Genomic DNA, 71,410 nt, shown 5'->3' with positions numbered 1-71,410 from the left:
GGAAACAGTCTGATGGAAGGATAAGCATCTAAATGATTCGGAGACAGACTGCCATCACAATAACTTCCTAAAAGTGAACACTCAACTCCACCTAACTTGCGTTTCCAGTAATCCAAAAGCTGACCAACAACTCGAGTAGACCGTATCCCAAGCTGTGCAGCGAGTCCCTCCGGAACATCTAGCCGAGGTCCAGCCAGCTCCACCACCCTCTTCAGAGAACAGACTTGCGCAGCGTGGAGCCGTCTGGATAAAGTAGTCCTCCCCCAGACAGGACAATCCAGCAAGCTGCCAAACAGTACAGGTTCCTCCAGCAACCAGTACAGAGAATCAGCCTGCTGCCACCTCTCTTTCCTCAGCAGAGCCCATACAGAAAAAAACACTCTTGTAAAAAGGTGGAAGAAGTGAAGAGTTCAGCTTGCTTGCGTCCATGAGAAACAGAGATAAATCCAAACCCATATTACCAAGCTGCTGAAGAATACAGCACGATACACTCCTCCATACTAGATCTTGGGGTCCTGTAAGCAGCCTCTGAATAAACTGAAAGCGAAAAGCAGCTCCTCTACTGGCCAAATGGACCAGACCTTGTCCGCCTTCCTCTCTAGGGAGAAAAAGGACACTCTGAGGAATCCAGTGCAATTTATCCCAAAAAAAGTCCACTAGGATTCTTTGAATGTTAGACAAGAGGGTAACTGGGGGATCAACACAGGTCAACCGGTGCCACAAAGCAGAAGAAACCAGATTATTGATAACAAGAACCCGACCTCTGTATGACATGTTAGGTAAAAGCCATCTCCATTTGGAAAGCCGACCGTTGACTCTATCCACCACATTTTCCCAATTCTTCTGCAAAAAAGTGTCATTGCCTAAACCCATTTATTTTCAGGACACTCGTAATGTCACGGTACAGAACCTGAATCATGGCTACAAAACCTGGGCTGAAGCCAAAAGCAGCTAAAGTGTGCCACAAATATTGGTGTTCAACCCAGTCAAAAGCTTTTTCTTGGTCTAGAGAAATGAGTGAGCCTGGTGGCCAGGACTTTGGAGAAAATCTTATAGTCTGTACAGAGCAATGATACTGGTCTCCAGTTCTTCAAACTGCGTAGATCTCCCTTCTTTGGCAGCAGAGTGATGACCGCCCGTCTACAGCTCAGAGGCAGCAAGCCTTTCTGCAGACTATCCGTGACAACCTCCAGCAAATCCTCACCTATTACAGACCAAAAGTCTTTGTAGAACTCAACAGGAAAGCCATCCATGCCAGGAGTTCTACCATTCTGAAAACTCATCAGAGCAGCATGAAGTTCATGCAAAGTTGGCTGAACCTCCAGTTTTCAATTGGTTTCAGCCAACACGTGAGGGAGTCCCTTGAAGAATCTACTGCACAAACTAGAATTTTCTGAGAAATCACTCTTAAAAAGGTCCTCATAAAAACTGACAGCAAACTTTCTGATCTCAGAAGGATCCGAGATTATTGAGCCACCGTCAGACAGAGAGTGAATAACTTTTCTTTGCCCATTCTTCTTTTCCAGTCCAAAGAAAAAGTGAGATGGGGCATCCATCTCCGTAACACTGAGGAAACGTGACCTGACCAAAGCCCCTTTGGCTGTCATGCCCAACAGGTCGGCTAAAAAAGCCTTTTTGGATTTGAGGGAATCTAAAAGCCTCCGGTTTCCTGTAGACGCCACAGGGTGAGGCAGGGTGAGTGTTAACACCGCTCTGACATTACTGTGTCTCTGTGGCGGGAACAACAGGCTCCGTCAGTGGAGGCAAAAATAATCAGACTTTGGTTTTTCAAAGGAAACAACTTTATGTCGGAAGTTCCCGCACGCTCATTGGATAACGATGTGTCAATCTCAAGCTATTAGCCAATGAACGTGCGGATTCACAGAAAGACCCGCCTTTATCACGGGACTTTTTAAAAACTACAATGGCGACAGAAACTCCGTGAGTGGAGTTCAGGCTGACGTTATGAAACTGTGACGTTTGAGCCACTTCCTGTTCTCAGTCCCAGCGTCCTGATCACCGAGGTTTCTGTTGCTCTGATATCTGATATTGATTATATTGGTAAACAGGCTGTAGCATAAACATCAAACACAGCTGAAGCAGTTTTTGGATGGTTGGCTTCAAATGATCTGTCAGTTTGAAAAGTAAAAACAATTTAAAAAAAGGTGAAGCTGATGCAGGGTGAGTGTTAACACCAGGACTTTAGAGGGAAGAAGAGTCACAGCTCAGCACGTTGTTGACGGGTTGTTGTTCAATCGGGGGAAGACATCTGAATCATTGCAGGGGGAATGGCTTTCACAACTTTAATGAATTTACTCTGAGTACATGATATGTCATAATTATCTATGAATTTGTTATATGTTAACACATTTCCATCATTGTCTAAAAGGTGTAAAACCGTCCAAATTCCATGATCCATCCAATCCTTATAAAAGATGGATTTTCTTTTATCGTGTACATCTGTTGTTCCAAATCGAATTTGTATGTGGAGAAAAAATATGCTTGTATATCATTTTCCAGTACCGGAGAACCTGTTTGTGAAAATTGAATAATTTAATTTGGAAATTTCAAAGTTGTACTTTATAAGAAATTCAATGCCACCCAGCTTCTCGAAAATTACTTTAGGGAAATAAAACCAAATACTGTTTGAATTATTTATGAAAGATTTTGAGTTTGATGGAACCATCATTGCTTCAAAATCAATCGCATTCAAACCTCCTTCTTCAAATGACTTTACTATATCATTCTTCCTAACATAATGTTGCTTGTTTCTCCAAATGTAATTGAAATTAATTCGATTTATATTATTGATTAGTCTATTGGAAACATATAAACATTGTGATGGATAAATCAATCGAGAGATACCTTCTGTTTTAGTAAGCAAGATGCATCCAAAGATGGAGAGGTGTCTTTGTAGCCAGCTGTTTAAAATCTTTTTAGATTTCTGGGTAATGTGCTCAAAATTTAGATTTTCTCTATTATTTGTGTTCTTTGACATTATAATACCCAAATATTTAATGTCAGTTTTAATAGCTATGTTAAGAGAGCTACTAGGTCACAATCATGAATAGTTAATAATTTGCATTTTCTAATATTCAGGTACAAAACAGAAGCCTTTGAGAAAAGTGAAATTTCATTCATGTTCTATAAAAACTGACGGATTCCTCGTCTAACATTAAAGCGTTTCGATGTTCCAAAAGGTAAAGAAACAGAACTATTGAGTCAGAGTATAATAAAGAAATTAAATCTATGAAGGTTTTTTTACCAAAACCAAAATAGGGCAGAGCTTTTAAAATAAAACGATGTTCGATCGTATCAAATGCCTTATAAAAGTCTAAAAAAAGAATCACACCATCATCTTCAATTAAGTGATTATAATCCAGTAGATCTAAAACCAATCTAATATTATTGGTCGTAGATTATCGATTAGTCTTTTATCTTTACCAGGTTTGGGAATAAGGGAGATAAGACCCTGTTTCATTGTCGTTGCTAACATTTCATTACTAATGATTTCCCTAATAGTTTTGAAGAAAAATTATTTTATTTCTTTCCAGAAGAATTTATAAAAGATTACAGTCAAGCCGTCCTGACCAGGAGCTTTGTCCATTTTCAGTTTGTTTAAGGCTTGATCTAAGTTATCCAGTGATATATCAGAATCACACATTTCTCTGAATACAGAATAAATTTTTAGATATAAGGTTCAATCTGATCAAAAAAAGTAAATGAATCAGTAATTAAATATTATGAGGAGTATAAAGTTGAATAAAATTTATGTTTTTCTTCCGCTATAGTCTTATGATTTGTGCATTCCTCCCCATTTACAATTAATTAATTAATAGATTTCTTTTCTCCAAATTGTACAAATATGAAGCACTTTTTCACCTTCTTCTATCCATTTTGCACGAGCTCTAATGTAAGCTCCATGAGCCTTTTTCTTGTATAGATCATCTAACTGAGCCTGTAAAGACAACAGGGATTTCTTATCAGTCTCTGACATAAAATGTCTATTACAATAGTTATTTCTATTGTAAAGTAATTTACTTTCAAATTCCTTCTGTTTTCTACTTTTCATTTTACTAAACGTAATTGAAAATTCTCTAACTTTAAATTAAAAAAATTCCCATCTATGTGTGTAATTGCCAATCGTTACATTGTTGTAAATGTTATGGAGGAGCTCTTTAACTATCTTAACATACCCATCATCAATTAACAGATCTGCATTAAATTTCCAGTAATCTTTTTTAAATTGCGTTTTATTTTCAGGGTTAAGTTTAAAAGTAATAATACTGTGATCTGTCAACGGGGCTGCTGAGATGGAAACATGTGAAACATCTATATAGTAAAGTCGACCCAACCACAGTATGGAATGCTAGGACTGCCATAATGAATTAATTAAATGCACCATTCAATAATAAATTAAATGTGACAATAATAAATTTAAATTTGAAATAATTAATTAAAATGGGAAATAAATAATTAAATAAATATTTTTTGACACATTTAAATAATTATTTAATGGTGTATTTAATTAATTCATTTTGGCACAGTTGACTCCTTCAGGTCTCACCATAAATTTATTTTATCTGTCAACCTCACCCATCAAACCCAGGGGGCGGGGTTAACGCTGATCGAGTCAAAACCATTGCTTTGGCCTGGTGGCCATTGTTTTTAGAAGGCGTTACTGCACACCAACAACTGCCATGTGGAAACTAACAGAACTGAACTTTGAAAAACCCTGTTTGTGTCTCACCAAATACCGTTTTAATATTTTTTAGCCGAGAATGTGGTGGTTTAATCGTCATATGTCTGGTCGGTTTGTCAAGATACAGCCTCTTTGCAAAAGTGCTTCGATGATTTCGGAGATGTCTGCCCAGTCTCACGGAAAAGCGTGGGACAGACCCGCTCGCCTCGCAAGCAATCGAGCTGTTATTACCACCGACAAAGCGCAGGCCCCGGTACACAGCTGTAATAACCCCCGCAGTACACTGACTTCTTTTACTGAGGTTATATTTATCGAGTTTTTATTTCCTGATGTTCGTATGTGTCCTACGTGTTCCAGTCGCCAATTCTGAATTATAACTAACATTAAAAACATGTTTAAGGAGGAGAGAGAGCAAAAAACTTCGATTAACATCTGATGTTTGGGTTTTTGTTCAATAATCAGCGTGACCTGATAAACGCATAAAAGAAATAACGTTGGTGTTTCCGTCGTGTAGTAACTGTTAGGTTTAACTGTACAAAGGTGGTTCGACACTATGAAACACATACACACTTCATGATGTTCGGCTCATTTTTTTATTGTGAATATTAATCATGAGGGTAAACGGCCCTGTACACCACGGAGCGAGGTCAGCATGTCCACGATATCTTCAGCTCTCTGAGTTAACCCATCAAACTAATCTAACGGTCATCTACGAATAATTCACGGGTCATATCAATATGATTTTACAGAAAATCATCCTTATTACTGCCAACTATTCCAGATACCATCAAATGTTAAAGGAAAATATGAGGATGAGTGTCTGTGAGCTGAGAAGGACGTGAAACGAGCAGTTTATCCCAGAGCTGAAGCTGCTCTGTGTGCAGAGATGAGCTCAGATTCCTGCTGTGATTGATCAACAGTCACAGAAATGTAGACTTGTAGTTATTACTGCAGGATGGTCACAGCAGATACTGATAAACATGGATTATGAGGATGGATGATCAAGTTTCTCACTCTCTCCTTTAAATCTCAGTTTTCTTCTTCTTCACAGTTTATCTGTTAATTTATTCATGAATAACACTGAAAGAGTTTCTGTTATATTTCCCCTTGAACATCACCTTATTAGGGCGGCATTAGGAAATAGCCCCCCTCCAAAGAATGAATAAATGAATGATGATAATAATAAAATGATTAAAAAGCAGAGCTCAGAGTGGTAGATGGTCAAACATGGATCCACGGGTGGTTCAACTGCATTTGGTGACGTGACTAAAGCAAATCTTTCAAATAATCCCACCATCAACGGGATGTTGTCTCCTTTACTACGGTTACTTTACTTGGTCACCGTGTGAATTTCTTTGAAATGAACCAAATTCTTTTATTTGTTGGTTGTTGCATATTTAAGCTCTACAGTCAGGAAAGGAGGAGATGAGGCCTCAACAATGTTGGGTTGTAGCTGTGGTTCAGGTTAGAGTGAGTGTCCATGGAATAAATGTAAGTCAGTGAACTGGAAACATGACTGTGTTCAAAATTTTCCTTTTTATAATGAGTCTAATCAAAGGTGGACAGAAGTATCTCCACTTTGACTTTTCTGTGTCACCATCAGAGCTTCTGCACAGTGTGGAGAAAGATCCAGAACCAGAGCTGGACTGCAGACAGCCAGTCAGAGCAGCTGTGTACAAAGTAAGACTGAACATCTGTCTGCTGATGGACTCATTTCTGAAAACTGGACTTCTTGTGTTGTTCAGACATTGAAGAGTTTTCTTTCTGTTTTTCTTTCTTTCAGCAGATGTTGGTCTGCAGGAGGTTTTAGATGAACATAAGATCAGTCTGAGGAGGAGATGTGAACGTGTGACTGAAGGAAGTGATGAAACAGGAAGTAGAACCCTCCTCAACACCATCTACACTGAGCTCTACATCACAGAGGGACAGAGTGAAGAGGTTCATACCAACATGAGGTGAGGCAGCTGGAGACAGCTTCCAAGATGGACGCCCTCCATGACGCGCCCAATCAGGTGCCAGGACATCTTTAAAGCCTTACCTGACCAACAGAGACCCATCAGAGTGGTTCTGACCAGCGGCGTGGCTGGTGTTGGAAAAACCTTCTCAGTGCAGAAGTTCACTCTGGACTGGGCAGAGGGCTTGGAGAACCAACATGTCAGTGTGGTGGTTCTGCTTTCATTCAGGGAGCTGAACCTGATCAGAGATGAGCAGTACAGTCTTCTGGAGCTGCTCCATGTTTTCCATCCAACATTACAGAAGGTCACAGCAGAGGAGCTGGCTGTCTCTCAGCTTTTGTTCATCTTTGACGGCCTGGATGAAAGCAGACTTTCATTGGATTTCACCAACAGGAAGCTGCTGTCTGATGTCACACAGAAGTCATCAGTCAGCCAGCTGCTGACAAACCTCATCCAGGGGAATCTGCTTCCCTCGGCTCTCGTCTGGATAACTTCCCGACCGCAGCGGCCAATCAGATCCCTCCTACATGTGTTGACAGGCTAACAGAAGTACGAGGCTTCACTGACGCCCAGAAGGAGGAGTACTTCAGGAGGAGATTCAGTGATGAAGAGCTGTCCAGCAGAATCATCTCCCACATGAAGACATCCAGGAGCCTCCACATCATGTGTAGTATCCCAGTCTTCTGCTGGATCACTGCTACAGTTCTGGAGCACATGTTGACTACAGAGCAGAGAGGAGAGCTGCCCAAGACCCTGACTGACATGTACTCACACTTCCTGCTGGTTCAGACAAAGAGGAAGAAGAACAAGTACCATGAGGGACATGAGACGAGTCCACAGGAGCTGACGGAGGCTGACAGGGAAGTTCTTCTGAAGCTGGGGAGGCTGGCGTTTGAACATCTGGAGAAAGGAAACATCATGTTCTACCAAGAAGACCTGGAGCAGTGTGGTCTGGATGTGACAGAGGCCTCGGTGTACTCAGGAGTTTGTACAGAGATCTTCAAAAGAGAGTGCGTGATCTTCCAGAAACCAGTCTACTGCTTTGTTCATCTGAGCATTCAGGAGTTTCTGGCTGCTGTCTACATGTTCCACTGTCACACCAACAGGAAGACAGAGGTGCTGGAAGACTTCCTTAAACCAAAATCTTTAATTAAGATGGTTTCCAGTGTTTTTGATAACAAAGATCTCCAATCACTTGATGTATTTCTGAGGAAAGCCATGGAGAAATCCCTCCAGAGTAAAAATGGCCACCTGGACCTGTTTGTTCGCTTCCTTCATGGCCTCTGTCTGGAGTCCAACCAGAGACTCTTAGTGGGTCTGCTGGGTCAGACAGAGATCAGTCCAGGAACCATCCAGAGAGTCATCAACAACCTGAAGAAGATGAACAGTTATGAAATCTCTCCTGACAGAAGCATCAACATCTTCCACTGTCTGATGAAGATGAACCACCTCTCATTGTTTCAGGAGATCCAAGAGTTCCTGAAGTCAGAGAACAGATCAAAGAAGAAACTCTCTGAGATCCAGTGCTCAGCTCTGGCCTTCATGCTGCAGATGTCAGAGGAGGTTCTGGATGAGTTTGACCTACAGAAGTACAAAACATCAGAGCGGGGACGACTGAGACTGATTCCAGCTGTGAGGAACTGCAGAAAGGCTGGGTGAGTCCAGATGTGATCATTAACATCATTGATCAGTGTAGGTTAGTAGTTTAATTTTGAAAATAAAATCAGATTGTAAGCACAAAGTGTTTGTGTCCGTACGCTGCAACCTTCCACACCATCCTTTATTGTACAGACTCAGCAGCAGCTCCATGGATCCCAAATCCAAGAGTGGAGAACAGATTTGAAGTGTGTCACATCCATGCAGTCACAGCTGTTTCCACCATGTTTCCACTGATATTAATCCTGTTCAATGACACGTTTCATATCAGTGAATATGTTCTTTAGGACGTCCACTGACATGTTTAAGTGTCCTGCTGGAAATCACTCAAATCATCCATGAAATCCATGAAAATCCTTTTAGTGTTTCTAACTTCACCCTCTGTCTCTCTCTCTCTCTCCATCCTCCTCACTGCTTCTTTCACTGATAATCACACAAACATCGTATTCAGCTACAAAATAACACAATAATATCATCTGATGATCATTATTATAAGAGCAGGATCCATATTTGATATCAGAGTAACACACTGCTTGGTTATGTGCAGTCATCATCAGTGACTGTGGGTCAAACAGAAGCTCTCTGATTGGTTGCTGACCTTGGTCACCTGTCCCTCTCACCTGTTTGTGTTTGCTCTCTCTTTGCTGTCTCCATCCTCTCTCTCCTTTCTCTCCCTCTCTGTCTTTGTACCGTCACTCAGGTCCAATGGAAACAGTGACATTTACAAACCAATCAAATATAAACTGATCCATTTCAGGTTCTAACAATATTCAAAGTGAATACAGGCTGCTGCTGGACACAGACAGGTAACATCATTTTGACTTGCTGTCACCTGGATCTGGACTCATAAACACTGAAGCCCTGAACAGGAATACAAATCATTTTCTGCCAACTAGCGACACACCAGCAGATAATGGCTCAGAAAGCTAAAATGAGCCAATCATTTCTGTGTTTAGTTCCCTGAAATCAGATCTGATATCAGCAGCTCTGAGTTCATTCATCATTATTGTCCAGTGATGAGATTTCTGCTCCGTTTGGTAACAGTCAGCAGGTTTTTCCTGCGTGTGGGCGTGAACAGTCGTACCTGACAGCAGGTAGCAAACAGAGATCATCTTTCCAGCTGGAACTCTTCACTGAGCTGAACTCATTCAAAATGTTCTGGAGTCAAAACAGGAAACAGTCCAAATGTGTGTCTTCACTCTGACTCTGGATCAGATCTCAGTGACAGACTGTGGGCATTATGGAAGCCTAAATGTGACACCATCTTCCTCCTTCATCTGCAGATTAAAGCCAAACAAAGATTCTCATTAAAAGTCTGCAGGTCTGAGAGAGACTCAATCGTTGTGTCATGTCAAACACAGTAAGAGGAGCTGAAGCACAGATGTGAAGAGCAGATGTTCATCAGATTATGACCTCACTCTGTTTTGTCTTCATATACATTCAGTCTGTGTTTATAATGCAGATTTTCTGCTTTTATAATAACACATTTTATATTTTCTATCATCACAGACTGACTCAGTGTCGACTCTCAGAGTCTCACTGTGAAGTTGTGGCCTCAGCTCTGAAGTCCAACCCCTCCCATCTGACAGAGCTGGACATGAGTTGGAACAACCTGCAGGATTCAGGGATGAAGCTTCTGTGTGCTGGACTGGAGAGTCCAAACTGTCGACTGGAGACTCTGAGGTGAGTTCACTGACTGCGGCTGTTGTTGTTTTCTATATTTCAGGTCTTTGATTGATGTTTGAAACTTTCTTTAGTTCTTAAATGTTCAGGATGTGTCTGAAGACAAATGTGAAGAAGTTTGAGTGCTTTCAGAAATGTTGTGTCTTTCCAAACGACTGAACAACAGTTTTCCTTTTGGCTCCAAACAGAAGTGACAGACTTGAGCAGGGTTCATTTAAAGGCTGACAGAAGTGGAGTGGTGACGGGAGATGTTTGACAGGACAGTGTTTCAGCCTCCACAGGTTCATGTTGTGCTCCATCAGTCAGTGAAGATGAAGTCAGTGCTGATGAGGCTGTAGAGTGTGAGGGATGTGAATGAGGATGATGAAGATCTGATGATAGCAGATAAAAACAGGCTGCAGAGACTTTGAGCCATACAGGGCACACAGTGTGTGTACAGAACAGCTGAAATCATTCTGGAGGCCTCACTGGAATATGGAAGCATCACAGTACAGCTTCACTAAAGTCTCTGATATGAGATGAGAAATGAAGCAGCCAGAGCTTTTTCATGAGTGGAAATCCACTGTGACTGTGAGCTGCTGCTACAGCCTCCAGATTAGCCAGCAGCTCATCCTGCTCAACATTTTCTCACCAACTTTAATGGAAGTGTGATGTTTTCAGCTGGAGTGATGGTCAGGGTGGCCTCCATCTCCTCTTCTTCTCCTCTTCCTCTTTCATTTGTAAAGCCACTTCTGCTGCTTTCATTCATTTGGAAGTCCTGTAGCTGAGTTTGGGAGAGACTAACAGCCTCGGCAGCAGAGGGGAGAAAGGCTGTAACACCACCACTTTACTCTGTTCTACCTGTCACATCATTTTATCAGGAAACAAATATGTTTTTACTATGTTTGTCTTGAAGATGGAAGAAGATCACATGGTGCTTTTTATTATTGTGTTGGTTTGTTTCCTGTCTCTTGGATGGAGCCCAGCTGTGCGTGGCCCCTGGGCCTGTGGTCAGAGTGTGTGCTGGATAATCCGGCCCAGGATGAGGCCAAACTGACATGGGATGAAATGTCTGTCACATAATTGAGCTTAGTGTAGTTTCATTTCTGCACAATTTAAAAACAACCAAAACTTTTTTCTGTCTTTTCTATGTTATACTGTAGACTTTCTTTGATACTGTGTCCAAAAGGAGCAGCTTTTACTTTGAAGGGGAGGCGTCTCTGTTTCCTCTTCAGGTTGGATGATGGAAGCAAATGAGTGTGTGATGTTCTTTCAGTGTTGCACTTTGTAGACGCTCCCTGAGCACTGGTCTCACAGCCAGCTGCACATAGAGACCAGTGTTGTTAGTCCAGGTCAGAAGATGACTTGTTGGAATGAAAATGAGCTTGTAGTTTGTCTGCTTTAATAATGTGACTGGAAAAAGGTGTTGGACTTCAAATATGTCCATTTCTTTCACACTTCACCTTTAAAAGTGAAGCCATGTGGTTCCTGGAAGGAGAAACAGGACTTTTTCAAGTCTTTGTCCTGTTTTTATGAGAAATGTACGACTTTCATGTGAAACATTCAGAGTTTTTTCTCTTGTTGTGTTTGTTTGAAGCTGCTTCCTGTTGGCTTCAGCTGTTTGGAGTTTCCATTTTCTAAACTTCTACATTCTGAACCTTCTTCAGCTCTGAACAGATGATGAAACACTGGATGATTTCAAGCTCACACTTTGTCTAATAAACTTACATCTTTCATTCTTTATACAGATTGAGTGTCTGTGGTTTGTCAGAGATCAGCTGTGATTATCTGGCAGCAGCACTGAAGTCCAACCCCTCCCATCTGAGACAGCTGGACCTGGACGACAACAAGCTGCAGGATTCAGGAGTGAAGCATCTGTGTGGTTTCCTGGAGAGTCCAGGATGTGGACTTGAAACTTTGAGGTCAGTCAGCATGTTTTAGTTGTGCTGAGATGAATATGATGTGAAAGTTGTGCTGACACTAAACTGCAGACATCAGGCTGATATTATACTGATCCACACTGAGGATCTTCATGGTAAAGTCTGTTTTCTTCTTCTCTGGTTTAGTCCATTGACTGCTGCAGAACAATGTTCACATTTCAAACCTTCAAAGAAGAAGAAAAATCCTCCACTGGATAATTCACTGTGAAACTCTCCAACTCTTCATTCCACCTTAAAGTCTGTCTGACACTGAAATCCAAAGCAAAATGTGCGTTTGCTTTACAGACAGCAGTCCAACACAAACATAAACACATCATCCAAAACACAGTCCAACATCCAAATCTCCTCCACTGCCAGCATGAATGATGGGAAAGAGAAGGAGGAACACTCTGACATTCAGGGTTAGAATGAGTTTCATGAAGCAGACTGTGAAGATCAAAGCTGCATTAGAAGCTTACATGAATGAATGAGTGGACAGAAGTGGACAGAGATCATCTGAAGCACTTCAAAGGCTTTAAATCAGCACATTTCTCTTTATTCTTTATCAACTCTGTTAGTTTCTCTCAGTTTTCTGTGGAATGAAGCTAACAGCAGGCTAATAAGATGCTGACCAATAGGTTTCTATTAAAGGTTGTAATTTGTATATGAAAAAGTGCTTTGGCTCAGCAGGGATCAGCTTACAGGTAGAATACAGCTGCTGGATGGGATTAGCATGTCATAGCTATCTACCAAACTGCTAACTGGGGAATTTCAGGCCATCTATGAATCATTTTTGCTAACTGTTTATTCAGCTTAGGCTCACAGGGCTGCAGCCTGTGCCCTAGCTGTCATAGGGCAAGAGGCGTGGTCCACCTGCACAGGTGAGCAGTCCATCACAGGGCCAACAGAGAGAGACAGAGAAGCACTCTCTCACATCCACACCTACAGCCAATTTAGAAGCACCAATGAACCTAAGCAGCATTTCATTGGACTGTGGGAGAACATCCAACCTCCACAGAAAGGCCAACAAGCTTCAACCTACAACCTTCTTGCTCTAAGGCACTAGTGCTAACCACTTTTCCCCATTTCAGCCCAAATCCTGCATCTTCCTGTTTCTGACTCCAGGCCAGCTCCACTAACACTTTCTCATCAGACACTGCCACCTAGTGGAGGAAGTCTTAGTTCCATTTGAGGCTTCAGATTACAGTCAGTTCCTTTACAAAGAGGTGGAGGTGGTGGGGCCACAGCACCATCATCACTGAGTGCCATAGGACACTTAACCTTTGTTTCCATATGCTGGGAACTTCCTGTTGTTCCAAGGAGGACTGGAAAATGTGTGAAAATCTCCCAGTCAGTTCCTCACAGCACACTTCAATCATTTCCCTCCCACAGCATCAGGACCAGGGCTTTTTCTCTCTTTGGTCCCACTAAGAGATTTCCACACAAACACCTCATCAGTGGGACTCTCAGAGCTACCAGCCCTTTGCTACAATCACAAAGCTCTTCATTGAAATCTGACAGGGGATTTCTTTAAATCACCCTGCCATTCTTTGTTCAGCTGAGACACCTGAGTTAGAAAACACAAACAACTGCAGTTCTTTCGCTCGCGAGGGCAGCCATGAACATAGGATCTGCGCCTATTGACTGTCCGCGTCCTTTATTTATACAAGATGTTTCTGTGTGTGTGTGTGTGTGTGTGTGTGTGTGTGTGTGTGTGTACAAAGGTAACAATCGTCATTCAGAGCAGCGGGTTTTTCCCCTTCTCTACATTTGCATGTTCTTGTAAAAGAGCTGAGGTTTTCACTTCTTTATATCTAAATGTTCTCTGAAGACAGGAAGCGGTTAGTAGCTGCATAGGTTCATCACACAAGTTACTAGGTGAAAAGTCACATAGACATGTGCTTAATAATAAAATAAAAAGATACATTTCATATAGCTGATCATATTATACAATATTCTCTTAACATCCCCTCCTGTTGATCACGAAATGAAATGTACAATTCATCAGTGAGTAACTACTTGTCTTTCACATTCGCAGTTACTACATCATTAGTTACACTTCATCTTCATCTGACAAATAAGAAAAGAAGTCTTCATCGGTTTTGGTACATCTGCGTATGCTGTGAATGATAAACTCATCATCTGTGAGATTACAGCTTTCAAACAAGGAATAACTCAAATAAAGAAAAATAAAATAAAATCAGGAAAAGTCCAACGACAATCAACAATCTCTTTAAAATCTGAAGTCATGTCTGAAGAATGTACATTATCTGATATGTAAGTGCAGCATGAGATGTTGAATAAGACACACAATCCTCCTCTCTCAGCCAGGATCATGTGCAGTGCTACACGATGTTGCATTACAGCAATTCTGAGAGCGTCTATTTCTTGGTTTTGTCCCTTGTTGACCTTCCAGGATGCTTTGAGAAACAAGCCGAATCTATAGTCCATTATCTCACTTCTGAGAGCATGTTTTCCAACTCCTGCCCCCAGGAAAGGTGGGTTGAGTACCTTTTGTCCAGTTGTCCAAAGTTTGAATTCTTCAGGTACGTCGGTTTCCCAGATTGAGTCATGTGGTCTGACTGTTGAAGTTGAGCGTTTCTTCCTGGTTGAGGATGATGATGTTGTGCACTTTACAAAAGTCATTAGTCTTTCTCTGTGGTTTTGTTAAACACATATCTGTATCAGGCATTTTTCATCCAAGGATGGATGTGATCTTGTGTCATGTCCATTAGGTGTAAGTTGTCGTACGTCCATCTTTTCTGTCTGCCTTGTGGCTTCAGCTGCTGTTGACATCAACTGGGGTCCTGTAAGGGTGAGCTTTGTAGTCAAGGTAACCAGAAGAGTTCCCCTTCACATTGTTGCACATAGGTCCATCACACCTGCACCTGGCTGCCCTAAAGTTGATAGGATGGAGATTAGAGTGCGGGCTCACCCAACGGGGACCCAATCGCACTGCCCCCCCTCACCCCCGAAGCAACCAAGCGCAGGTGAGGCTTTCCTAATGTGCTTCCTCCTTGGTGTCGGGGCTTCCCAGGACCTCAACCTTTTTGCAGTGGCTCTGCAATTTTACAAGCTATGGGTGTTGTCAATAACACTTGATATTGGCCCTCCATTACCATTTTTCCTCTTGAACACCCCTTTCGCCTGATTTCAACCTGCAAGAGACTGGAGAAAAGTCTTACGGCAGTTTATTGTTCAAAACAATATCCTTATTTTCTAGTAGTTTTGCCATCCATTCTGCCAGAGTTGTTTCTCTGACGGATTTTTCTAAAGGTTCACTTTTTGCAACTGAGATTGCATCTGCTTTTTTCACTGGATAAATCTCTGGCCATTTTGAGAATACGTCTATAATCACTAGAGCGTATTTTGAGCCTTGACTTTCACTTAATTCAATAAAGTCCATGTAAATGGTATGAAATGGATGAGGTGGTGTGGGGAAATGTCCTCTTTTTGTCCTCAGATTGCCTTGTGAATTGTGTTTTTGACAGATCATGCATGTCCTCACAAATTCCTTTGCTGAAGTTTCAAAATTCAGAGTATAGAAGTGTGTGTTTATGACTTGGACCATTCCTCCCGTTGAAACATGGGTCACCCCATGGGTCACCAATGCTGCCGTTCTGTATAGGGACTTGGGGAGTATTGGTTTACCTTCACAAGTCATTAGATCATTTTGCAATTTAACCATTTCTTCTATTCTGTAATTGCTGCTGCTTTTTGTTCATCTTTAAGTACATCAAGTAGTATTTGCATAGAGGATGCAGACATTAATGTGTCCACAGTTTGTTGTGCGACTAACTTAGCTGCTTGATCTGCAAAGTTATTGCCTTTAGTTATTTCTGATTTGTCTTTCTGATGTGCAGCACATTTACACAATGCTAGCTGTTTTGGCAATATAATTACTTCTAATAGTGTCTTTAGAAGATCTCAAAGTGTTGCACAGCTGAAAAAACATACTGTCTGTCAGTGTATATATTTATATCTTGGCCTGCGTGTGTGAGGGCCGGATGTCAACGGTTTCGCTTTTACAACTCTGTCTGCTTCCTTTTATGGGCATGTAGTTCCTGTTACACTCACAATTTCCTGTCCCAGACACACCACAGGCACACACATTTCCTGCTTCTGCAGACTAATCGAACTCTTTGTCGAACTTTCACTGCTTGGGGTACTCTGATGATTAAATTGTGCCCTAAAACAATGCCAGCTGACTTTTTTACTGCTTCTGCTGCGGCTGCACAGGCCTGCATGTCCATCTACATGCGAGTAGAAAGGCTTATCATAATCAGGCAAAGCCAAAACTGTATTTGTCTGTAATGCCAGTTTCAAGTTACTGAATGCTTCTTCTGCTTTCTTCTTTGTAGATGCAACACTACATTTTGACTTAGGGCATTTTAGGCTATTCCTTTTTTTCAAAGAATTCATACATCTTACATATTTCAAACTTTTAAGTTAGGAAAAAACTTTGCATTGCTTACAGCTCATAGCTCACAGCTCTAAAACTAGGCATTAATAAATCATATGCCTAATCATTATGTGTCACTGTGATCCACAAGTATGATCACAAATTTGTTTTCCAAACTTACAAAACAAACAAACAAAAACAAAAACAAATTGCTGATGGCATGAAGGCTTTACGGGCAAGAAGGCTTTGTGGGCAAACAATCTGAAGGATCCAGATGTGAAGCAGCTGTCTGATCTTCAGCAGAGTCCAGACTACAGACTGGAGACTCTGAGGTCAGTAGAGTGATGGAGTGAGTGGGTGGTGCTGTCAGCAGTATTGTACTAAACACAGTCAGTATGAAACAAAGATCCAGTGTTTCCTGTAAAGCTGCAGCTTCTCAGTGAAGCTGTGAGAGGAGAATGGTGACAGGCTTCAGGATTGGACACAAACACTTCCTGTTTCTGACCTTTATGGTCACCATAGTAACGGCTGACACGCTCTGATCAAACACTGTCAACAGCCAATCAGCTCTCTGAACAAAGCAGCACGCAGACCAATGACTGCATTCATTTCCAAGTTTAAAGCAGTGAAGAACACAGTCTGTAGGTGAGGAAGAATTTAGTGAGAGCAGATGTTTGGATGGAATTCCTCCAGTTAACAGCTGGAACCGTCCATCTGGATTGTTGGGCTTGTTGTTGGGGTTCCTACAGAGCTCAGAGTGGACACACCAAGGTTCTTCTAATGAATGAAAGTCCAAACTCAAACTAGGAGGGAAAAACATTTTCATCAACTTCAATAAAAATCCAAAGATTAGAAAAAGTGAAGCAACAATGAGTCCTAGTACAGTCCCAGCACTGAAGTCCCAGCACTGAAGTCCCTGCTGCTCTTTATACTGGATGTGCTGCATCACTGACTGACAGCTGATGAAGAGTCTCTGGAAACACTCGTTTATCTCCTCTGCTCTTCCTTCTCTCTGCAGGTGGTGGAGATGATGGTAAACAGGACGGTGTGTGTGAGAGAGGAGGAGCTGTGTCCTGATGATCCAGAGAGGTTGAAGCAGCAGCAGCTTGTGTGTAGAGACGCTCTGACTGGGCCATGTTACTGGGAGGTGGAGAGGAGAGCTTCATCCAGCAGTGACTGACAGAGGAATGAAGTGCAGATGACTGTCAGTGCTGCAGAGTGAACTGCTCTGAGAACAGCTCCACTGTCAGACACAATGCAGAGTCCAGCATCATCCTGTGTGTCCCTCTGGATCTGACAGAGGATCATCAGTGTATCTGGACTGCTCTGCTGCTGCTCTGTCCTTCTACAGTCTCTGCACAGTCTCTGTCTGACTCTGGCTTCAGACCCTCCTGGATCAAACTCAGCTGGAAAGACTTTCAAACATCACTCAATAGATTTGAATACAGAATAGATTTGATATATACTGTAGATGTACTGTAGAGTTGCAGTTTGTCACTTGTAAATACAGTCTGTGAGCAGCTATGAGCTGAAAGATCTTTCTAGAAACACCAAATGTTTTCACTCTTCTGTTGCTTTTTCATATATTTCCACAACATTAATATTGATCCCACCTGTCTCACCTGTTTCATGCTTTTATACATAATAACAGGACACGTGTGATCTGAGTGCTGCTGTGGTTGCTGTGCTGCACGTCTTCATTTATGGAGGACCACAAGAGCCACACGCATCGAAATAAAGAATTCTGTGCTTAAATAATGAATTGTAGAATAAAATCTGCATTTGTAAATTCATTTTTGAATTCCACTTTAATAAACTGCATTTCAAAATCCATTTCCCTTTCCACAGTTGGATTAACAACTTCATTTTAAAAGTCCTGCTGCTATTCAAATTAGCCACACCGTGGGATGTAAGGAGCTCTCTGATTGGTTGGTCAGACACAGGCTGTCTGCCTGGATTTTTGTAGCTCATAGCTTCGCCCTGCTAAGAAGCGTGTGTGCTTGTACAAAGGCCGTTCAGCCTCGGGATTTACACTCGGCCCGACACGGATATGTGAAGAATGAAGGGACCCTGCAGCGAAACGGAGAGCTCAACCTCTGACTGAGTGCCTGTTTACTCAGTCTGACCACCTGTTGAAGGTAACGTGCTAACATGGCTAATGCTAGCATCACCGCACGTAGCCCCGTTATTTTAAGGTCATTGTTAGGGTTCAGAAATTGAGGAGGAAGACCAAAAATAATGACCACTGATCCGGCCTGGTGCAATTAGACGAAGATTTTAATGCATACACATGTGGAGTCCAACACTTGTGCAGATTCAGTGTTGAACTGTCTTACAATAGTCAGAACAAAGACTTTATAGGGTTTCTGTTGCCAGGCAGACTCAATACAGCATACGTCAATCCAAAACCACAACCGTTCTGTTGACAACTTTTAACATAGTTTAAAAAAGAACATTGTCTTCTATGGAAGAAATATAGTATCATCAGAATCCAACTATTTTTAGACATTGAATTTATAACACTGAATTTTTATCCTCCAAATTTCCTGCAAAAATATTCACCTGCAAAATTCACCTGCAAAAATTCAACTGCAAAAATTCACCTGCAAAATTCACCTGCAAAAATTCAACTGCAAAATTTCGCCTGCAAAAAAAATTCAACTGCAAAATTCACCTGCAAAAATTAAGCCTGCAAAAATTCAACTGCAAAAATTCACCTGCAAAAATTCACCTGCAAAATTCGCCTGCAAAAATTCACCTGCAAAATTCGCCTGCAAAATTCAACTGCAAAAGTGATGACCTTAAATGACCCAAGCCAGAGCAATCAGCACTAGATCGAGTCGAGCGGCTCTCAGCCAATTAAATTACGCTGTTTGATCACATGACACAGTTAGCCGGCAGTGTCTTCTGAAAAGATAGCTGTTTAGAGGTGAGTGATTAAGTTTTCTCCTAAATAGAGATCATTACAGAACGCCTAGTCCTACTTAAAATCCCATTCATTTTTCTTTTATTTTATCATCTACTCGAACTGAGGAAAACGTTTGACTAACTCAAAGAAAATTTCCGCGCCTCCCCTGCCTGTCTGCAGAGGCAGTTTTGAATTCAGGAGCGGCAAGATGACAGCGGCAAACCCTGGCGGTTCTCCGGTAAGTATATTATGTTTTATCTTCAAGTTTGTCTTTTGAAACGTTAATTTTATTTAAATCCGTTGGTCACGTATAAGGTACACAGACGGGGTCTTTGCTCAACTCGTCTGATGCGTGTCTCACTAAGCGCTACATGCTAGCATCCTGCTAACCGAGCTAACCTTTACATGCTGTGCTCTACAAAATAGGATACTCGGTACAAAACCATAATCCGCAGATATTGATAGATAGAGCGAACACTGCAAATATAATGTGGGAAAGCGAGAGCGGCGTTGGGTGAAGGGGTAAAATACACCATGAATAAAGCCATAGAGTGAATGGCTGCCATGGTTGCAGAACGGCCTGATTTAATGACAAGAATGGGGAAGAGTGAGGTGAAGTGAACCAAAGCCACAAAACACGGTCAGACGAGGCGGGAATAGGGCAGTGATATGTCCGTCAGTATGAAGTTGGTGTGTGCTTTGGTGAACAAAAACTCGAGACCGGTAGCAGGAAGATGGGAGACTCGTGTTTCACTGGAATAGTGGTGAATTAAAACGTCCTTTGTTGGGGAAATTTAGGTGTAAATGCATCCATACAGGCGAGACAGAGGCAGACCAGGCAGTGAAGAAAACAATGCAAACATTAGAAATATTAAAACGGAAATATGGGATTAATATAACATACAATTAGGGAAAATTGAAGGAACACAATGTAAATTATACTGTAAAGTCATTAAAACAGCATAACCTGATTAAAAGAAACATGTAATTAGGTAGGATGGTGGTGATGATGATGATGATGATGATGATATTAAAAAACATGTACAAGATGGGCATGTATACTTGTACCCAGAATTTAACAACTATAAAGTTGTGGCATGCCAGTACCTTACCCCATCCATTATATCCACACTTTCAGAAAAGGATATGGTCAATATCTTTACAAATACTATCTAAACTTAAACAGATAGCATAAGTTAAACGGGATATTCCCTCTGCGCTCTCCTAGAGAGAATACATCAAATTAAACAAATAAGTAGTCTATGGCATTTAAAAGTGGTTACCTACAATTCTGAAATGCTAATACTAATTCTTATTGATGATGATACTGTATTTGAAATCCTGGTGTAACACTGAACCCGACATCATAAAATGATTTCCCTTGTAATGTCAGGGAACTACAACCAAGGAGGGAAAATATTACTATCTCACCCCTTGTATCCAATTACATAACAGCACTGCTTGGTAAAGGTGTTGAATTAGCTGGGTCGCTCAGTTTGGGGAAAATTGTGGGTAGCCTGCAAGGGCCTCAACTTCTCCATTCCCACAGTGTGCAACAAATGGGCACAGCTGATCTTCAAGAGTGGAACATCGGCCAATTACTTCCAACTTTAACGTATTTTTGCAAAAATATTCTTAAAATTGTCTCTTTACACAGATCATAATGATACAAGATGGCACTTGTGTAATTTCCTATAAATTCAATAAATCTAAATAATTGTTACCAACCCGGTAAATCCTGAAAAATGTTTTAACAGCTGTGTTAAATTAAACTTCATACTGACACATGCTGGAAAGTGCATTCATGAGACAATTTTTTTTATGCCTTCTAGAGCAGTAGCAATCAAAGATTTTAAGGATTCTTTTACATTTTTTTTTAAAACACTCTGATTAAGGCATATGTTGTTCTTTATTATCGGATCTAAGTTTGTTTAAAGCTTCGAATGTTTTGAGGTACTTTTCTTTGTTTTCAGGGTTCGTGGCAACCACGGATGGGAAAATGTGGAGGTTGCACAGCTGATGTTTACTGTTCGTGGCACAGGAAGAGGCAGTTTCATTTCAGGAATGAGTGTGCACAATCAAAGGTTTGTTCTCATAAAATACTGTCAACCTCAAATGTTTCTGACATAAGATGGAAGGTGTTGCAGCTTTATTTCCATTATTTAAAAGTACATAAACATTTAAAGGGTATAGTTTTATGAAAAAAGTTTTATAGTAAAATGTCTTTAGAGAACAGTGCCCTATCCAGCAGGATATATTGTCTGATATGTGTCAGGTGTTTTTTTTTTTTTTTTTTTTGTTGTTGTTGTTGTTGTTTCTTTCAATTTCCATTATTTACCCCTCAAGGAAGAAAATATTGGACAGGTCCTACAAACCCCAAAGAGCCTTCAGGACTCTGCCCTATTTTTAGTTATTCACACACCTTTTCCAGTCTGTTACTTCCTTCCCTGAATGTTCATTCTGTGTTAATGGTCTGGTTGTCATCTCATGTGTTGCCACTGATCATTACAACCCTTTTGGCACCTTTTAAGTGATATGCCTGGGTCCTTCCTACATGCCCTGATAATGTATTATTACTGTTGTCATGCACACATTTCATGTAGGGTTAGAAACAAGCATGGAATTTCTCATACACACCAAAAGAAAGGCCATACCTAATTAAATATTTTTGTATATTATTTCAGAATAGAGCGACTGTGGAGAGACCTCTGGGTGGCCGTTACATGCATTTACTACGATGTTCTTCACAACCTTGAGGAAGAAGGCCTTCTTGACATTTCAAATGCTGCACACCTCTTTTGCTGCCATTACATCTTTCTTTCTCGACTGGAGGATGATTTTAATACATTTTGCAGTGGATGGGACAGAAAACAACATGAGTCCCAACCAGCTGTGGGAGTTGGGTCACAGATATCACCCTGTTCCTGTTCCAGAAAACACACAGGTAAAGGTGCACATTTTAGTACTCATTGATTCTCTTACAGAGAATGTGATGATTTTATGGATAATTAAAGTCAGTCATAAATCCACAAACACAACAAGCTGAAAGTCAGTGATGCTGCTCGGTTTGCAGTCCTGAATATGACGGCACAAGCAGGATTCACTGCACTGTTAATGTTAGCTATGTTATATTGCTGCCTCTGTTCGGTGGTGTCGAGCCAAGCGGACTTTAACGTGTGTTTGAACGAGCTGACGGTTCACTCGTTAAGCTGAAAGAAAGATGCTTTAATCACAGGAGTCACACATGTGTCCACTGGACCATCTGGGAACTCTTCTTGTTTAGCACTCGTAATAACACAAACACTAAATCCTCCTTCTCTTGTGCTGTTTTGTAGCAGTGTATACACCTGAGACTGTCACCTGTCTGTCTGTCCTGCACTCTCTCTCTGTTTCTTTCTCTCTGATTGTGGAATAAAAGTATGAACATGTATTTATAAGTTACACTTGTGTTTGAATCCTGCAGCTTATCACACATTTGATTTCCATGTGTGACAACTGCAAGTGTCCACAGTGAGGACAGACTGAGGGACCCACTGCTGCACATCATCTGTGAGGCTTTGCACCCCTGATGATCCACCAGGACAAACTCAGCAGTGTGTGAGGAAGAGGAGGAGGAAGAGCCAGCAGCAGCTGACAGATGGAGAGAATAGACAGACTGTTCCCTGTTTGTGAAGGACTGCTAGGAAAGTTTAACATAACTAATTGTCTGTCCTGAATCAGTCTTATTAGGTAATGTTCAAATAATGTTATCATTCCAGTGTTTTCAGTGTGGGAGAAAGTACTCAGGGCCTTCAAGTTACACACTATGAAAGGCAGCAACAAGTTTAATATTCAGAAACCTAAAGTATGTATCAGCAGCAGAATGGAGCTAAAAATAAATGTTTGTTTCAGTTCTATGAAGCTTTGAGTATTTTGGATTAGGAGTACTGCTGTGTTTGTTCCATCATATTGCTGTAATTGTTTATATGCTTTATATATTCTGAGGTAAGTTGATCTATAGTGTTACATCATATTCTATAAGGATGTTATGTGTTTGTTTACTTTCTGCCCAGTTTGACCCATTTAGCAGAAGTCAGCCTTAAAGTAGTTATGACACGGTATGATTTTCTCACCCAATAAAGGAATATTTAATATATCAGTCTACTCTTTGTTTATTAGAAACAGTTTTCACAGCTCGTACATTTTCTTTTTACACATATATGTAAGCATTGAGCCAAATTTAGTAATGCCAACATATTAAACGAACAACATTTGTCTCTTATATATAATACACCTATATATGCACTGTCAAAGATATTTGTCTTTGAGTGAAGATTTAAGGTGATAGGACTTATAAATAACTGGAACGTGAATCTTTACTGAAGCTCAGTATTTGACACAGAGTTCACTCGCATGAATTTCACTCATGTGCTGTACCAGTGTACCTGCACATGTGATGTGACAATAGAAGTTATTTGATTTGAGAGTTCAAACTCACTGCTGTAATAACTTATAATGATTAATATAATAACTATAATATTGGCCATTTCATATTTACACTGACTTTAGTCTCATGAACAACATTAGCTAATTGTTATTTACTAGCTAATCTTAAATGACTGTTCAGTACAGAAATGAAGCCCAACAATCATGTTTTACAGTCCTGTGGTCTCAGCCTCAGATACTTATTAAATCACACAAAGCTCGTATATAGACAAATACACGAACAAAATATGTTCTCCTTCATTTCTGTCAAACAAAGCTGTATGAAACGTTTCCAGCGGTTGGTGTTATGGTTGCTAGGCAACCTGGGAAGCGCTTGACGGAGGCTAGACCGTCCCATTTCACGAGCCTCGCACTTCCGGCCTTAGCGGTCTTTGAGTCACGTGGCCCTTGAGGATCGTTGAGGCTGCGTGCTTTAAGGCTGCAGACCCTGAATTGGGATACAGCCTTAATCACTCACCTCTAAACAGCTATCTTCTAGGAGACACACTGCTGGCTAACGGTGTCATGTGATCAAACAGCGTAATTTAATTGGCTGAGAGCCGCTCGACTCGATCTAGTGCTGATTGCTCTGGCTTGGGTCATTTAAGGTCATCACTTTTGCAGTTGAATTTTGCAGGTAATTTTGCAGGTGAATTTTTGCAGGGTAATTTTGCAGGTGAATTTTTTGCAGGTGAATTTTGCAGGCGAATTTTGCAGGTGAATTTTTGCAGGTGAATTTTTGCAGTTGAATTTTTGCAGGCTTAATTTTGCAGTTGAATTTTTGCAGGTGAATTTTTGCAGGTGAATTTTTGCAGTTGAATTTTTTGCAGGTGAATTTTGGAGGATAAAAATTCAGTGTTATAAATTCAATGTCTAAAAATAGTTGGATTCTGATGATACTATATTTCTTCCATAGTCTTCGGCTCGAACCCAGGTGCTTCCCCTCAGCTCGCCTTCGCTGTCGCTTATCTCTGGGACATCTGGTGTACTTCCTGGAACAGACTAACACGTACGCACCCCCACTTTGCAGTTATAGCAAAACACACCTTAACTTCTTACCTACTAACTGAGTCTACTAGTATGGGTGTATGTGCTGTGTTGCCCTCGCTCTGCACCTTATTTGACCTCTCTAACTATATGCGTCTGTATGTGTGTGTATGTCTGTGCATGTGTGATCCTCCCGCTGCACTTTGATTGACCTCAGCTGAGGCACCCAGGCTAAGGCCATCCTGTGTGTACTGATCTTGACTTATATGTAAAATATATAAAACAAATGTTCCTATTCTAATACAACTACTTAAAGCTTAATCAAAACTTAATCAAAAATATAAATGCATAAAATAGCATCATCGAAACTGCTCCTCAGAATTACTTGCACTGAGACTCTGGTTTTGGTTTCACTTCCTGCAAAGCATGTAACTTCAAAAACATGTAACTTCCTGTCTTATTTTGGCACAGAGTTTCTCTACGTGGGGCCTTTTCTTTCACCATGCCGTCTGCATACAAACATTTAGGATTATAAATTCAACTCAACAGTTTAAAGTGGTTATAACTGCACCTGTAATAAAGACTGATATGATACCAGTATATTTGAACATTTGAATGCAATGTCACTATGAATAATTAATGGAATGATACTACTGATTATAAAAATAGCAACAAATAATAGCAGTAAAATATCTTTCTACTCTTCACATCATCTTAGTTTATGAAAGTTTTACGTCGCAGCTGTATGAGCTAGCTATGTGTTTGTAAGCTGCTGTGCTCTTCACAAATAAAGCTGGAGCAGCTCAGACTGTTAGAACCAGCACTGAGGCCTGTTACATTTATACAGTGTTAGAGCAATGGCTGCAACCATTGACTGTAGAAAACATGGACGACGCGACTCCGCCTCCTACCATTGTGCAAAAATGAAGCCAAAATATCCCGCTTGTGGAGGCTGCCATCTTGCAAATTTGGAGCCAGAGTCTGCGCAGTAGTGACTTGAGGTGGAGCGACTGTGTAACGCTCCCGCCCACACACCCGCTGGATGTGACCGCAAACACGCCCCCCTACACTTTTTACGTAGCCCGGCTGCTCCAGTTTTTTTGCTGGTTTACCGCGACTGACGACTCGTTTAATTAAGGTAAATACAATCATGTCACTGTTATAAAAGAAGACACACAGCTTATCGTCTTATAGTTCTAAAATCACTCTGTTGTTAATTCGTTAGCTGGATTAGCCGCTAGCATACGCGCTGTGTTGGAGGCCTGTTGCTAGCTAGTTAGTGATGCTACACACCTGCTACTCTAATAGTCTGTGTTATTGAAGGATTCAGCACTTCTTATGTTTGTTTTTATCCATTTTTAGACAGCGATGAGATCATCTGCACACTCTACAGAAGCCCAGAGTTACTGTTAATATCAAAAATATAATGCTGTCCTTTGAGATTTTAACATAAGACTGTGAGTGTAATGGATCTAAAACTGTTTAAATCTTCAGAGCCCTCTACATCCTGGTAACATGGAGACTTTAAAAACATTAGCAGAACGTTTCAGTAGTGTAGTCTAATTTGTTCTTTTCATTTAATAATAGAGTCCATATTATATCAACAGCTACATTCACCCTGGGGAGAAACTAGTGAGGGAGACCATCAGGACCAAGCTGGGTTTCCTGGGTCCAGAGGTTTGGAGAAACTTCTTCCCTTTCTTCATCACAGCTGTCCTGTGCCAGATGTTCTAAGATAAGATAAGATAACCTTTATTAGTCCCACACGTGGGAAATTGTTCTGTTGACCCACTGAGAGAAGCTTCATTTAAGAAACACCAGGAAGACTGAAGCCCATCGCATTGATCAAGCAGGACTCATGATCTTCACCAGCAGCTCCCTCACAGGGAAATCTTCAGCACTCCTCTGTAGGCCCGCCCCAGGAGATGGATAAACCCAGCATTTCATGAACACTGTGATGGAGACCTTTGGTTTGTGTAATGTTATAAATACTCAGATAATCCCGAGAAGCTCCGGGTTTTTACATAAAGATATTATATTCAGTCCTGTAGAAAGTTATATATTTAAAAATATATGATCCTCTCTGGTTACTCTGGTATGAACAACTCTGAATCACTTTATGGTAAATAACACACTATCTGCAAAAAACTGTGAAAGAATTCCAGATGACAAGTTTGTAGTTCAACATACATGTGACGACCTTTGACCTTCATCAGGTTTTATTTAATTGTGTTAGAGAAAATCTCATATGCTCTTCATGCAGCTGAGTACATAAAGTGTTTAAAACGGAAGCTGTGCAGGTCTGAGATCAGCAGCTTTGTGAAACACCAAACTGAGGTCCTGTTAATGCTGATATATAGTGACACAGTTACATGAGTGATTAATCCTTTTGTTTTTTTGTCTTTAACTTTATCAATAAAGCTGCAGCTTTCACTACAGCACGTGTGGTACTTTAACCTTTGTACTGTTTTCATCAGTTCATTTTGCAGTTAACATGTGAACATGTTGGATGATCTGTCTGCTGTCACTGGGTGGTGCTGAGGTCTGAATCTGAGGGCAGCTCCTGTAATCACAAAGAGAACAGAACCATCAAACTCAGATATAAATTTTATCCCTCAAAATTGAAATAAAGCTGATTCTTCTGTCCTCACACTCAGGATCTGAAGTTCTTCTCTTACATTTTTTCAGTATTACAGTACACTACAGTACTTTAATCCATAGTTCCTGACTAATGAGGAGTTACTGAAGTACAAGCTTTTAAAAAGATGTTACTGTCTTTACAGATGTGGCAAGAGACTGAAAACATGCTGTTGTTTGCACATATTTAATATTCAGCTCTGCACAGGAGCTGCAGCAGGGTGCAGCCTGTTGCTTTTACAGTATAATACTTGTAATAAAAGTACAGTAACAGTAATTAGTGACTGAGCAGCCCGGGGCGTTTCTCTTGATTTCTTTAGTAAATTCATTCACCTGCACAGATTAGCTAAACGAACCCCGACAGCCGAGTGCTCATTTTAGCTAGCTAGGTCTCAGGACATAGCTAAGGACGGTAGTTACGGATTAGCTTACAACACGTTTAACTTACCTAAAAAGTGCAGCGGGGCCTCGGGTCCTTCTGTCAGGTAGTCCAGTTTACTGAAGAGCACCTCAGGCTGTCAGGTTAAAACACTCGGTTGTGTTTTCGTAGCGTAAACGCTGGCCCTCCTCTCAGAGCCTACGCTCTATCTGCTATTCCCGAACAGAGATACGCAAGTTTCTCCGTGACTGCAGCTGCCAGTCAAAGCTGCTATGATGACGTTTCACCCCAATTTAACATCACCGCGGTAGGAATTAGAATCAAACTTATGGGAGAGGAGACCCCTTGGACATCAATCAGCATGATGAGAACTATTGATAACAAAAGAAAGAATCTTTGGAAAAAAATTATCTGAGGAGAATTAATTTATTTTAGTCTGACCCCAGTCCCATCCGCTAACATGGAGGAGGCGGGGTTTATGACCTATACTGCAGCCAGACACCAGGGGGGGATAGAGACGTTTTGGCTTCATTTTTGGGGAGCTGTCGCGTCGTCCATGTTTTCTACAGTCAATGGCTGCAACCTACAGCCTTTAAACTAGCAATTACAATGCTGACAGTAAACTCGTCAGTCCAGATGTTACCACATTACTTTGTGATGCTTAGAGTTAAAACAACTGAGACAGGCTGATTAAAAATAACAGCTGTCAGTTCTCTCATTCCTTATATCAAGACTGGAGCTCACACTACTGATTTCAGTTCATTTAATATGTGAGTGCACAGATTCATTCTCAACTGGACATAAACGATGATCAAAGGTTGTGTATGTGATGAATTCATCAAATCCCAGCCTCTAACACAGTGCGCTGAATCTTAGCTTTGAATGTCCAGTATATTCTAATCAGTGCAATGTAAGCATTCACTGAACCTACAGTATCTACACCTGTGTGGCAAATGTGTGGTAAAGACACAGATAATGAAGTTTAATTATTAATACAATATACATCATGAGAAACGAAAGCTGAAATTGATTCAGTTTAGTACTTTTCTCTGTATGCTCTGTGGTTATAAAGGCCTTAAATTCTGTGATATATCCTGTAAATGATTTTCACAGAGTTCTTAAAATATTTAAATCACTGCTGATAGTCTGGTTGTTTATATTTTCACATGTTTTTGTGTCTGTAGGGCTGTTTGATGACGATTTGGACTCCTCTGGGAGATGAGGACACACCCACATCTGTTCCATACTGCAGCCATTGATGGTGTTACGGCTCTGAGGCAGCTTTGGGCCATCAGACGCACACACTGGAAAACCAGCACCTGGACTTCATGCAGAAATTGCTCTTAGAACCAGTGTGGTAGTTGAGCTAGCGGCTCCGACAGGCATTCTGTTGTCTATGAGCAACGCCAGAGTCAGCACCTAACCTTTGCAGTGTTGTGTAAAATGACAATATTGTTGTTAGCTCTGAATATAGCAAATGTAGTTATCACCGCGACCATTCGTTTACTCGCACAGAATAGGAACAGGAAGACTGAGTAACTTTAGTTTGATGTCGCCCCTCTGTCTTCTGTTATCACACTTAATAGACTACATTTAGTAGTGTTGTGATAAATATTTGTTATAATTACTTATCACTGGTTAACATGAAATATACCTGATGTTGACAGAGATAATTATTTTTTAAGCAGTTAAAGCAGTTTTTGCATCTAGTATGATTAAATAAAGTATGTGCGCATTCTTTTTTTAAGGCTTATTGAGGAAACATGCTCTGATATAGTTTTTTTTTTATGCAGACCTTATGAGGATAGTCAGTGTTATTTAAAAAAAAACAAAGCAACTTGACCATGCAAATGATCTTACTTATTTAGCCATGTGTTTCTTTTTTTCAGCACGCATATGACAACTTAGAATCTGTCAAAGTCCTTGTAGCCACTTTTATAGATGAGAAAGAGATTTGTAAAAACAATCTTCATGTCAGCAGTGCCAAAGACATCATAGGTCAAAGCCAAGCTCAGCACATGGGCTGTGTGCTTGATAGGTTGCTAAAGTATAACACTGATTTCATGGAATATATTGATGTTGACAGTGAGGTAGACGTTAAGGACTTTGATAGATTCCATATCTTCCTCTCAGCCAGAGGGCCACCGATGGAAACCTCTCTTGGGGAGATTAGACAAAATCAGGTACACTTTGCATTTCTCCAGTTTCCTAAGTCATAAAATGTGTTTTAACAGTAATTAACTATTAGTCAGGATCAGATTTATTCACCAAGTAGCAACCAGAAGATAAAATCAATGTAATTATTATTCAGAATTTCTTTTAGTCATTGCGTTATAATCATTATAATTAAGAAACCGCCTTCTTCTGCTGCAGCTGTTTGAGTAAACTCATGCTTCTATGCTCTGTGAAAATTTGCTGTCATGACTTTGAAGATTATTGCAGAGAGGTAAAGTGTCTGGTGTTGCCTTTACACAGTCTCCCATTACCACAGAAGAACAAAGTCAACCCCTGAAGTCACTACTCAAGAGGAAAGCCCCACAGATTCTTAAGGAGTATGAAACTACAGGTACCCTGTCAGTGCCATCGAGGAAGCTTCTTGTGAAGACTTGCATTGGGGACTTGGTGGAGAGGTGTGGTTAGTAAGTACAGCACCTTACTGCACTTTGCTAAAATTTTGCAATGAATGTTTTTCTTTCAAAATGTTGAAGTGCACAGGAGTAAAAAAAAAAAAGGTTACCTTTGTTTTCCAGTTACCCTCTTAGTGCAGAGAAGCTGACTGTAGCAAAAAGCATCATCACCACTTTTCCATCCCTGAGTGTCCGAGTGGCAGGACAGGGGGAAGGATTTGTAAGTAAATTTAGCATTTTAATCATGTCAATTCCACTACATACTGTAAATTGCACTTGTTCCCACTTACTGTGTATCTTTTAACCTTTATCTCATTATTTATTAAAGGTTTTTTTTCTCAGTTCAAATTGCTCAGCTGTTACCCATATACCTCTGTTCTTTCTTCCTCAGGAGCATTGTTATGATCCAGTCTCTCATTGTGGATTCCTAGAGACTAAACTGTGCAACCTTAGACGGAATCTCGACCAGGGGCAGAGACGTTATAAGAAGCGAAAAGTGACAGATGACTGTGGTGAAGACAAGAAGCTCAGGAAAGAGGATGGGAATACCAGCAGCACAGATGAGTGGGTCACCCTGATCAAAAGATTGCGGCCCTCAGCTGAGAACCTTCCAACTATCATGTCAGGCATGGAGGAAACATACACCAATCGCAGAGCCTGGATTAGCAAGGACTCCCCCACTGCTGCTGAAATATTCAGAGAGTACCCACAGTTTTTGGACATGCCAAGTCTGGTAAGTTGCTTGGTTCCCTGGTAATGGTTTATGGACTCCTTCTCCACTCAGTTGTGTTTTGCATACAAAGTATGTAAGAGGAGTGGATACATTTGGAGGTATGTTTAAGAGCTCCTAGTGAATATTTTGAAAGTTTTATATTTTCAGAGTTGGATCATTATTCACTGGGCTTTTATTACAATGAGCATCACGTTTCACATGATCCAAAATCTTAGTCGTGCCACCAAATGACTATCTAATAGTAGGGACATCAAATGACAATGCAGAAGGTGCTGCTCGTGGAAGTGAAAAAGCCACAAAAAGATCACCTAAATTTGTACGAAACTCTGCTTTCAGCAGCACTATTGTCAGCAAAAAAGCTCTACAGGACAAACCGCACACAGACAAAATAAGAATCTGGCTGCTAGAAAGTTGAACATCAGCTAAAAAGTCCTCATTTTTTTCTCATGGTCTGATGGGACCTATTAAACCCCGATTCTTTTGTCCCCATGATAGAACAGAGAAAACCGACTCAGTGTGTTAAAATATTGATATTTCTTTTTATTCAATCATCTTCCGGAAGAGAGAGACCCCTGCACAGCTCAAACGCCAGTTGCAAGAGCTCTAACATTAGAATCATAAACTGTGCCTCATATAGGTTTTATTTTGGTACTTTACACGTCACAGTTTCAAACATTGCTTATATGGAAAGTTCCTCTTTTCTGTGTCTTATCTATTAACATGCCTGTGCACTAAAACTTCCTGTTTCCAGTCTGGCTGAGCACTTAGTTTGTGAGTCAAAAGTGGCCTTGCTCTGCAAGCCTTCATTATTAAAGTACATAAAACAATCTAATGAGCAGATACACATTAAAAAATATTTCTTTTTCTTAACAGACCCAAATCATAGCTAAAATGAAGGAATAATGGACTTGTATTCAAATACCACTCCAAGTAAATTGTTATGTTTCACTGTGTAGGTAAGCTTGATGTGGAAGTGGGTAACAGAAATGTGATACTGTAAGGTTTGATGTTAGCCATACAGCTACCAAATGGGCAGAATGTACTTTTAATTTCATGTATTTAATGCTTTATTTTAAACGTAAACACTTTTTTTTTCTCCATAAGCTGGACTCGGAGTTTGGCAAGCTTACAGGAGGAAGGACGGATCTGTTTTTATGAAAATGGGAAGCCAGTATCATTCCGAAACTCAAATCAGTAGCTGCCCTGGAAACAAGAATGTCCTCTCTGTTGAAGGATTTTGAAGAGAAGACTGAAGGTATCCCCCCCCCACGTTTACTATTAGAAAGTAAGAAAAAAAGGATGATCAAATTAATAGTTCTGTTTACTGTCTTTAGATAACAAGTAAGTGGATGTTAAAAAAAAACTACAACTATACAAGAAGGGGTTATATTGTTCTTTTTCAAAGAAATTGTTAGATGCCACCCTTTGGTAAATGGATTGAAATATGTCTCTGTTTACTGATGGTGGAGAATGAGGTCTATGGAGATGGTTGTAAGGAGAATTAAAATGATGTGGCCTTGGGCAACCTTAATAGCTGCACATATAAGCCAAATGAGGCGCCTTAAGCCTCTGCATTTCTGATTTCATCTATTCACAAAAGAAAAAGTCATTTTTGATGTACATCTCATAATTCATTAAATAACACATTTCTGTATTTTGAATCATTTTACATCTTGCTTTTCTTTGTTAGATGAGGCTTGTTACACTGCCCTTGTGGTGTTAACACACCTGCTCCCACCAGTTGGTGCCAGTCGTTGCAGCCTTAAATCAGCTATAATGCACTTGGTTGATTTTGCACTGGTATGTATTCAGTACAGTTCTCACGGTATTTACCTGAGGAAAGCATTTGTCAACACCTCACTGAATACTTCTCTAAAAATCTATCTTTATCTTCCCCATCTCCAAGCCTGGAACAAGTATTGCATCGCTTTGCAGTGATCCTGAAGCATCATCCACAACACACCAACCCCAGCTGATATGCATTGGTGATCTAAAGAGTGCAACCAGGCAGTACATCATTGTTGCTAAGAATGACAAAGTAACCATTCCTCTGAATGATGGCCTGACGTGTGCTGTGGATAAGCTTTTCAAACTGTACTGGGTATGTAACTTGTCCTATCCAGCACCGCTTGGCTCCGTCTTCACCTTCTTTGAGTTTGTCTATGACCTGCCGCTGTCCACCCAAAGGAAAACCAAAGTACTGGAGCTGATTGCACAGATTAAAGCATGCAAGTAAAATGTTCACCTGTCCAAAATGTAGAGAGTCTCTGTTCACAGAGGTGAGAAACCTCATTTGGCATCTTCGTCAAATACACTGCTTATCAGATGGACAAAACTTGAAAATGATATGTAGCCAAGATGGCTGCCCAAGGATCTATTATAACTTAAATTCATTTTCAGAGCACCTGCATAGATCTCATTCTACTTCATCTTCAATGGATGCTGACTCAGTTCAACCTTCTCACCAAGGAGAGACATCAAACAGTTCAGTTGAAACTGATGATCTAGTTCCTGATGTTTTGGAGATACCCAGTAATGTAGCAGGTGCTGTATCAAAGTTAAAAAACTATACTGATCTTGGTGAATGTGCTGCTTCTTTTGTGGCACAGATGTATGCATCATCAAATATTACTTTAACAGATGTTACAAGAAGTGTAAACTGTACAAAGGAGTTGTTTGAGAAAACTGTAGACTGTTTGCAACAGTCAACTGCTGCTTTGTTGAGTAGCTTGGATGTACCACAAGACAGTGAGGCTGTTCAAGCATTAATGAAGGAGTTTGAAAGCGCTAAAAACATATTTGAAGATGTAGACACAAAATATAAAATGAACAAATACGTCACTGAGAAGTTTTCCCTTGTTAAACCACAGGAAATCTTTCTGGGTCACAGGTCAGATACTGTAAGAAAAGATGGTCAGATGAAACCGGTTTTGGCAGCAGATACATACCAGTATGTATCAGTCATTGAAACGCTCAAGTTTTTATTCCAACATGAGGACATTCAGGACTTCTTTGTTCAGAATAAGAAGAACACTGATGCCAAAATGCATGATTACTGTGATGGCTCTCACTTTTCCTCACACCCATTGTTTAAAATGTACCCTGATGCTCTTCAAATACAACTTTACCTTGATGACCTTGAAACAACAAATCCTTTGGGTTCCAAGACACAAATACATAAGCTAGGAGCTGTGTATTTTACCTTGAAGAATTTTCCACCAGAGTGGAATTCCTCACTTGCAAATATTCACCTGTCTTTTGTTTAACTCAGTTGACAGGGAGGTACATGGATTTGACAAGATTTTGAAACCACTTCTTGATGACTTGAGATTTCTTGAAAATTCTGGTCTAATTGTGGATTTCAAAGGTCATAGCCATCAACTATATGCTACAGTTTGTGTGTTAACAGCAGATAATTTGGCAATTCATTCACTTTGTGGCTACCTTGAAAGTTTCTCTGCAAACAAATTCTGTCAGTTTTGCATGATTGACAAAGCAGATGCACAGTTTATATATGATGAAGACAAAGTTGAGTTGCGCACCAAAGACAGTTATCAGGAACATGTCAGCTTAAACCAACCAAGCAAAACTGGTGTGAAAGAGGACTCCTGTCTGAATAACCTTAAGTGTTTTCATGTAACACAAAACATAAGTGTTGATATCATGCATGATGTACTTGAAGGTGTAGCCCCTTTAGAGGTTAAGTTAATGCTTGGCCATTTCATTTGTGAGGAGAAGTTGTTGACTTTGGAACAGCTAAATGAGAGGATTTCCAGTTTTCAATATGGATGTGGAGACATTAAAAACAAGCCAAGTGTTATAATGACCTTGAGAAACAGTGAGAGTGCATTAAAACAGACAGCAGCTCAAATGTGGTGCCTTTTACTGGTCTTGCCCTTTTTGTTGGGAGATTGTGTAGACTGAAAAAGTCAACATTGGCATTTATTGATTTTACTGAGAGAGATATGCAGTATCATCTTTGCACCAGTCGTTACGAGGGGACTTGCAGTATTCCTAAAAGAACTGATAATAGAGCACCATACTCTTTTCAAACAGCTGTATGCCACAAATCTTATTCCGAAACATCATTTTATGATACACTATCCAAGGATGATGGTTTTGTTTGGACCTCTATCTAAACTTTGGTGTATGCGATTTGAAGCCAAGCACAATCCATTTAAAAGACGAGCACATTCAGTTTGTAACTTCAAAAATGTGTCAGAAACATTGGCTTTTAAACATCAGGTTCAACACATGTATCACTATAAGCAAAGTGATAATCTAGCTAAGAAAATGGATGTGCCCAATGCCTATCTAGTTAGTGTGGGCTCACTGAAAAAAGCAGATGTCTTGTTAGACAACTTGAGGTTAACCCTTGAACAAGGCCTTTCTCTGACTAGTACTATTTTTGTGTCACACAGTATTGATGTGTACGGCCAGACTTATAGAACTGGTTCTGTACTGACACTAAGAAGAGACTTTAGAGAAGAGCCTTTGTTTGGTGAAGTCATTCAGATCTTGCCACAGTCAGTTAATGAGTCTGTCTTCGTGTTTGTGAGGATTCTGAAAGTCAGCTTCTTCGATGACCATTTGTATGCCTATGCAGTGGAAAGGTCAGACGAATATGACCTGATTACATTGGCTGAAATGTTTGATTTTCGGCCTTTATATATAGTGACAAGCTTTGATGCTAATAAGCTGTATTTAAACCCAAGGTACAAAATTGTATAACCTGGATGCTATATTTGCCAAAATGTAAATATCTTTTTCTCTTTGCATGCAACTGCACATTTGTTGAATGTTGACAATTTGTTGAAGATGACAACTGTTACCTTTAAAAAAATTAATTCATGTATTGTCTGGACATGATTATATGAGAACATATATGTATTTGACATTTTTATGATCTAGAGAGTTAGAAAGTTAGATATTAATTTTGTTTGATTTTGTCGAGTAAAAATTGTAATATAGCTTTGGCTAAAATTGAATTTAATACATTTTAATTGAAAAAGATTCTGAAAACTGTTGTTTATTCAGTTTGTAATAATTTATAATATGCTAAGTAACAAATGGAATTCAATAAATGTATAATATATACCATCTTTTTTCTCCTTTTTTTAAAAATAAAATGAAATGCACACATTTTAACACATCTTTGTGTCAAAATAACGCAAATGTTCAGTAGATGAGGTTTAGAGGTTTACAGTCTAAGGTTTAGATTGACTAATGGCTATTTTTAACTCCTGTTTCATTTTTGGCTGCAATTTCCTGTTAGCATTTAGCTATTTTGCTTTTCTCTAAGAGTATTTGTCATGTCTGCAGGCTGTCAGGCTGCCTGATCACAGAGGAAGGTTGCAAGTCTCTGGTCTCAGCTTTTAGCTCCAGTTCTTCCCATCTGAAAGACCTGGACCTGAGCTACAATAACCCAGGAGAGGCAGGAGTGAAGATGCTTGAGCAGCTAAGACTGGACACTCTGAGGTATGTAAATGGCTGTTACAGCCACAAACAGTGTCTGATAGATGAGGAAACTGGCTCTGTCTGATTACTTAATGCTGGAAACCAGTGTTATTTGAACAATCACACATATAGGAACATTTTTCCCATTCTGGTCTAACATAAACAGTAGATGTCTGTATGGGGTCTCAAAGGACAAAAATCTCTGTCAGCAACAACGGTGCAGCCTGTTCAAACTGATCTCTGGAAAGGAACTGACATTTTCACTCTTTATTTATTTTAAGTTTTATCTGTGAGCAGAGACCATGTCCAGGACATGTTTAGCCTGGCCCAGCATGAACTAGAATTAGGGGGAAGTTGTTTCCCCAGCTTAGAAAAACATATTAGTAAAAGTAAATGGATTACTAGGTCACTCAACTTAACTGGCCGCCTACTAAAATGGGCTATTTTGCACTGCTAGTTTGCTGCTTCTGAGCGTTTACTACTGAAACTTGTTTGTGCTAAATTATCAAATTGATCTTCTGGACTTTGTGATAATAGTTAGTAGAAAACAACAGAAAAATAGAATGCAGTCAAAGTGAATTAACTTTGGTCGATCAACCTTGAAATTATAATTATAATAAGAAATAATCATTCCAACAGAAAGCAAAGATTAAGAAACAAAGGGATGGAGCTGGTGGAGGAAACCGGGTCACTGGTTGGGTGTTAGGCCCAGACTAGTGGGTGTTTTTGACTGTAAAGTGGATGTAGCATTAACAACCACTGGTCCTGTTACCCTGCAGCCTGCACTGCAGGATATGTGCTGCAGCACTGAGAGCTCCAGAAAGAGCCTTCATGGTGGCCCTGCAGCAACCAGCACTTCAGTCAAATGCTGTCAAAAGTGCTCCCAGAGACACTGTTAGCTGTAACCATCAATGACCAAGAATTGTGTCATTTAATTCAGGGTTTCCCTGTATTATTGTTTGATATCATTTCTGAATAAATAAATCAAGATGACGAGCCTTTAAATGCACTGATGTTAGTATAAATATACAAAAATAAAAGATAATTTTCCTGTTAGGAGAATAAGAAATAAATATATTCATCACATGCATCAAATCACAACCTCCTCCTGCAAGAGTGCAGCATTGTGATTGGTTGATGCGGTTTCCATCATTTATGTTTGTTTTGTTTGTTTAATTTGCTCTACAGAGCATTTAATAATAAGAAGGATTATTAATAAACATCTTTCTCTCCTGCTTTTGGTGGAGTGAAACAATAACTCCTATCTCCAGAGGTCCACAGGTCCACTGGCACCTGGTCCTAACTTCACCCACGTCTGCACCCTCTGACATCCCACTGTGGAGGCATCCTGGCCTGGACCAGTGGCTGCCCTTGTGAGACAGACTTTATGGTCACAAACAGCCCTAATCTGAGAATGAAGGCTCCTTTACATAGAAAGCAGTATGTGGTGTGATGACCGCTGCATCAGCTCAACATATGTGATGCACTGGCTGCTGCACTCTACCTGTACTGAATCAGTTACAGAGTCTTTTCTGTTCTGATCATTATTCCTCTGTGTGGCACAATAACAGAGAAACACCCATCTCCTCCTCCTCCTCCTCCTCCTCCTCTGTCTCTAACAGAGCAGCAGTGTATGTGGACTGTCCTGCTGGCACTCTCTCCTTCTACAGAGTCTCCTCTGACTCTCTGATCCACCTCCACACCTTCAACACCACATTCACTGAACCTCTTTATCCTGGATTTGGGTTCTGGGCTCCATCGGATGGTTTGAAAAAAAGTATTGTCAACATTTATGACCTCTCTCGGTATAAACTATTACTTGAAGCTGGGTCAGTGACTCTGTGTAGTTAGTCTGACCTGTTAGAGAAACAGGTCAGTCTGTACATGTCTGTGTCTTTCACTCTGAAACACATGATGAGATTCATGGATTCAGTCAGTTGATGTTTTAAACTAAATGATTCACAAATTCTTATTCAACACAAGTTTGGTGAGCAGCAGGGCTCATCCTGATTTTTGTTTTTGTGCATTATAATGATGAAATAACTTTGTCATGTCTGTGGTGGCCTTTGGAGAATTAAACCATCCTTTAGAAACTAGATATAAATGTCATATTTTCCAACATTGATATTTTTCTGTGTTTCAGACGACAATGAAAAGATAAAGAACAGTCTGTAAATCATAAGTTATCAATTCAAATGATTATTAAAGCCACAAGAGAAGCTTCCTGTTATTTGTACCACTCACCTGGTCATGTGATCCAGCTGTGCAGCCAATCATAACTGACATCACTTTCTACTTTGATATTTCCATGGTGATGGACTGATTCTTGTTTAACACGTTCATACTCTGATGGATGCATCGGAGAGGGTTAGTGTCTTGCTCAAGGACACTTTGTGTGCCAGCTGGAGCAGTCAGGGATTGAACCACCAACCTTCTGATCATTAGATGCCTTGCTCTATCTCCTGAGCTACAGCATCATCAAAGCTCTTTCTTAAATCCTCTCTGAGAGGAGCTCAAACACGAGGAAGAGGCGAAAGTGAGGAAGAGAGTGGACTCATTAGTAAAATGAAAACAGCCAGCGTTGATGTTTAAGACAAGTGAGGTAACAGAAATACTATATATGGCAGTGGTCACCATGGCAACATCAATGTCGGTTGCTACGTATTGTATTGATCCTGATCTGTGAGCCTCATATCAGGATATGCTGTTGTTTGTATTTGTTTACATTGTTACCATTTTTGTGTCTTTTTTAACAAACTCCTTTTATCTTGCCATCGTTTGTCAGAGTCAAACTAAATTTGGTTCATCTTTCTACAATAAAACATATCTTCATCTTAATTATTGTATGTGCAGAGTTGTAGTTACTCACAGTGACCACTGGAGGCATGTGATCCTGATAGTTTCCCTGGAAGCGTCCAGTTCATCCACATTAATGAAGCTGTTGGTGATTAACGCTCATCTGTACAACTTTAACAACAATATTAAACATTTAATCGCTCTACAAACAGTTTGATGTATAAACTGTGTCTTAAAGGATCAAATGTCACATTGAAAGCAGATTTCACTGTAATGTCCTCTGTTTGAAATATTCCAAATAAAATCTGGCTTGGTAATGATTTACTCATATATTGTCCACGCAGACTAAAGCAGTAGGAGATGAGATGGAAAACAATTAGAAGAATCTTTACTCTTTAATGTCACACATTCCTCTTCCTCTTTGTATGTAACATAACAACATACATGATACAGCTGCAGCAGCTGAGGCGAGGAGAGAGGCAGCAACAAGAAAACTGGAAGAAGGAGACCAACAACACCACCTGTGGAAATCTTTCCCCAATCAAGCGTCATCATATCAGCATTTCATCAAAAGCACACATGCTCCGACCTGACAATGCAGAGGTGTGGCAAAATCATTGAAATCATTTATGAAACAAATGAGTGCATCAAAAATAAGAGTGGAGCTGCAATGAAAGAGAAGTGAACTTTCTCCAGTTAACACAAAGTTTTCCCTGACAGGTGACATTTAATTAAAGTGGCTTTATTGTTGTGTTTGTGGATATATGACTGACCTTAATTATCCATAAAATCATCACATTCTCTGTAAGATTAAGGTCGATTATTGTACAGTGTATATTTTAAAGTAAAGGCTTTAAAACCAAGTAAATGCTGAAAGTACAAACGTCACTAATGTCACATAACTTTGCCGACATGTGGCCAACCCTCATGTTTTAATGTTCTTCATTATTAAACATTTGCACATAAATAAGTGACATAATATTCAGTACTTACTTTAAAAGTTTACTCTTCCGCCGCCTCTCTTCCGCCGTTTTTTTCGGCAAAATTAGCCACCGCCGCGCTATGAAGTCTGGGATATGTTGGGCCACGAAGTCTACACCGCCACATCCTTAAAATTCAGGGAAATGAAGGACGCATTTGAGGGCCGCATTTCGAGCAGCCTTTGAATTGGGACAGCCTTTGTCGCGTCGCTGTGACGTAATCGGCCTTAAAATGCGGCCTTTAAGGCTGCAGACCCTGAATTGGGATACAGCCACTATGTGTTAATAGATCTCTCTGCACTGAACCATACTTGTTATTAATCTCTGTCTCTCTTCCACAGCATGTCTTTGTCCTGTCTTCCTTCTCTCACCCCAACCAATCACAGCAGATGGCCCCGCCCCTCCCTGAGCCTGGTTCTGCCGGAGGTTTTTTTCCTTCCCACTGTGACCAAAGTGCTTGCTCATAGGGGGTCATATGATTGTTGGGTTTTTCTCTGTATCTACTGTACAATATAAAGATTTGACGCTATATAAATAAAACTGAATTGAATTGAATTGAATGTTTGATTAAAAATATATTAAATATCAATCGTGATGTACAGCGGGTAAAATAAGTATTGAACATATCACCAATTTAAATATATTTGTAAATGTGCTATTGACATGAAATTATCACTAGATGGTGATAACACTGTCCAATCATCAAATGCAAAGAAATCAAATGTTACGTAAAGCAGTTTCACCCCGGTTCTTTTTATTCCTCGGGCATTCAGAGACGGCACCGGACTCAGTAGTCATTTTACAAAAACCTTTATTCATCTTCAGTTACGCATGCATCTTCTAGAAGAGGAGATGTGCAAGGCCGGTGTCCCTCTGCAGATCTTCCCTTCTTTGTTTGTTACAACCACTCTTATAGAAGCGACCCCATCGTAAAACCCCCATGGTGTGTTGCAAACTCTGTTTGTGTATGTATGTGCGAGCAAGTGAGTGACTGTGTGTGGGCATACCCGTGTGTCTATGTGAGTTCACGTGAGTGAGTGTGCATGTAGGTGTGTGTGCGTCGTAACAGTTAAAGCACTGTGTGTGTGTCTCTGTGTATGTGGCTTCCTGCCGGTCGTAAAAGTAATCTCTCCTCACCCAAGTGACACCAAATTTCTCTACAAAACATAGTTAACAGATTAACATATTACAAACACTGAGACCCCCACTCTGCATCCACTGGGCCATTGGCCTCTTCTTGTCTTACATTTACAGATAAGCATGTGGAGAGTCTCCTGCAAACCTGCTTCCAAGTTATGGCAATTATGAACTTTTATTAAAGGTGCAAGCATCAGCATCAGCAACCCCCAACTGTAGCTTCCTGCCTCCTTTTATGGCAGCAGACCCCCAGTGTCCATAAATTCCTTTCCCTGTACACAATTACACACACTCTCAGGCCTATAACTAAACCAAACTGAAACCCACAGACAAATCCTTCCTTATTCCTCTGATCTACTGCTGGACCCTCTTATCTAAGCAAATTTAACACATAATATTCTAATAGTTGTTTTCTTGTACTCACACAAACCACAGATGTCCATAAATGATGTGTAATACTGAGAAATGACAGAGGGAAAAACTATTAAACACTTTTTCAGCTTTGTGAACTGTATTTAATACTTCGTACTAAATTATCAAGACACCTCCTGTTTGGAGAAACTAGTCGTGTGTATTGATCAGGTGTGATTTTGGCTCGTTCGTCCTAAACCTTCTGTGGTCTCCTTCTATGAACTCTGAGCTGTAATTCTTTCCATAGATTTTCAGTTAGATTCAGGTCAGGTGATTGGCTGGGCCATACTAGCAGCTAGCATGCTCAGATGAAGCCTCATCAAACCCTGAAGCTTTCAGTCAGATTGGTTTAATAAAGGTTTCACTTCTTACAGGTTCATGTGCACACAAACCCACCTGCAGGTCAAAACCTTTGTTGTTAATTTCAACTATCTGTGAGGCCTCTGGACTGTCTTGCAGCAGTTTCAGGATGGGAACGATCACTGCCAGGATCAGAAATAAAGACACCCTGATTTGATTTTGTGTGGCTCATTCATTCATCTAACTTGTTTTACATTGATGTAATAGAGGTCTATCAAACAAAACCAACATCATGAAGCTTATGTGTAAGTTCAAGAAGGAACATCTGTGGTCTCACATCTGTCCATCCCCAGCTGTTGGAGGCTAAATCTCAGCTTCGCATCACTCCCACTTTCTGACGCTGTCCAGCTGTTTGTGACATCACTGGTCTAGTCCAATCACCTTCTTCTGGCCTTCTCCAGGCCAATCAGCATTCATGCCACATACGTTTAATCTCACTCTGCATCTGTCATTCTCCTTTGCAGACACCTTTGTGCAGCCCACCTTCTCCCCATCACCATTTCTCCTCCCTCAGGCTACATTCAAGCCACCATCTTCATCTCCACCACCACCGTCTGGGCTCCGGGTGTTCCTGCTCTGATCCCTTTCACAGGTGGGGTTCCTTTTCACCAAGCCGGCCCATCAGAGTCTAACCGCCAAACACCTTTATCTAAATTCTGATCATCAATAAATCATGTTCATTTTTTCTAATGATCTCTCCTTATTGAAATGATTTCAGTCGATGTTTGAATAAATCCAACAGGATGTGAGAAACTGTTGCAGTGTTTTCAAAGATGGGGCAGTGATTGTGCTTGTGAATACTGGGCTGATGGTGACTTGGACTCAGTTCAACAGTTAACTACAGCTGTTGTTTATTTGCCTCACAGCTGTGCTGCAGTCTGCAGACATCACGTGGAGGCAGGACTGCATGGACTGGTTGTCCTCGTGAGACAGACTTTCAGGTCAAAACCATCCAGTGACCAGAGCCTAACGCCCACGACACCACCCTCACTTTTCTTCTGTTTTTGCTTTAAATCATATCTAAAGTTGAAGGAATTCTCCTGTAAAAATTTAAATTCATTAACTTCAGGATGTTTAAGTTAATGAATAATTGTGTTGAAAAATGAAAGATTACAATGTCAGTCAAGATAATTATAATTATGGTTTTTGCTGTAATTAAACAGTCGTTCGGGAATGTGGCAACCACAGAACTTTAGAGGCCTTTTGTTCAATTATGTGTGGACTGTTTCTTTAGTCTCATACACAAATTGTTCTCAGTGTCTATGAGACTGATGTAATGTCCATGTGTGCATGCTGACTGTGCTGCTCTGACCCCTCCTCCTTTCAGGGTGGAGCCTGCTGGAGTCCGATGGTTGAGACCAGGTCTGAGGAAGTGTAAGTGTGTTTTTAATGGGATTCATGAAAACAAAGCAGCACACATTCAACCATCTTCAAATCGACACAAACACAGTGAACACAAACTGTCTGACAGCAACAGGAAGGTGACGTTTGTGTGGGAGGGTCTTCCATATCCTGATCATCCAGACAGATGTGATGTTTGTGAACAGCTGCTGTGTAGAGATCCTCTGACTGGTCGCTGTTACTGGGAGGTCGAGTGGAGACGTTCACATAGCAGTGATTTACAAAGGAATCACCAGGAAAGATGAAGAAAGCATGTTTGGACGAATCAGTCCTGGAGTCTCAGTTGCTCTGATTATACTCGTTTCTCTGCCTGTCACCATTATGAAGATACATCCATCTCCACTGTCAAGAGATTTATTCTAAATGACACTTCTTCAGTTGAGAGTCTAAGAGTGAAGACACACACACGCTGCAGGATTTACTTGCAAGGGCGGTCACAGAGCGCTCACATCAGAGTGGGGGCCCTGTGAGTGCGCGCTCTGCTCTTGCCTTTATTTATACACAAGAAAAATGAATACATTTGTTCAGTGACGTGAGCATGTGTGTATGTGATTGTGTGTGTGCGTGTGTGTGTGCGCGTGCGTGCGTGCGTGCGTGCGTGTGTGTGTGTGTGTGTGTGTGTGTGTGTGTGTGTGTGTGCGAGGTCAGAACTGCTTGTTCGACTTCTTACTATCGCTGTGGGAAGATTCAGATAAAAATAACAGAACACGTTTTATAAAGAACAATCAGTTCTAAGCAGGGAAAAGGTCATCATGCAGTATTCTATCACAAGTAAACTTATATCATTGAAAGCTTATACTGACTGCTCAGTTCAATTTTCCCTTAACATAGTGTTTCATGCCCACTTAAAGGGGCATCTGCACAGAAAGAGAAAACTAGCTTTAAATCAGCCAGAGACCTTTGCATGTCAGTGAAATTCAGCAACTTAAAGCAAAGGCTATTAGCCACACAACATGGGTGAGTGCCAAGGTCAATTTGAGACAAACAACTGAAGTGAGTATTAACTAGTTAAAGTGTAAAGCATAATTTTACACATGGAATGCATTAATATGTGTCCTGTGGAAACATATGGTGCAGGAATAGTACTGTAAAGGAGTAATGCACTGTGTGATATAAGATTCTAAATAAATTCTTATTGATATAAATGATGTTGTTATGACTCCTCTGTGTGTAAGAAACAACAACAATAACAAGACCAGTCTGACACAGAATATCTCACCCAATGAATTCAGTCCCTGGATCTGGGTTAATCACACACAGCAAGTTATGTGTTTCTTTGAAACATTAAGATGATGTTTCTCATTTTAGTTTTTAAAGATACCCAAAATGTCCAGTTTTCACCACAGGGGGAAAAATAAACTTTCAGATATACCCAGAGATTCACCTACGTCAATCATGTTGGGATCAGCCTCTGTTTAATGTTCATGTAGATCTGCTAAAGCAGACCTTCCCAAAGTGTGGGGCCCGCCCCCTAGGGGGGGTGCAGAGCCATTGCAGGGGGGCGTGGCATGAAAAGGGAAAAAAACAAACAAAAACAAGGCTTGGACACTGCAAGCACGGGGCACCCACACAAACGCAAAGCAGCAGATGAAGCATCGCCAAATATGTTTCCAAACCAACTTCATTCTAAGCCAAAGACTAGAAAATATGGTGAAGCATATCTTCCTTTTGGTTTCACCTGCACAAGTGCCAAGGTAGGTCTCCGCTGCATAATTGGTTTTCCCTGTGTCGGGAGCAGCGCCTGGCTGTTCAAATCACGGACAAACAGGATCCCACGTTCTTGATTTTTAGTTCACAAACACTTGTTGTAATAACTACTCCTGACATTTTGGAGATGTTAGCTCTTTATGCAGTAAAGTTACAGCGGGATACAAATAATATCAGGCTGATCCTGCCACGATTTGTTCCCCCTGTCTATATCACACCGCGGTCAAGTGAGCCCTCACTTACAAAGTCACAGTCAAGCTAGCCGCACCGCCAGCCGCACCTAAAATGTGGTTGCACTACTCTTACGCATATTACGGTACGGATGAAGCCCGGCTTAGAAACGCAGTCTTTTGTGTCCTGACACTATTTTACTTCAATATCCACTCCCAGTTTTGGTTCATCTCCACTTTTCACCCCATGATCCACAGCCCAAATTACTGTACGATTCAGAGAAAATTAACAATAACATTTACCCAATATACAGTACTGTACTGTTAATATCTTCATCTTTGACCTCAGATTACATATAAACTGTAAGAGGTGACACAGATATCTCACTGGATTCTGACTCTAGGCCATCTCCACTCTTCACCCTGTCATCCACAGCCAAATTTACTGTACGGTTTTTGAGACTGCTGTGTTAACAGAGTATGACAAAGTGTAAGAAAATATACTGCCTAAAATAATATCAAATGTAAACAACAAATTACAAAATTGCCACACCTGCTGTTATTGCCAGGTGTTCGATAGAGCATTATTTAGTCACAGAAAATACAGATCATTGAAATATCATCAGTAAAAGAAATACTCTCACTATGGAAGACATGTTAGCAAATTCAATTAATAAATAATGTATCAAATCTATATAGATGTTTGAAGGTATAATGCAAAGCATGTTTGTTTCTTATGGCTTACAAATGTGTTTGCCTTTAACATAATTTACATTTCATTGATACAGTTTCATACACGAAACAATAAAATAAGTTTCCTGAACTGTTCTTCATGGCCCAAATTTTGAATCCTTTTGAGGGTGATGCATTATCCATGAAGGCCGGCAATTTGTTCATTGATCTCTGAGCCTCGCTGACTCTGACGCCTCCTAATTCTGCTTCCAGCCTTGCTGATTAATTTGTTCTTCCTTTTGGCATCCCTGTCACTGATGCTGTCACCAGTTGTACACAACATCTCTGTTTGTCCACCAGTCTCATCTGTAATTCAGGTGAACTCAGAATTACCTGTATCTTTGTAATGTTTCAAAAGATATACACTATATGATTCCTGCTCTGATGATTACTATCTTCTCCTTCTGTAATTTTATTAGATAAAGGATGTTGTTTCCAATTTCCAAATCCCTGCCAAATATATTAGAGGTCATTCACAAGTATGCTGAACCCGGGACCAGTCTAAAGACCTACAGTGTTCACAAAGTGCATGGCTTTGGGGAAAATGTCTCAAGAGATTTGGGAGTGCCTAATACATGTCTTAATAGGAAAACAATTCTCAAGGCAGTCCTGCAGTATGAAAAGGTAAGCAATGTTTTTTTTTAGTATTTATATTTAGTCCATTTACTCCAAAATACTTAAAAAAAGAACAGATCTTTCTTTGGTAGAACTTCCTGTAATAAAAATTATTATGCAAAAATCAAATATTTTTACAGACCACATCAGGGGTAGAGCGTCCCTTGCTACAGACAGATTTTCCTACTGCAGAGACAACACTTGGAGATGATGTTCCTTCCATTGTAAGAAATGTGTCATACACTTACTGTCAGATTTAAAATTTTGAAGCCATCGTGACAAGCTTATCCAGCTATAGTAGAGATCCAGCTTTTTAGATACAAATAAAACAAATTCACTCCAAAATGTCATCTTGAAAAGAATTTAAATATTGAAACAGAGTAATAATGAGTCATATGGAGAGCAAGAAAGTAGATTACAATAGACTTCACAGCAGGTAAACACATATGAAAGCAAGCCACCAAACCATGAGGTGTAGAGCCTTAAGCACCCACAGGAGAGCCACACAAAGACCTGAGTGTCACATCTGACCCCCATTTTAAAGGAGTAACCAACTCATCCTCCTGCTGCTGACTAACTTTTCAGTCCTTGTCTTCCACCCTTCTAATTTCTCCATTTGATCTTGTTGTTGCCCAATCAAGTTCCAAAACCTGAATCAGAATATTACTTTATCATTTATAATAATTATAGTACTATATTACTTTGCTGAATATGTTTTCCCTTATAAAACCGTCATTACATAGTGATTCTTTTCAAAATATTTTGTAATAATGTATGTTAACAAAGACATACAGATATTTCAGTCTAATTGTTATGTTTTAATTTATTTGTGGCTCGTTAGAATGAGGAAGACGTTGTTGCGCCGAAGTCTCCACAATCTGTAGGAAATGTACCTTTACCTTCAGGAAAAGAGGTAATTATTTGTATTTTATTCAGTATTACATTGTGATGCTTTGGAAAAACATTAATTTGTAAAGAAAAAAAAAAATGTTTTCTCTTCCCAGGATGCACTTCAAAAAACTGCAGAGAGTGGCATCCATACCCCAGACACACAATCCCTCAAGAGTGACTCTTCGTCTTCAAATGCAAATGCTAAGGTAATTTCATAACTTTTGCTGTTTTTAATGCACAACAGAGAAAGAAAACACGGAGTTTATATGTTTGTTAAACACTATCAGCATGTAATTATTATATTAAAAATTTCAAGTGTTTTGAACTGTAATCCAAAGTTTAAAGTTAAAATCTTTTTGTGATGATCTTTCGAGGTAAAATAAATATTTCTTAGTCATATTCACTCACTAAGACAAATTTCCTAAGATAATGTGAAACTTGTCCTATGGGTTCATTAGTGAAATTGTAACATAATGATGCTGTTGGATTTTCATAGAGACACTGTAGTGACAAACATTGAAAGTATTGATATATTTTTTGAAATGTACATCTGAATGTTGCAGAGGAATGAATCAGATGAATCAGCTCAGGTCAACACAGACCGTAGCAGTTCAGAAGAAAGATTTTTCACATCTGGTTTGCCACAGCAGAAAAGTTTCTTTTTCATAAATGAGAATAAATGGAAGGAGTTACGGCAACATCAGTCAGGAAGACTATTTAAAGGACTGCAGTGGACAAATATAATTGCCAGTGGAATCAGAACCCTTAATCCGTACTGCAGTTTTGGATTTCGGAGACACAGTGTGAAAAAACTCTCTTCAAGATCAAATTCACCGGTTTTCAGGTGTATGGGGTACTGCAGATTTCAGGACTGCCCTGTCACTGTGGATGTGGTGGTTTATGACGAAGAGACACTGAAAGCAGAAGTCGTTTTTAAAGGAGGTGAGGTCTGCCATAATAACAAAGAGCTGAAAAGGCGGCCTGTGCGTGCACAATCACGTCAAAGTGCTGGAGAACTCCTCAAAAACAAATTACCAAGGAGCTTGTACTTGGAGTCTTTACAGAAAGTGCCACAAAAGGTGATCCAATCTGGCAACAGGGATGATGCTCCAACAAAAGAAGTCTTGAAAAACATTGCATGGTCTGAAAGAAAAGCCAGTAGAGCAGATCCCAACGAGTTGATTAGCTTACAAAAGATAATTCAACAGTATCAGGACACTGAAAAGGATGTACTTCAGAAGATTCTGATGCATCCAAAGGGCATAATGCTGTGGTCTAAGAAAACCTTGTCAGTTTTTCATCATAGATGCAAAGAAGACATTGTGTACTTTGATGCCACTGGAAGTATAATAAGAAAAGAAAGTGCTGGAACGCCACCATACTATGTGTATGAGTTGGTTGTCAGAAACCCATCCAAAGGTGCTTCTCCTCTTCCAGTTGCTACATATGTCACGTGTGACCACACTACAGCCTCTGTGACATACTTCTTGCAGGCCTTTCAGACTGATCTGGTAAGAGCATTTGGTAATCGGGCCTACAACAGGCCTGTCATGTTCATGTGTGATGGATCCCTAGTACTCCTCCGATCCATTTCCATGACATTCTGCAGAACAAGTCTAGAGGATCTGCTGCAGAAGTACTATGTCTTACTCAGTGGCCAGCATTCAGCACAGCAATTCAACATTCCCATTCTTCATCGATGTTTGAGCCATGTCATGAAAAATGCCAAGGACCTTTGTAAAAAACAGTGAGTACATTTATATCAATAATTAAAAAAGAATACAAGATTTGTAATGTAAAGGTCCTACTAACAGTGATTTCATTCGTTCCTTTTCCCAGCATTCCAGAGAACTACAGGCTTGGGATGCATGTGTTTGGGCTCCTTGCATGCTGTGATAACTTGAAGACATGGATGATGTTGTCCATAGTGCAGCAATAGTGTTTTGCAGTCCTTGTAGTGGAAGGAACGTAACAAAACACTACAACAACTTGAAAATCCTTATGCAAAAAAGGGGGACCCTGGATTTGGATGAAAAGACTGTGATTGCTGAGGACTACAAGGTTAGCTAAGATTTATTATTTAAGTAATCATATTAATAACTTTTTTACTTGTGTCTGTCCCAAATGAATTAATGAATTCACATTATTTTAAAAATATATATTTTAAACCACAATAACATTTTATACAATAAATTTTTCTTTGGTTTGATAACTTGCTGAATACAGATATATATCTGTTTTACAGACTGATGTTCAGAATGCCCCATTGAAGACCCATTTCCAGGAAATTGTTGACAATGCAACACTGGACTGTGAGGGTGAAAGAAACATCTTTCATGCACCCAAATTTGTTGCTGGTCTGGTAAATCACCTTCTACCACATGCAACTTTGTGGTCATCAATGATGCTCGGTACATTTTTTTTATTTGTTGTATTACTATCATAAATTGTCATTTATTAATAAATGTAAATGTGCTAAATGTTGAATGACCTATTTTAATTATGTTTTTGAATTACTTGTATTCTTCTTAGGGGATCTTGGACGTCATGGTACTGGTCCTGCTTACCAGCAGCTCAGTAAACTCTATGGTGACATTCAGCAATCCAAGAAGCAGGTATCATAGCGAGAAGAATAAGTGAAAAAGAAACATAAATTGTATATAAATTTACAATACATAGATACTGAATTAAACAATGTACTATTGCATTTAAGAATTTTACACAAGACAACAGAACCCAAGGAATCATGGAGAAAAGCCAGTGGGATTTGAAAAAAATCTGTATCCAGAGAAGGAGACTGACAAGGCTTGATGACTTTGTGGAAATTTATCAGAAAATGCACGATGCCCTCCTGCTTGAATATGCAGACATGAAAAAATCAAGACAAAAGGTATGAATAACTTCCTAATAATGAAAATTGTGTTTTATACAACTAGAACAAGAAACTAAGAAAAAGTGAAAACATTTGGCTATGACTGTAGAATTAAGAGATGATAAAATAAGTAAGCATTAAAAGTATGTATGTGTAATCAACAGTCTTTTGGCGTGGAAATGGAGAAATGGAAAGACAAACGCATTAAACGAAAAGGTGTGTATGTGTCACCGTTAGTGACAGAACTGCCACTGAAGAAAAAGAAAAGAAAAAGAGATAAGTCATCATGTTCCCATTATTTTCAATAATTAAACCTTGTGATGTCCTCCCGATTGCCATACTCCTTTTGTCCTCTGGGGTAAAGCGTCTGCTTTGACTATTTATAAAGCATCAATTATAAATTATCATCCGTCTCCGTGTTTCAATGTTTTATCAAACTGTATTCCAACTGATTACCTGAAATTTTAATGTGTTTTGACATTGTATTACACCTAGGCATGGGCCTTAGTGAACCCCCACTTTAATGACAAAAAATGCATGTCCATAGGTGACACAAGTGCAGGAGGAAGCTCAGGTTTTTTGCTTTTTGCTGGTCACACCATGTACAGCTTTGTTTTCAGCAGTTGTAGGCCAAGGGCATATGAATTAAACAAGCTTTCAAGGGTGATCATTGTCTTTTGGAGACCTACTGTATTAAGCACAGCTCGCGTGCCCTGACTGCAGGAAAGCAAGTTTGCAATCGTACACTAGCATGTTCCCTGTACAGCTGGACCGGGCATCACATACTGCCCATGTTTTTCTCTCATAGTTCCTCTGTTTACTTGGGATGTAATGTTGGACAGAGTCCTTTAAGGGGACTAGGCACTCATACACAGTCATATCAGTACCTGTATGGTACACCAACAGCAGGACAGATGTTCACTTGTTACATACATCTCAAATCAGAACAAGTTTGTGTCATTCATGACCATATTCTATTGTCTATTATATTCTATTATATAAAGTCATTCAAAAATGTTATCTCTTAACAGGTAAAAGGGAAGACCACTGTTCAAACCTTTAAACAGGAACAGCACAAACAACATGATGCTCGTCAAACATTTTTAGAAGTGTTTTTAATGTCTACATTTATGTTTTGTGTGTTATTGTCATAAATGACTCTGAAAATTGACATGTGTATATCTTTGTAGGATGACAGCCAGGAACAAATAGCTGTTTGCCAAAAAACTGCAACATACATGGATAATAAAGTGTCTGTCACAGTATGGAAAGGAGATTTATGTGCCTTCAAAGTGGATGCAATTGTGAATGCAGCTAATGAAAGTCTCTCTCACATGGGTGGACTTGCAAAGGCACTGTCTGCTACTGGAGGACGTACTATCCAAGCAGAGAGTGATGTCTTCATTGCCAAAAATGGCAAATTAAAGGCTGGACAAGTTGCAGTGACCACAGCAGGCAAACTACCTTGCATGAAGCTGATTCATTTGGTAGGCCCGTGTCTGCACAATGACCCAACAGTGCACATGATATCCCATGCAAAGAAACTTTTAACTAAAGGCATTTTGAACATCATGACATGTGCAGAAGAGCACAAATTTTCATCTGTTGCCATTCCAGCAGTGAGCTCTGGAATATTCAACTTTCCAGTCTCAATCTGTGCTGATGTTGTAGTCACCACAATCAAAAAGTACATTGAACATAAGAACCCCACAAGTCCTCCATTTGAAATACACCTGGTAAACAACGACGATCCAACCGTGAAGGAAATGGAAAGGGCCTTCAAAGAGATCCTTTTGGAGCCACTCTCTGATGTCAGGAGGACAGTGAGTACACCCATTTTTAAAGTATAATTGTCATCTTTAGTGTTAGAAAAAATGATAACAATAAACATGAATAAATAATTATTATGAAATAACAAGTGAAATTGAAGAATTAGAGCATCTTTGATGCATAGAATAACCCTTTTCAAATTGTGCAATAAAAATTAGGCCACAAAAAGTAGCAGTCATTAAATACATTCAGGCTATGTTGTTCTTCTTCATTTGTTATGATTTTGTAATCACCGCACTTAGTGAGTATTATGTGAAATATATCAGCATTAATAACATGTAATTGATGCAAAAGGTAATGCAATGTTTTAATTAATAAAACATTACTTAAAATGTAGTAACAAATATTTTTGTTTAAATTCAACCCACCAATCGAGGGGCCAGAGGATTCTCCATCTACACTGGAAAGGACAGAGCACCTTGAGAGAAACACAACCGGTCTAACAAAGGACACTGCATCACAGGTGATGTTTCACGAACAAACTCACTCACAAACAATTCAATAACTATGTCATGTGTTTGAAAAACCAAGTTTGTTAGTACATATTTTTGTAATTATATATTAGATTTTATTATATGTATGTGTTGATGAATGAAAAGTACAGACCACAGAAAAGTGACAAATGTCAGTCCAACAATAAATGTAACTTTTACATGTTACTGGCCTTAATTTTACAAAAACAACAGTAACTGACTCAATTTTGAATTTCTTAATGTAGTTTAACATCTCCAATAAAGTCCATTAAAATCTATGTCAAATTTGGAGATGTTTTCGTGTTGTTGCATCAGGTACATAAAATACTTTTAAAAATTAGATTTAAAACCGTTGTAATCGATTACATAAATGTTCTCATATGAAGAATTTTTTGAACTCATATTTAGTTACTATTGTCTTGTTGAAACACAGGTCGCATATTTGTGGAAACAACAGGAAACGGAAGTTGTTGTTTCTGTGGTCCCATCTCAGATTAGAGGTAACAACTTTGTCATACGTCACAGTGAGTTCCTGACCCTTAGACCACACAGCTGGCTTGTTGGAGAGGTATGTATCCAGGTATTAACCCCCCCCCCCCCCCAAAAGTACTGCATAAGGATAACGTTAAAGCTGGGGCAGAACATTAGTTGTTCCCTACACAGTCAGTAAGTACTGCTTTAGATCTACATTCCAGGCATATCCTCATGACTGAATACTGAGTATACGTAAGTAAAAAACTCTTTATTAACCTTTGTATTCCAAAACTTTATCATGTTTACAAAGTAATAAAAGGTTATTTATTATACTCCTCAGGTCATTGAAAGTCTCCTGCACCACTGGGCCATTCGGCTGAATCTGGGGAATAATTTCTACATTATGAACCACTACACGAGCGGTGTGATCCTCTATGGAGAGAGAGAACTAATCAGGAGACAAAGCTTGTCCAAGGTAAAAAAACATTTAATATATTGTAGAATTAATTTTTTTTAATTTTATTAATGTTTCGAGATAAATGGAAAAAGTATTGTTGCAAATTTGTAATGAATTTCTAATATGTCACAGGTGAACTTTGACAACTACAGAGCCATTTTATCCTTTGTGAACATTGGAAATGTACACTGGAAGTTTCTGGTTAGTACAAGCAGCATTTCTGTGAAAAAAAGTTTGTTTCAATAACACATTCTTCATAATTTATGTACTTTTAAAATTTATATATCTATCGCAGTACATAAATGCAGATGACAGCTGTCTGTATTTGGTCGATCCTTCAAGAAACTCTTTGGAGCAGGAAGAGTCTGACCGTGCAGCCAAAAGATTCCGGTAATTATGCGTTATTACATGTATATAATAACAACATAAAATATTTGGTACTCTGTAATGCCATTAGAAAAGTGACAGGAGGACTTAGGAGGTCTTTTTCTAAAGGTGAACATATGGTTGTAGATGAAAGTGTAATAAAATCCATGGTTATCAGTTCTTTAAAGAATTTAAAATATTACTTCAAAATCACACACATATGTAATTTTAAATAATAAAAATACCCTGACAGTGTTTAAGCAGTGAGACATTTGACACAGTTAACATTTGTAGATTTAAAAGAACATGTTATGAATTTTGATACTTCATGCAACATAATCTAGAGCACAGGGCTTTCTGACACACCATTAAAAACACAGTGATATGTATTATATGTGTCTATGTGATTTATGAAAAAGTACAGAATGTTCTTTTTCTGTGTGACGTTTATCTTTCATTTGTATATAAATGTCATGTACATTATGTTCACACAGTGAATCCTTCAAAATGAGGAGGACATGCTACAACAAAACAGACTGGGTGAATGTGAGACTTCGAGGAGGAGTACTGACACATCCATTTCAACGGGATGGTTCTAGCTGCGGGGTAATGGTCATCATGGTATGGTACCGCATTAACGCAATAATATTGTTCTGTAAAATTAGATAAGAAGATGGGGTGGGGGGTGGGGGGAGTTAAAATAATCTTAAAAGGTTAAATTGTGTAAACAGGAAGTGTAACATTTGCAGATGTTTTCAATGAAATGTTATTTTTTGTTTTCATTTCAGATGGCCAAAGCAGTAATGGAAGCATTCCCAAATAAACCAGAAATGACATTTTTGAGGACAAAAAAAGAGATGGCCCAGGCACGAAGGACATTTGCACAGACAATACTTGAGGCCTCCGGTGTGCAATATCTTCTTCACATGGACATATTTGTTTGTGTCAAACTGATGAACACTAACATATGTATATATTTATGTTTTAGTATTTGACAGTGACACCAACTGTGCCATGTGTGCAACGGAGAAACCACCCAATCCAGGACCCTCCATCACTGACTGGGTATAGTGTTTTTAAAAATAGTTTTATGTTATCTACAACAAAGTATTTGACTCTGTGTTGTTAAGGATTGTAATTTATTAAAACATAGAATTATTTACTTCATGTGTTTATGAAAGTTCATATGTTTTTTGTTTACAGATCCAGTGTGATAACTGCAACTGCTGGTTCCATTCTGAATGCCTGGACATGACAAATGAACAGCTCAGCAGCGCTCAGAAGACAGAGTGGAAGTGTGTGCTTTGTGTAACCTAATTCCACATGCAGTGAAAGCTACTAGAATAATCTGCTTATAGTTATTATTGGTGTTTTGAGGAACACGTGTGTAAAACACAATGTGTATAACATTCTTGCTTTGTGCACGTACTTTAAGTATTTCCCTTTTGAGTTTTTTGGGTTGATTTGTGTGATGACAGATAATGAATAACAATATATCAAAACTGTGTAGTAGTAATATGAGAAATCAGTAATATGAGAAATGTAATTTCTCACCCCAACCGGTCGCAGCAGATGGCCCCGCCCCTCCCTGAGCCTGGTTCTGTCGTTTATTTGCCAGTCATTCAACATCACCACTTGTGTATAACTCTGCTGATTTTATTCCCTTTGTGTCCAGGCTGAGATTCCAGGTGTCTCCCTCAGCTCATTTACTCCAAATCAGAAGCATCAGATTTGTGGAGCGTGGAGACGCTCTGCCTGCCAGACACAGCTCAGGGCAAAGAAACATGTCTCTCCTCCACAATATACAGGCCTGTATCATTTACTGTCTGTATTTTAATGTAGAAATGATCAAGTGTGATCAAACTTTTCAAATGAAAAATAATATTCAATGTCAAACATTAACTATTTATTTTTTGTTACATTTTAAAAGTTCAAACCTCAAAGACATTAAGTTTAAGGTCATATATGATCAAGAAAATCAACAATCTTCACGTTTCAGAAACTGGAACCAGCTTTAAATGTGACTAAAATAACAATAAAACAATCAATTCTCTGATCATTGACTAACTGATGAATCACTGCATTTGACAACCCGCTACAGCAACTCCAGAATAAAAGCACTAACCAGACCGATGAAAGGTTTCACACATGCTGAATATGAAGAGTAGTAGAATTTAAACTCACATGATTATCAGCCATAAGAACAAATGCAGATTTATGTTGATGTAAGGTTTATAAATGTAAGTACAGTTTGAATCAGTGCAATATTATTTCCACACATCAATGGACCTCTGAGCTTCTCAGCTTCTAAAATGTAAAGGTTCATTTAGACACTACACAAGTACATATAATGATCAGGGATCAACATGAACCTGTCTTCTCTGTTTGACTTTAATCAACTCTGCAGTGGCTCCATAATCTAAAAGACAAAGTCCAGCATAGAGCGGCTGAGTGAAGGTGGTCTGGACTCTGTGGAGGAGAGTCGTGGTTTCAGAGACGCTGTAGAAAGACAGAATACCTGCTCTGTGATCCAGGTACACTCCTACTCTGGAGGACCGAGGACCTGAGAGGACAGTTTGGACTTTGTTGTGAAAGAATTTGTAACTGTTTGTGTCACAGCGTAATCCCCAAGATTTGTCATTGTTTCCAAATAAAGAGTCCCTCCCTGCTCTGCTGATATTCTTGTATGCGACTCCTACACAAACTCCTCCACCTCTCCACTCCACCTCCCAGTAACAACGTCCAGTCAGACTCTCTCTACTCAGGACCTGAGAATACACAGTGAATCTGTCTGGATGATGAGAATAAGACTGTTGTTGTTCCATAAATGTTACTTTTCTGTTCCCCTCTGATAATAACAAAAGTCTGTCTGCTGTGTTTGGATCCAGTGTGATGTCACATGAACATTTTAAGAATCCAGCTCTGGTCTTTGGCTCTGCTGGTGACAGTAAAACGTCCTCTTCAGTGACTGTCAGTGAGATGTTTGTCCGTTCCTCTCTCAGAATGTCCTGTAGTTTATCTCTGGTCTCTGACACAGCTGCTGTCACATCCTCAAAGTAGCTCAGAGGACGGATATTGATGCTGGATGAGTGTGTCGACTCACCGAGTGCTGACAGTGAGGGGTAGTTGTGTAGAAACTGGTTGTGATCCTCTGTGTGTGAGAGCTGCTCCAGCTCGCTGTCTTTCCTCTTCAGCTCAGCAATCTCCTGCTCCAGCTTCTCCTGAAGCTCTTTGACTCGACTCACTTCAGTTTCCTGCTGGGATCTGACCTGCTGCTTCACATCAGAGCTTCTTTTCTGGATGAGACGGATCAGCTCAGTGAAGATCTTCTCACTGTGCTCCACTGCTTTATCAGCAGAGCCATTGATGGCCTCCACCTCCTGCTGAAGCAGCTTCACATCTTTCTCTCGCTCCTGGATTCTCTGCTGGATGTTGAGTCGTCTCACCTCGAGCTCCTTCTGCTTCTCAGTCCTTTCTGCTGCAGCTGGGACTGTTTCATGGCCTTTATGTTCATCCATTGTGCAGAGATAACAGATACTCTGCTGATCAGTACGACAGAAAATCTTCATCACCTCATCGTGACGAGAGCAGATGTTGTCCTGGAGCTTCTTGGAGGGGGCCACCAATTCAATTCAATTCAATTTTATTTATATAGCGCCAAATCACAACAAAAGTCGCCTCAAGGCGCTTTATATTGTACAGTAGATAGCACAATAATAAATACAGAGAAAAGCCCAACAATCATATGACCCCTATGAGCAAGCACTTTGGCGACAGTGGGAAGGAAAACTCCCTTTAACAGGAAGAAACCTCCGGCAGAACCAGGCTCAGGGAGGGCGGCCATCTGCTGCGACGGTTGGGGTGAAGAAGGAAAACAGGATAAAGACATGCTGTGGAAGAGAGACAGAGATTAATAACAGATATGATTCGATGCAGAGAGGTCTATTAACACATAGTGAGTGAGAAAGGTGACTGGAAGGAAAAACTCAATGCATCATGGGAATCGGCAGCTCACGTCTATTGCAGCATAACTAAGGGAGGATTCAGGGTCACCTGGTCCAGCCCTAACTATATGCTTTAGCAAAAAGGAAAGTTTTAAGCCTAATCTTGAAAGTAGAGATAGTGTCTGTCTCCCGAATCCAAACTGGAAGCTGGTTCCACAGAAGAGGGGCCTGAAAACTGAAGGCTCTGCCTCCCATTCTACTTTTAAATACTCTAGGAACAACAAGTAGACCTGCAGAGCGAGAGCGAAGCGCTCTAATGGGGTGATATGGTACTACAAGGTCATTAAGATAAGATGGGGCCTGATTATTTAAGACCTTGTATGTGAGGAGCAGGATTTTGAATTCAATTCTGGATTTAACAGGAAGCCAATGAAGGGAAGCCAAAACAGGAGAAATATGTTCTCTCTTCCTAGTCCCTGTCAGTACTCTTGCTGCAGCATTTTGGATCAGCTGAAGACTTTTCAGTGAGTTTTTAGGACATCCTGATAATAAAGAATTACAGTAGTCCAGCCTGGAAGTAATAAATGCATGAACTAGTTTTTCAGCATCACTCTGAGACAGGATATTTCTAACTTTAGAGATGTTGCGCAAATGGAAGAAAGCAGTCTTACATATTTGTTTAATATGTGCGTTGAAGGACATGTCCTGGTCAAAAATGACTCCAAGGTTCCTCACAGTGTTACTGGAGGCCAAGGTAATGCCATCCAGAGTAAGAATCTGCTTAGATACCATAGTTCTAAGATTTTCAGGGCCGAGTACAATAACCTCAGTTTTATCTGAATTAAGAAGCAGAAAGTTAGCGGCCATCCAGGTCTTTATGTCTTTAAGACATTCCTGCAGTTTCACTAATTGGTGTGTGTTACCTGGCTTCATGGATAGATAGAGCTGCGTGTCATCTGCATAGCAGTGAAAATTTATGCTATGTCTTCTAATGATGCTGCCTAAGGGAAGCATGTATAATGTAAATAGAATTGGTCCTAGCACTGAACCCTGTGGAACACCATAATTGACCTTAGTGTGTGAAGAGGACTCTCCATTTACTTGAACAAATTGGAGTCTATTAGATAGATATGATACAAACCACTGCAGTGCAGTACCTGTAATACCTACAGCATGTTCTAATCGCTCTAATAGGATATTATGGTCGACAGTATCAAACGCAGCACTGAGGTCTAGCAGGACAAGCACAGAGATGAGTCCACTGTCAGAGGCCATAAGAAGATCATTTGTAACCTTCACTAAAGCTGTTTCTGTGCTGTGATGAGCTCTGAAACCTGACTGAAACTCTTCAAATAAGCCATTCCTCTGCAGATGATCTGTTAGCTGTTTGACAACTACTCTTTCAAGGATTTTTGATATGAAAGGAAGGTTGGAGATTGGCCTATAATTAGCTAAGACAGCTGGGTCTAGAGATGGCTTTTTAAGTAAAGGTTTAACTACAGCCACCTTGAAGGCCTGTGGTACATAGCCGATTATTAGAGAGAGGTTGATCATATTTAAGATCGAAGAATTAATTAATGGCAGGACTTCTTTGAGCAGTTTTGTAGGAATGGGGTCTAAAAGACACGTTGATGGTTTGGAGGAATTAATTATTGAAGCCAGCCATTGACACCAGCTTGTGTTTCTTAAGCTGAACTACATCATAGTGAGGTTGGAGGTGTTTCTCACAGTAAGAGACCAGACAGAATAAACAGGACTTGATGGCTTTCAGCTTCCTCCCAGTGCAGACATCACAGGCCACATCTTCAGGTCCAGCATAGCAGTGATCAGCTGCAGCAGCTTGGAGTCCAGTCTTCTTCAGCTGCTCCACTAAAGCTGCAAACATGACGTTTTTCTCCAGGACAGGCCTCGCTGTGAAAGTCTTCCTGCACTGAGGGCAGCTGTGGATTCCCTTCCTGTCCTCTTCATCCCAGAAACTTTTAATGCAGTTCATGCAGTAGCTGTGTCCACAGGCTGTAGTCACCGGATCCTTCAGTAGATCCAAACAGATGGAACAAGAGAAGGTTTCTCGGTCCAGCTGAACTCCTTTCTGTGCCATTTCTCCTCTCAGTGTCAGTGACTGTGCGAGTTTCTCTTCCTTAAAACTGAAACTAGTCTGAGCTCTGATCTCAACAACATGTGTTTCTGCAGTGAATGGAGCCTGTCAGCTCTTACACGTCACCACATGTTGGTTACACCCATCTTCAAAGTGCAGATCTGAAGGGGAGGGAACGAGGAAACACGTGGACAGAGAGGAGGTGCTGTGTTTAAGAGCAGGAAGAAGAGGCTGTGCTTCACTCCAGGAAGAGGAGCAGTTTGAGAGCGACACCGTGTGTTTAACCCTTTTATTTACCGCTCACATCAACTTTTAAGCTTGTTAACACTTTCTGCTATATAAATAAACTTCACTTTAGAAATGTCAGAGTTCTCACTGCAGTTAACAAACAGTCCTTCAGATTTAGTCAGTGCAGGAGGATGATGATCCTCCGACTCCTTCTTTAAAAGCATTTTTCTGTTATTACGGTCGAGTTGATCACACAAAATCGTCTTGAGCAGGGACGTGGCTAAATACAGGTATGTGAGAACCAGTCAATATTAAGGTCTCCAGTGACTGACTGCAGCATTGTACATGTGGCCTGGAGATACTGGATATTAGGACTTGGTGGTCTGTAACAGCAGCCCACTAGTGCAGGTTTCACAGGAGGAAGCTGGACCTGTAACCACAGCACTTCCAGTTGGATCAACAGCCACTGCAAGAATCAGCATCTGCACATTTATCATCATGAGCAGCAGGGGGCGCTGTTACACACAGAGGCAGGTTCTCTCCCAAATGTGTCCAGAACAAGAGCTGAGCAGCTTTTTCTGTGAGTCAAAGTATTTCTAACAAAACACAGCAGATCACAGAGCCTGTGTGAGCTCAGCTATCAGAATCAAACAGTGAAGCTGACCTGTGTAAGTCAGCAGGTCAGACAGCCAATGAGGGGAAACCTACAAACCAGTCATGAACTTTTCATAAACCACATTTAATCCAAATCTATGATACGTCCATAAGTCTGCACAGTCTGAAACCTCCTCACATTTCAGCCCTCATTTCTCATCACATTGTAATCTACAGTTATTTATGGTTCAGTGAGTTTTGCTTGGAGTTTGCAGCTTCTGAGAGAATTATTTACATCACTGAAGTGTTTATGATTCCCTTGGTATAAAAAAGCTTCACAGTAAAATCTCATCTTTCTAACATTCACACTGAAACATGTTTACTACACTGCATGATAAAGACAGCTGAACACGACGTCTTATTATCAGAAACAGACAAAAAGAGTCAGCTTTCCTGGTGTGATGGTTCAAAAGCACGAAGGACAAAAACTGTAAAGAATTGAAATGTAAGAAATCTGTCCTCTCCTCATCCTCACACACGCACACACACAGTTATGATCAGGTTGAAGTGTTGCAGCATGTTCACTCCTGCTCTGCATGTTGTGCAGTTACTGATGTGTTAAACTGTGTGTGCGCAGGCTGTGGCTCTGTTTCATTTCCACAATCCAACCACAGAGGGCGCTAAAAAGGTCCAGGTCATGTTAGTCTGAAATGCTTGAAAAGAAGTTCGGTTTCCTTCTTTTTAAGATATCCAGGCAGAACTTCATGACAGCAATTTAAGCGTCTACCAATGAGAGTTCAGCATACCGCTGATTGATCTACGACGGGGTGGTAAATACATCAGAGGGTGACCTCAAGTGTTTTCTTGTCTAGTTAACAGAAGCAGTAGGATTATAAGCCATGTTTGCTCAGCAGCAGCTTTGTATTAAAGGTTGTAACTTTAGTATTTTAGCTTTTATATAAATCCCTGTTTCACCCACTGCTATGTGCCTGTTGTGAAGAGGGAAGCTGTGACCACTAGAAGTACAGTAGTAGGTGGTCGGAGGAGGCTTTAGTGGGACTACAGGGTTGTTCTGAGGTGACAGACTGGGAGACACTCTGTGAGCCTCACGGTGAGGACACCAGTGGGCTTACTGAGTGTGTCACTCACTACATAACCTTCTGCACGAGCTCCATTGTCCCAGCACGGACATCATTTGTTACCCACATAACAAGCTGTGGGTGACTAAGGATATCAAAGCTCTCCTCAATAACAAGAAGAGGGCGTTCAGAGCGGCAATAGAGACGAGGCTAGAACGGTTCAGGTGTTACTGAAGGGCAAGATCAGAGAGTTGTGGCATGAAGACAACCACTGGATTCAAGCCATCCAACAACAGAGGAGCTGGGGGCAGTGAGGACAGAGCGAGACACTTGAATGTGTTTTTCAACAGATTCCACACTGCAGTGAACGCTCACCCCCCTGCTGACTTACCTGTAGCCAGCCTGCAATCTCTCTCCCTCACCACATTGCACCATCGCCGCCTCTCCTCCACCATCACTTTCACTCGTGACCAGATTCAAAGACTCCAGTCAAACACGTCTGCTGGACCAGACCAGAGGAGTGCTGTGTCCTCAAGGCCTGTCCCACCCAGCTTTGTGGAGTCTTTTATAAATTGTTCATGTTGAGTTTGCCATCTTCAGAAGTTTTATGATGACTCTGCAGTGGTTGGATGTATCCGTGTGTCACTGTCCGGGTGAGTGCAGGGTTTTTCCATAGAGCCGGTGGTTCCACCTCTGGGCGGAGTCATTGCGTTACAGCCTGCAGTCCACACCTGTTTGCAATCAAGCTGCCAATACTTAAGACCAGCGCTCTCAGCTACTCGTCACCTGATCTTCAACTAACCTCTGTTAGTGCAGCCGACACAGCTCTTGTGATATTGTTCATAGTGATATTATCTGCTCACTTTGTGTTTCTCTGCCTGTAGTCATCCACCTGCTCCCCATGCTCAAACTCTGACAATACTCACCTTCATTTGGACGCCAGTTTTCTCTGCAGCTCTTCCTCCACAGCTCATGCTCACTTCTGTTCCTGCCACAGTTACCGGATACCACGGACCATCACCAGCATGGAAGCATCACCGCCTCACTCGGACCTCTTACCCCTCTCATGCCAGTCCTCCACCTCCAATAAATAGCACAGTTCATGTCCATATTTCCTCTTTCGTTCCCCCGGCCTGACTTCCCTTTTCCCCGTGTCACAGAATTCATATGTATATAGTTTCCTAGTACTTCATGTTTGTTGTACAGTTCACGTTTGCTATTCCTTAGAATCTCACATACATCATAGTTCAGAGTCACATCATAGCTGTAATCTCTGTTTGTAAATAACGTCTTGTTGTCATGGTTACCAGTGCCTCCGTTTGTCTGGTTTGTGACACAGTGACGGTGATGAGGCTGAATACTGGGCTGTTTGTCACACGGTGCAAGCAGAATCATCTGCAGCTCAACGTAACAAAGACCGAAGTGATGATCGGTGAGAGGCAGAAGGATTTGGGGAAAAATACATGAGTTGCATCTAACTGAGAGGCGCAAGGAACATAAAGGGAATTCCTTTTCTTAAGTATCAGGTCATTTCAAATGCTACATTTCTATCAGCTTAACAAACATCAGCAAACACACAAACTGTTTGTGTGCAGTTTGTAGCACAGTGTCCCACAGCTAAAGGTCCAGCTGCAAGGTGCCGTCTCCACACACCTACTATTACTTATTTCTAATTTTAAAGTTGCACATCAGAGCTCTGACACTTTAAACTGCACATGTTTAAACGCTCCTGGTTACTCCCTGTGTTCAGCTCTGACGCTCACCCACAGACTGAAAAGGAGACGAGGAAATGACTTTAGTTTGTCGACAGATCGCAGTGGAAACTGTTTTATTGGTTGAACAGAAGTTCTTGGTGATAAATAGCCTGTAAATGCTGCTCCTGCTTCTCCTGCATAAAGTTCCAGCACTGCTACATTTCAAACACTCTCTGCTCCCATCTTCACACACATGTGCTGGGAAACTGTGGGAACCATCTGTACATTTTCATACTGGATCCCAGATATAAACTGGGGGTGGCACACAACAAATAAACACAACAAATAGATGGCTCTGGATGTATGGGTACTTAATGATCAAGCTGGCAGTAATGTGGTGGTGTTTAGTAGACAGGAGGGTGGGCAGTGTGAGGGGACGTGGTTTGAGGTAGATTCATACCCAGGCCCTGCAGCAGGACTATAAACGTCAGTACATTGGTCATCTGCTCAGCCAGGTTGACTCTAACAACACTGTGAATTCAGTCTGACAGTGAGTTAGTGAGAGTTAAAGTAAGTCAAACCCACTCCCTTCTCCAACTACGACGGCCTAGACACAGACTTTATGCAAGCTTCTTTGAAGTTGGCAGCCAGTGAAGGTGAAGGTGAGCAGAACTGAGTTCTAGTGACTCGTTCTTACTTTAATAACTGGTCAATTTCACTGAAGTCAAACCACCAGGAAGGAGACAACACAACTATTTATTTCTACCTTCATTGTAATTTCTTCCATTGCCTGAGCTGGTGAGAGGTTGTTGTTGCTGCTTTCGATTTGTAAGATTCCTGCATGAAATGATTTGATCAAATATTTTTAATTTTTAAATGGTTTACTGTTGTCTATCAGGTAGAGGAACACAATATCTCTGGGTATCTCTGTTTAGCCTGCTGTTCTGTTTTCCTCCTCAAGGGTTCATGTTCAAAAAAGATCCATTTTCAACTTTGTGCCATTTGGCTTATTTTGCCATTTACTTTCAGTATTTTATATAAAATAATCTCAAAACGAGACAGCAAAAAAATATGTTGATTTCTAAACAAATTAATTATTATTTCTCTTTATTCCTAACAGTCAGCTTTGAGATGTAGATGGTTTTTGTGTTTTAGCTAGCACAGTGCAGAAAGGAGACAGGAGGGTGATAAGAGTGTGAGTGGAAATGACACAGGAAATGGTCTGAGGCAGAATCAGACCCAGGCCCTGCAGTGAGGATTTTATCTGTTAAGCTGCTGAGACGTTGTTGTTGTTGCTTATAAACTCAGTTTGTAAGATTTCTGCATGGGATGATTTGACCAGATATCTTAATATCTCAATATGCGTCATGTGATCCTCTCAGAGGTTGAACCAGCTGTCGTCAGGTTTTCAAAGTCAAATTTGGTCTGAAACTCTTTTCATTCACACTTACGGCATCAGGGAAACTTCACAGTACTGATCTGCATCACTGTGTGATGGATGCATCTAAAAAAGTTGAAGGAAGTGATAAAAAGGAAACAACTCATTCAGTAACTTCAGCTTTCTGATGATCTGACAGAGTGAAGTGTCAGACGCTCTTCTTCTGAAGTTTAACAACAACATCAGGATTAAAGTCAGAATGAAAATCCTCCATTTTCTCTGTTTCTTGTCAGGTGAGGACTGATGATCTTAATGTTGCTCTTTAATTTGAATTTGAACTAAAAACATACTCAACTTTATAAAACACCTTATGAAATACATATATTTACTAGAGGTGGATGTCTGGAGACCACTTTTACGTGGTCTTGGTCTTATCTTGATCTCGACAGACTTTGGTCTTCAGCTCTAAGAGCCGTGCTCACAGAGCGCTTTGTAGGGAATCAGAAGAGTCGAGTCCCATTGAGCGAGAGCCGGCTCCTCACTTAATTTCCTTTGGCTGCTCAGCTCTCACACAGTGGCTCAGCTATGCTCCAGTCCCTCCATATTGTGGCCAATCACATGCGAGGATATAGGATAATATCATTATGTGAAAAACAGAGAGGGTGAGAGACACGACAGTCAAGTGGAGCGTCCGTCTGTCCTCTCAGTAAGTGAGTGAGACAGTAGACAGCGGTGAGGAGGGCTGTGCGAAAGCAAAAACACATAAATATGCCTGAGACCTGTAAACGAAGCAGCATCTGGCTGCAGTTTAAAGACTTTTTACGTCTTGGTCTGAGTGTTGGTCTCGTCTCGACTTTGTCTTGGTCTTGTCTTAGTCTCGAGACCCTCTGGTCTTGGTATTGTCTTGGTCTTGGTTTAGGCGGTCTTGACTACAAGTCTAATATTTACATACACTAAATAATGTTGTGATTATCCATCTTGTTTGAAATGTATTATTATTATTTTTCATCTGACAGGCCCAGCTGGGCTCGTCAAGGCAAAAGATAATATTTGGTCTGCAGCTGAAGGATTTAATGGCACGCTTAACTGCAACTTATCTTTGTCTGGAAGCACAAAGTTCTTCTGTGAGGAAAAAAGTGAGTGAGCAGAAGATATCCTCATTAAAACAGATGGAAGCAGAGCTCAGAGTGGCAGATTCAGCATGAAGTATAAAGATGGAGCTTCAGGAAGAGGACTTGTGTGTTTGACCTTCTCAAAATGATCAAGTGTGACTCAGGAATGCACAGGTGTGCTTTGGGAAGATCTTCTGCTCCAGATTCATACTTTGACTTTGAGGTCAGAGTTTTATATGGTGAGTTTTTAGTAAAGGTGAGTGAAAATGTGGAGATCCCCCAGGTCTAATTTAGTAATGTGGACCACTTTTTGATCAACCTGTTTAATTAATAAATACAAGCACGTAAATGTGTAAAGAGATGCGTCTTTACATATTTGTGTTAATAGCTTGCCTTCCTTGGACTCCTTGAATGTCGTGTCATTCTCTTCCGTAAGTATATTAAAATCCCACATGAAACAGTATTAATCCCACATTCCAACAACTCTCATTTTCTTTAGCAGTTCTTTTTTCTTTCGGGTGCAGTATATACATTAATTAACCAGAACTTTTGACCACCATAACAACAATCCACAAGTAAAAGCCGCCCAGGTGTTATATCTCTTTCCTTTATGATATTCACGTGAGTGTTTTTAAACAAAAAGCCGTCTGCACTGTCTTCCTCTATTGAGACTACTGTCTGGCTTGGACCCAGTCAGTAGTCTCAGAAAGTAGTAGTAGTCGCAGAAAAAGCACTTTCTTCCTTCTTAGTCTTTCTGATTGTAACCCTCTAACATTCCATGTTATTATTTTAAGAGTACTCATATTTATGTAGTAGGAGGTTGCTCAGTAGACAGGGGGAAATTGTAGATTCAACATTACCTTGTGGAGGGCTGGAGCTATCGTCTTTTCTCTTGTCTCTGCCATAAGATGTCATCCAGACACTTCTTTTCCTACCTCCTTTGGTTCTTTCATTGACCAATTCCTCCGTTGTGGGATGATGTTTGTTTAGAAAAATCCCTGTTTGTGGATCCGCTTCATCTCGTCTTGCTGGGCCATCCGTAGGAGAAATCTCCACTGGAGTCAAAATAGGTGATTCTTCACTACCACTTGCACTTATGTAGCTTTCTGATAAAACTTCTTCCTCGTCTTCACTCTCACATTCCACCTCAGAGGTTTCTGAGAAGAACTGATCCTCTGGCTCTTCTCTACTTCATGCTGTTATCTCTTTATGTTGTGTTGGGGGCGTCAATTCCTCCTCTATGTTGTTATTGTCTGTCTGCGGCTCTGTTACACCAGGAAGATTTGTTGAGGTACGACTGCTAGGTTCTTGTCCTGAAATAGCTTCAGAGACCATAAGGGGATTTGTTAAGGATTAATTTCCAAATGTGAGCATTTTTTGTAGCGAGGTTGAATTTAAGGCTTCTGGCAGCGCTGAGGAGGTCCCTTCGGTCCACACAGGGAACACTCGCTGTCATTTTGGCATTCTTTAGCTTTATGACCCAACTCCCCGCACTTGCAGCACTGTTTGCCTGTCCAGGATATATGATACGTCCATTAAAAGGGCCCAGAGAGATGGAGTTAGGGATGGAAACAATATGACCTGCTTCATCTCTCCGCATTCGTACCTTGAATTTTCTCACTTCATACCATAAGCCGAATTTATCAACCGGCTTAACAGGAGGTTGTAAGACAGTACCTTTGTAGGTAGAGTTCAATATCCTGGTCTGGAACTCTTCCTGTCCAAAATTTCACCACAGTTGTTGTGACTTCTAGCTGCACTGGAGATTCTACAGACCATTCCTTCCACCTAGGATGATTTAAGTTGGCATGATGAATTTCCAGAAACCATCGCAAGGGGCTTCTTGGAGAAAGCACAACTCAAACTCTCTTCTATTGGGTAAGGAAATGAAAGAATAGATGTCCTGCAGGTTTACCCAAGAAGATTGGAAAATAAGTTCCTCCGCCACATAATCACGAGAAGGTGGGTCATTACTTCCACCATTTTCAAAATTCATGGCATTTCATAACAAAACAACACACAAAAAAGAAAACTTGCATCAAAATACATGGCAATACACACAATAATTTACAACAAACACACAGAAATACATTTCAATTAACCTCCCCAAAATCGTACTCAAACATTTTAACATTAATCATATCTTTAACAGATCCCAAGGTAAAGGGCTATTATTTTTTCTTCTAGAGTTTTCCTCCTGCTCAAGTCTGCAAGAATATTCTTACACACAGCAACACTATCTATCATCTTTTGTTCAATGACCACCTTGGCTCTTGTTTTCCAAATGTGGGTATTGATAATGCACATGATTAGCCAAAAAAGGTGTCTTTTATTGTCATACATTTTTTCCTTAAAAGGCCATACTTTATAGCTTTTATGTTATTATCAATATCAAACCCCACTTTAGCCATTTGCTGTCTGATCTCTACCGTTCTGTAGCAGGATAACAGTAAATGTTCCAAGGTTTCATCTTTGGTACATTGTGCAGGGCTCTAGAGTGCGTCCAAATTTTTCAATGGTGCGACCAACTGTTCGGGTAACAACAACAACAACAACAAAAAATCTCTGCAACTCTCCGTGTGGTCAACAAGAGACACACATTATGCCCCTATCGTGGACTAAACCAATCAGAGATAGTCAGGGGCGGGACCTCTCTGATTGGCCGTGGTCCAGTTGAAAGTGCAGTTGGATAGAGGGAGGTGAGTAGCTTGAATAAATCGATATCGATTCATTAAATCTTGAATTGACTTTTAAATATAACTGTGTTTTGTCAGAAACGCCAGATTCTCAGATTAAAGCTCACAGAACTATTTCAACAACCAACAAACAGCAAATGAGAGCAGGTACACGGATTCCACACAAAGACGTAAACACAGAGCGACCCGACGCATCAGAATCAGCTTTGTCTTTCTCGACTTTCTCACCCGACGGCCCGCAGACAGACTCGCTGTCGAAGCTTAGCGATTCTGATGCGTCGGGTCCGCGCTGTGTTTACGTCTTTTTGCGCTGTTTCTGAGCTGCAGGTTTTGTCTCTCCAACCAAAATTCAAAAACTCCAAAACAACAAAAAAGAGCGAGAGAGGGTGAGAGAAAGAAAAAAAAAAAAAACAACCCACGGCTCGCGATAAGGAGCCGGCTCGTGTCGTTCATGTGAAAGATCCGACTCTAAGAGCCATTTCGTTCACGACCGACCCATCACCACTAGAAATGTATTTTGGAGTTTGTACGTGCTTTGTCTCTAGGGGCAACCGTATATATTTATATATTAACATATATAAATAAAACCACTTTTTTTAACATTAGTAATTCCTTTTGTGCATAATTTTATATTATTGTTAATAATAAATTAATGAAAGCAACAAAACAACCTGAAGAGCCGGTTCAGAGCTGAAAGAGCCGGTTCTCTAAAAAGAGCCGGAAATCCCATCATTAGCAGCAACGAATGAGCTCTGTGACTGGGAGCAGCGCTTTTTATACAGGCTGTATGCTAATGCCACTGCGCAGGCCCTCGGATCTCATTGGTGGAGCCGCACAGTGGGCCGGACGTTGTGTTGGAGGGAGTTTGTGAGCTTTGCTGAAACAGGCGCGCGTCTAACAAAGACAGTGGACTGTGTGATTGTGTCCTCGTGTGCTGAGACAGTCATTTGTTCTAAATGAGCAGTAAATGTATTTCCAACTAAGCAAATGGCTTTGGCTCAGATTAAAGTTACGTTTCATAACTGCATAGTTTTAGTGAAGTTTAATGTCTCACTAGAGCACACATTAGACTGAACCCTTCACTTTTTTAATATCTGGTGTTCATATATTTTTTAACCGTTGATTTTGAATTTAAACTAACCTTAATAATCTTCCAAAGGAGGGAAAGAAGGTGCACTTCCACCGGGAGGATCAGTGTCTGAAGCAGCATGTTGTTCGTGTTCGATCATTTTCTGTGGGAGAACACAGACATGACCCTTGAATTTGATTGGTCGATGACCGTTAGACTAGTTGATGCTGGCAATACTTTCACAAGAACGAAACAGTTATGGTGTGACAACACATTCATTTAGTAGCCAAGTGTGTGTACGTGTTACCGAAATGGTTTATGTATGAAAAGATTCATATTTGCTTCCAGCAGTTTAAATATGTTTTCCTTGTAATTTGATGTGGTTCATATTCTGATGCAGGGCTGGACTGGCGATCAGGCATACCGGGCATTTGCCTGGTGGGCCGCTCGTGATTCTTTGTTTTTATGGGCCGATGATGTTTTTGTCCCAGTCCAGTCCTGCCGGCTCCTCATTGTCAGGTTGTTCAGTCACCCGCTGTGGTAACTAAGCCTTATCTGTGCTCCACTCTTGCTTCAGGTTAAATCATGTAATCAGCTCTGTTTCCTTGGGTTCAGGTCCTGGTGCCGTCATGTTCTGGATTCACTTGCTGTTCCCCGTTAAAGAAATCATTCCTAATGCCAAACCTGACATTCGTGAGTACTACCAGAACCTTTTTCTTCCTCATACTCTCATGGTCTCTGGATTCTCCCATGTAATTCAACATACGCTCTGCAGTTGTTACTTCGCTCACCGTCGTGTAATCATCACATCAAGAGTTTGGATTTCTTGGATGACCCCTTTCCTGTCATGGTCTCTGTGTCTCGGCCTAGTTTCCAGGCCACATGTTGTTTTGAGTTATTCTCTCTCTGACCTCTCTGTCTCTCACCCGTCTGCCTGGGCAGAGCTCAGCTGGGCTCCCACCCTTGGCCCACGCGCCCGCTGTCAATCTGCCTGATTACCTTGACTCCTGGGCTGCTATTTAAGCTGAGGGCTCAGAAGGCGTCTTGGCTGGATCATTGAGTCATACTTGTCGGTACAGCTCTGATAATCTGTTTCTTGCGTGATTTCTCAGTTTGTTTTAACCACGTTTCTGCTGTGCATAAACTCCGGGACCTGTCCTTTTTCCTTGATCTGTTTCTCTGGCAGCATGGCGTGGAGTGGAGTGGGTGAGAGTGCTGAAGACCAATGAGAGAGGAGCGAACGAGCGGAGCATGTTTGTACTCTCTTCCCTTTTTACCCTGCACCACTGAAAATCCCTGTTCACTGTGTATAGTTTCACATGGTGTGTTTGTAAATTCGCTTGTTACTGTAATTCTAGTTG

The 71,410-nt window shown here is 40.4% G+C and overlaps 3 protein-coding genes and 2 long non-coding RNA genes across 8 annotated transcripts; 4 read left to right on the top strand and 1 right to left on the bottom strand.

The window, feature by feature from the left end:
- The first annotated feature begins 19,246 nt into the window (after positions 1 to 19,246).
- On the top strand, positions 19,247 to 22,719 carry LOC120438753. Its single transcript, XR_005612109.1, has 4 exons — positions 19,247 to 19,442; positions 21,178 to 21,288; positions 21,889 to 22,148; positions 22,668 to 22,719. It is a non-coding gene; the product is annotated as an uncharacterized LOC120438753 (long non-coding RNA).
- Positions 22,720 to 30,215: 7,496 nt separating this feature from the next.
- Positions 30,216 to 33,298, top strand: LOC120438755. The gene is made up of 6 exons (XR_005612113.1): positions 30,216 to 30,310; positions 30,422 to 30,518; positions 30,690 to 31,031; positions 32,136 to 32,286; positions 32,722 to 32,831; positions 32,938 to 33,298. It is a non-coding gene; the product is annotated as an uncharacterized LOC120438755 (long non-coding RNA).
- An 11,799-nt stretch (positions 33,299 to 45,097) lies between these two features.
- LOC120438729 lies at positions 45,098 to 52,257 on the top strand. Of its 2 annotated transcripts, XM_039609152.1 has the most exons (12): positions 45,098 to 45,267; positions 46,453 to 46,499; positions 46,602 to 46,806; positions 46,938 to 47,021; positions 47,639 to 47,710; positions 47,802 to 47,894; positions 48,252 to 49,435; positions 49,528 to 49,749; positions 49,934 to 50,099; positions 50,221 to 50,303; positions 50,402 to 50,578; positions 50,725 to 52,257. In XM_039609152.1, the coding sequence occupies exons 3-8, from the start codon at positions 46,609 to 46,611 to the stop codon at positions 49,625 to 49,627; spliced, it is 1,731 nt and encodes a 576-aa protein (XP_039465086.1). In that variant the 5' UTR covers positions 45,098 to 45,267; positions 46,453 to 46,499; positions 46,602 to 46,608; the 3' UTR covers positions 49,628 to 49,749; positions 49,934 to 50,099; positions 50,221 to 50,303; positions 50,402 to 50,578; positions 50,725 to 52,257. The 2 variants fall into 2 exon arrangements, with proteins under 2 accessions (XP_039465086.1, XP_039465085.1); XM_039609151.1 differs by lacking the exon at positions 46,453 to 46,499.
- A 1,287-nt stretch (positions 52,258 to 53,544) lies between these two features.
- LOC120438731 lies at positions 53,545 to 56,195 on the top strand. 3 transcript variants are annotated; one of them, XM_039609155.1, is made up of 8 exons: positions 53,545 to 53,812; positions 53,927 to 53,995; positions 54,090 to 54,184; positions 54,655 to 54,781; positions 54,949 to 55,066; positions 55,149 to 55,225; positions 55,364 to 55,455; positions 55,836 to 56,195. In XM_039609155.1, exons 1-8 carry the CDS (start codon positions 53,741 to 53,743, stop codon positions 56,176 to 56,178), a joined length of 993 nt encoding a protein of 330 aa, XP_039465089.1. In that variant the 5' UTR covers positions 53,545 to 53,740; the 3' UTR covers positions 56,179 to 56,195. The 3 variants fall into 3 exon arrangements, with proteins under 3 accessions (XP_039465089.1, XP_039465090.1, XP_039465091.1); XM_039609156.1 differs by lacking the exon at positions 53,927 to 53,995; XM_039609157.1 differs by lacking the exon at positions 55,836 to 56,195 and having other exon boundaries at positions 55,364 to 55,624.
- A 291-nt stretch (positions 56,196 to 56,486) lies between these two features.
- On the bottom strand, positions 56,487 to 60,272 carry LOC120438730 (tripartite motif-containing protein 16-like protein). The gene is made up of 2 exons (XM_039609153.1): positions 59,905 to 60,272; positions 56,487 to 57,677 (listed from the first exon to the last, which is right to left on the bottom strand). Exons 1-2 carry the CDS (start codon positions 60,200 to 60,202, stop codon positions 56,515 to 56,517), a joined length of 1,461 nt encoding a protein of 486 aa, XP_039465087.1. The 5' UTR covers positions 60,203 to 60,272; the 3' UTR covers positions 56,487 to 56,514.
- Positions 60,273 to 71,410: the final 11,138 nt, after the last annotated feature.

This window comes from Oreochromis aureus, linkage group 3, assembly GCF_013358895.1.
Source record: "Oreochromis aureus strain Israel breed Guangdong linkage group 3, ZZ_aureus, whole genome shotgun sequence".
In the NCBI taxonomy this organism is placed as follows: Eukaryota; Metazoa; Chordata; class Actinopteri; order Cichliformes; family Cichlidae; genus Oreochromis; species Oreochromis aureus.
The sequence above is the reverse complement of the archived record's forward strand: the minus strand, read 5'-3'. Positions and strand labels throughout refer to the sequence as shown.

What these genes read in the sequence shown, in the direction of transcription:
- LOC120438729 (XM_039609151.1), top strand. Translation starts at nt 46,609, where the DNA reads ATGTTGTTTCCAATTTCCAAATCCCTGCCAAATATATTAGAGGTCATT. An exon ending in CTTTACCTTCAGGAAAAGAG is followed by an intron (nt 47,711 to 47,801) that starts GTAATTATTTGT and finishes TTCTCTTCCCAG; the next exon opens with GATGCACTTCAAAAAACTGC. An exon ending in CTTCAAATGCAAATGCTAAG is followed by an intron (nt 47,895 to 48,251) that starts GTAATTTCATAA and finishes TGAATGTTGCAG; the next exon opens with AGGAATGAATCAGATGAATC.
- LOC120438731 (XM_039609155.1), top strand. Translation starts at nt 53,741, where the DNA reads ATGAACCACTACACGAGCGGTGTGATCCTCTATGGAGAGAGAGAACTA. An exon ending in GGAGACAAAGCTTGTCCAAG is followed by an intron (nt 53,813 to 53,926) that starts GTAAAAAAACAT and finishes AATATGTCACAG; the next exon opens with GTGAACTTTGACAACTACAG. An exon ending in GACAATACTTGAGGCCTCCG is followed by an intron (nt 55,067 to 55,148) that starts GTGTGCAATATC and finishes TTTATGTTTTAG; the next exon opens with TATTTGACAGTGACACCAAC.
- LOC120438730 (XM_039609153.1), bottom strand. Translation starts at nt 60,202, where the DNA reads ATGGCACAGAAAGGAGTTCAGCTGGACCGAGAAACCTTCTCTTGTTCC. An exon ending in CTATGCTGGACCTGAAGATG is followed by an intron (nt 57,678 to 59,904) that starts TGGCCTGTGATG and finishes ATCTCTGCACAA; the next exon opens with TGGATGAACATAAAGGCCAT.